General features: G+C 32.6%; 6 protein-coding genes across 6 annotated transcripts; 3 read left to right on the forward strand and 3 right to left on the reverse strand.

Annotated features, from left to right (window-relative positions):
* Positions 1–10,429: 10,429 nt before the first annotated feature.
* Positions 10,430–14,543, forward strand: LOTGIDRAFT_94754 (hypothetical protein; the record flags this gene model as incomplete). Its single annotated transcript, XM_009049650.1, has 6 exons — positions 10,430–10,484; positions 10,891–11,038; positions 11,697–11,752; positions 12,539–12,600; positions 13,581–13,718; positions 14,463–14,543. Coding segments are annotated over 6 exons (540 nt in total), but the record flags the coding sequence as incomplete, so codon positions are not given.
* Positions 14,544–22,218: 7,675 nt separating this feature from the next.
* On the forward strand, positions 22,219–22,893 carry LOTGIDRAFT_111900 (hypothetical protein; the record flags this gene model as incomplete). The annotated part of the gene is made up of 1 exon (XM_009049651.1): positions 22,219–22,893. One exon carries the CDS (start codon positions 22,219–22,221, stop codon positions 22,891–22,893), a length of 675 nt encoding a protein of 224 aa, XP_009047899.1.
* Positions 22,894–24,183: 1,290 nt separating this feature from the next.
* Positions 24,184–30,723, reverse strand: LOTGIDRAFT_230633 (hypothetical protein). Its single transcript, XM_009049652.1, has 7 exons — positions 30,342–30,723; positions 27,419–27,487; positions 27,129–27,189; positions 26,640–26,763; positions 25,063–25,202; positions 24,734–24,857; positions 24,184–24,373 (listed from the first exon to the last, which is right to left on the reverse strand). The coding sequence occupies exons 1-7, from the start codon at positions 30,369–30,371 to the stop codon at positions 24,364–24,366; spliced, it is 558 nt and encodes a 185-aa protein (XP_009047900.1). The 5' UTR covers positions 30,372–30,723; the 3' UTR covers positions 24,184–24,363.
* Positions 30,724–31,099: 376 nt separating this feature from the next.
* On the reverse strand, positions 31,100–36,717 carry LOTGIDRAFT_157441 (hypothetical protein; the record flags this gene model as incomplete). Its single annotated transcript, XM_009049653.1, has 7 exons — positions 31,100–33,218; positions 33,524–33,555; positions 33,883–33,959; positions 34,360–34,543; positions 35,002–35,112; positions 35,697–35,917; positions 36,600–36,717. 7 exons carry the CDS (start codon positions 36,715–36,717, stop codon positions 31,100–31,102), a joined length of 2,862 nt encoding a protein of 953 aa, XP_009047901.1.
* A 14,888-nt stretch (positions 36,718–51,605) lies between these two features.
* LOTGIDRAFT_157443 (hypothetical protein) lies at positions 51,606–54,210 on the forward strand (the record flags this gene model as incomplete). Its single annotated transcript, XM_009049654.1, has 4 exons — positions 51,606–51,725; positions 51,979–52,081; positions 52,388–52,532; positions 53,823–54,210. 4 exons carry the CDS (start codon positions 51,606–51,608, stop codon positions 54,208–54,210), a joined length of 756 nt encoding a protein of 251 aa, XP_009047902.1.
* Positions 54,211–55,226: 1,016 nt separating this feature from the next.
* On the reverse strand, positions 55,227–59,883 carry LOTGIDRAFT_111926 (hypothetical protein; the record flags this gene model as incomplete). Its single annotated transcript, XM_009049655.1, has 8 exons — positions 55,227–55,422; positions 55,979–56,172; positions 56,628–56,881; positions 57,363–57,553; positions 57,926–58,118; positions 58,617–58,824; positions 59,178–59,350; positions 59,754–59,883. Coding segments are annotated over 8 exons (1,539 nt in total), but the record flags the coding sequence as incomplete, so codon positions are not given.
* Between the last annotated feature and the right edge of the window lie 1,065 nt (positions 59,884–60,948).

Below are 60,948 nucleotides of genomic sequence, written 5' to 3' on the forward strand. Positions count from 1 at the left end.
TGTAATAGTGTTCACAGCTCATCTTCCAAAAAGAGCCTTCAAATACCTGTGTTCAGAATTATCTGTGTTTTAGAATAAGAATTATGACACCTTTTTTTGAGAGACTGTGATATATAGACTATATAGAAATAATGAGTAAAATTGCTAGTTTGAAGTATATTTAATATTGATGATATTGATGATATTGTAAATGGTATCATAATTAATGATTAATGCACATTTAATATTGACCCTTGACAAGTTTGATATCGACCTTTGATCACACTCTTTGTTTTTGTGGGTTTTTTTTTTTTTGCAACTGTGGAATAAATTTTTGTGTGTGGTAACTTGATATCTTCAACCCATAAGAAGACTTAATTAAAAACTATAAGTATCATAATATTGTAGTGTCTACCAGTTTAAGTAAATTGGGTTTTTGTGAACAATAAAGTTATTTTTTTCAACTGTAGATTTATCAAATAAATCAGTAGAACATATTACACAATGAAACCTTTCATTAAATATACCCACTCTAACACTCATTTTACTGTCTTCTTATTATCAGCTCTATTTTTGAATGGTTAGCTCATATTATAGATGATTTTAAAGCTATGAAGTCACCTGATTTTTGGCTTTCAAAAAATAAGTTAAAGTTTAGGTTTGTCTACAATTAAATTGTTAAAGGAATTTTTAAAGAGGCTTGCACAAGACATGCAGTATTTTAGCAAAAGTTATCTTAAAGGAACAGGTTCATCATTCCTTTGATCAATCATACCTTAGTCTCAGAAACTGAATTTCATAGCTAAAGTAATCAGTAATAGTGTTCACAGCTCTCCATCGAAATTTGAGCTTTCAAATCCATGTGTGTCCAGGATTATTTTCATTTGAATGTTAAAAAGACGACTCGTCTTTTTTTGAGACTCTACATAGAAAAGACATAGAAATAGACGGTGAAATTCTTAGTTTGAGGTATTTTTGAAGGAATTGTGTGATTTTAGTACATTTCTAGTACAGTAGATGATTTATAAAAATTCTAAAACCCAAATCAACCCCCCAAAATGGCAAAACTGTCTTTTAAATGAGTTTTCACACAGTATTTTGGTCAGTGCATCAAGAGCAAGCAATAATTGAAGGAAAGAATTAAAAGATTTTTTCATGGTCTATATGATTATATACTATATAATTACTACAAAAGTGAAGCTAGTTTAAGATAACCGTCATGGATCAATGCTTGTGTTAAATGACCTTCTATTACATATAACTTAGGAAGTAGATAGGGTAAATAGTTATACAGAGAATACTTCAAACTGTCCTTAACTGTCACCTTGATATAAGTATAGTATATATCTTAACTTATTTTCCTTATTAGATGGGTAATACATGTTTTAAACTCGCTTGATCAAGTTAAAGAGATTTGAAAGGTTGTCTCATAAAGAATTATTTATATCGTTGACACTGATAGCATCGATTTGCAACAGGCCAGTTTTCAATCAGATGTCTGTGATTCTTGCAATTCCACTTAAACTATGTGGTTTATTATGTCACTACCACAAACTGTTACAAAGACTCTTACATCAATGACATCAATAGTGATGTCATAAACGCTAACTTTAAGTGGAATTGCAAGAATCACAGACATCTGATTTAAAATTGGAATGGTGCAAATCGATGCTATCAGTGTCCCTGATACACATAAGAAGTTTAGAAAACCTCTTTACAATAGTTCTGAGCTACAGATATTAATATCTGCCTCGTTTCAAATGTTCAATCTATGAGTTTTAACTCATATTTTATAAAATATCAGTATTTTCACATTAAAATGAAGAGGAAAGAATTTTATTGAAAGATGGCTATATCAAGTGTTTTTGGTTAAGATAATAAATTGGTGATGTTTTCCAAGATGATCAGGGATCAATAAAAAAAAATTATGTCTTTTTTGGTCTTAAATCTGAGTAAGTTCAGATCAAAAAAAAAATAAAAATAAATTGTCTGAGAAAACTTTATACTACTGTATGCATTACACTTAACAATGCAGTATTATATTATAAACTGAGCAAGGATATTAAATAGGATTGGTTTATCTGTTTACTTGACATATATCTTTTAACACTGTGTTCAATATTATACTATAACATTATGTGTAGGCGTCAGAAGAATACATATTTAAATTTTGAATGTCATTGGTCATTTACGATGATTAAAACTATTCATGTCAAGACAAATGTATATATCCTTCAAAATGAAATTCAAACTTTGAGCTATGAAGTTTGGCTATTTTTGACAATTTTACATGTACTGGTATATGAGTCTTACTTATTATATATAAAAAAATGAAAGGGCTGTGCTTGTTGCTCTGTTATTTATGGGGCTATGGTTTGTTGTCAGAGACATCTGACTTTGGTAAATGTTCAATACAAACAAGGATAACAACTTAAGTTCACAAGGATAACAACTTAGGTTCACAAGGATAACAACTTAAGTTCACGAAGTGAACAGCCAGCTGCTTCTTGGTCAAATCTCCACGCATTGATCTTTCTTGAAATTTCTGAAACCATTTACAGCTGGGTCAAAAGGAATAATGAACAAAGATGACTAAATTTAGGTCATCAGACGTTCATACATGGACTAAGATTAGTTGAACAATATGAAGACCAGAAAATTGTGGCATCTTTGCTCATTCAACAAGATATGAAAAGAAACAGGCTTTTACCAAGTACTTCATATGAACACATAATCCAGTTTATCTGATAAAATTTCAATATGACCGAAAAAGTTTCATATAAAAAAAATTAAAAATCATGTTTTAAAGCCATTCAGACAGTTAGCCATATTGAGTGTAGAACATGACCACCTTGTTCTTCTACTAAAATAATAAGTGACTATTTAGTTTAGTAACCAACTGATAAAAAATCTTATCTATTTAGCAGTTCTAGTACTCTGATACCAATACCATACTGTGCTGATAGTCATAATAGTTACTATTTAGTATGTTATTTTAAGTACTATTTAAAGTACTAGCACTGACAGGCTTCCAATTTATTTCAACTGTCTACCTACATACAATATCCTGCTGTGACAGTATTTTAAACTTGTTTAATTGATGCCTGTACAAAATTGGAGCCAAAAAGGCTCAGCAATTTAGCCTTCATTAGCCCAATAATCAGCAGAGTAGTAGGCCGTGTATGTAAAGCTTAATGTAAATTCCATGCTATGTTCTAAAACTTTTAATTTTATCCTAGACTACAGATTGTTGTGTTTTGAAAAGCAATAGAATATCTTCAGGCATGTTTACCATGTACTAAAAGTAAAAGTTCAACCCAAAAGAAATGAAATATAATTCAAAGTTTGTCTAAAAAGCAAAATAAAATCAGCATTTTCATGCTTCTTCTGAGGCAGGGGTGTCAAACATTATTTGAAGAAGGCAGGTACTCTGTCTGAACATGGAAGGCTGCCATTGTTCCAAGCTCAGGTCTCTGTAACTATGAGCATCCATATTTGATTTTAGGGGGGGTTGCTATGGTTATAATATTCATGAAATTAGTTCACACTTTTAAGGTATTTTTAAAAAAAAAAAAAAAAATAAGTAACAAATCTAATTTTGAGAATCATCTAAAATTTCTATTATTTCTGCCTGAAACATAATGGAATATCAGACTCTATTGTTCTACATTGACATGTGTTATGATGTTCCGCCAGTGTTTGGATGTGTAAACTCTAGAATTGTTTCTGTGCCAGTAGATAATATAAAATCTAGTTGTGGGTGTTTGATATATCATATCTTATCATCTCTCTCATCAATCATTGTATTAACTATCTGTTTTACTCCCCCTATAACACCTGCTGCCTCTCTTGGTTTTAGCATTTCAATGCAAATTTTACTAAAGAGTAGTCACATCTAAGGCTATCAATATCATTGGTGATAATTCTTGAACTCAACATCAATGCTGAAATAATCATTCTTGAACCCAATATCTATGCTGAAATGATCATTCATGAACCCAACATCCATACTGAAATAATCATTCATGAACCCTATCTTAATGCTGAAATAATCATTCTTGAACCCAATATCTATACTGAAATAATCATTCATGAACCCTATCTTAATGCTGAAATAATCATTCATGAACCCAATATCTATACTGAAATAATCATTCATGAACCCTATCTTAATGCTGAAATAATCATTCATGAACCCAATATCTATACTGAAAAATCATTCATGAACCCTATCTTAATACTGAAATAATCATTCTTGAACCCAATCTCACTGCTGAAATTATTAATTTATTAACTTATCTCAGAAGTGAATCTTGTTGTAGATTGATAGTTTTTGAAATGCTTGTATTTACTACAGTTAAGTAATAATATAATGAAATATATAGACATTATAATATATTAATTTGAATACAGGTATATTAAAATTATTGACGCTATAATAGTTGATATAGAACAGCCTACCAGCTGGTTACATGTTGAATCAGTAAGAGGAAAAACATGTGTGAAAATTGACTTGTTGTTGATAGAGAGTACAATCTAGACTAGTTCCAGAAAAACCTGGAATCCTGCCAGTCTACTCACTAACTTATTTGGTCATAGATCTCGGAGGTTTTTATTAGTTATATGCATAGCTGTGAAAGTTGAAGGAAGGTGGGAATATGCGTAGTAACTGAGGAGTTAAGACAGATTATCTAGAGATTATAGGATTAACTGTATAATGTGGATTTAGAATGATGGCTATATCTTTACCTGACTCAGGTATGTTTATCATTTTAGTTATGTAGGTCTGTGAGTGTAAATATTGTTCGATTTCACTATTTACGTTTTTTATCTCTTTGTGTGCTTGTGTAGAACTTCTTAGTTCAACTTTAGACCAATTAGATACATGAGGGTTTCATTAAGAAGTTCCTTTTTGATAAATATATGATCATAATATAAGGTTCATAACTTTGAATTGGAATTAGGGCAATTTTTTTTTTTTCCATTTGCCAGTCATGTCTGACTAATAGTTACAAGAGATCACATTTTATGTTAATTGAAGTTGTAAGTTAATGTTAGAAAAATTTGGATGAATGAAATTGGGACTACCTACAATTATATAGCAAATATGTCTAAAATTAATTATGACATCAATTTGTGTGATAAGCATATCATTGCATTCACCAATTTTTTTTTTTTGAATCATTAACTTCTGTACAAATTTTCTTGAAATTTTTGTGACAACTTAATTCATAATATAATGGCTTTTAATTACAAAAATTCTAGGAGATATTACAAATCATAAGGTTCCATTCTGATTAGTAACGTGTAATTGAATATATTACAAGAAACAAGCAACTATTACAATTCTAGGGACGCATACTGTATCTTCTCAAAGCTGTTAGAAAAAGGTGTTGTATTGTAGTAGACCTGAATATGTGAATTTACAGGTACAGTAGAATATTATAGGAAGTGAATACACACAAGGTAAACAGTGAGGATATTATTCTCTACTGTATTGATAATATCACTAAACATCATACCTCATCTCTTTACACCTTAATGCATTTAATTGCATCATCTACCTTCTGCTCAAATAATCATCACCTCTTTGTAATGTACCTAGTTATTAGTCATAGTACTAATAAATAACAATATTCAAAGAATTCAAGGTTATGTAAGTATCAACTGGTACATTTATTACATAAAAACAATGGGATTGGTACATAGATATGTAGGATGGTGCAAATTCTGGCACAGTTCTTCACCTGTAGGCTTTATAAATGATAGACTCTTGTGGTTTAGACAGATTCCTAGTAAATGATTCTGTTCTGTTGAAAATGGTTTTGAAAATATGCTATGAGTTTGAAGGTAAGCTTGTGTCATTTCTTGCTAGTGGTTTGGTTAACAATAGGAATATTCACCTATGGAAGCGTTCAAAACTCGTTTCGTAAAGTGACCAAAATAATTCGGAGTTCATTCGATACAGTAGTTTAGCACTCACTCTGAACAAATTTATGATTTTTACATTTGCAGTTGGATTCAAATTTGTGTAGTTTTAAAAATAATTTTTGATCAAGATATTTATAGTATTATTACAAATTGGAAAGTATGATAATTTTCAAAACATTTGACTAAAGAAACAATCTGAGACATGTTTCAGGACAGTCTAAAAAATTTATAAACTTAAATGTTTTAAAGAATATCTTGTCGTTTGTAAATTTTGGGATTTGGACAAAAATCTGTTTGTCATACTAGATGCTGATTTTGACAACTTTTCAAATCAAATATTTTATTTTGAATTCATCCTTAACATTAGATGAGTATTGACATTTCTGTTGTGGTTTTTTTTGGTCTCATTTCTAAAAAAGATTTCACCATTTTGGTTTAAACCAGACATTGATTATTCATAAAGGTTATTTGTCACACCTGTGACTGTGTCATTGTGAATACTAATGGACAACTCCACCCCTCAATTACACTTTATAATTTTTTTTAAAAAATTGACACTGAACTATTGTTCGTTTGAATCATTATCATTCTTATGCTGATGTGAAAATGACTTTTATGTATAATTTTTGTTTATAACAAGGTCTATGTGGCCTTGGGTTGAAATTTGCTAGGCTATTTGGAAACATCTTGAATGAATTTGGGGATCTTGATTGTAAATAATGTAAATTACAACCAATTTGTTTTTGTTTTCCTTTCTTGTCAATTAAAATCCAATGAGTTCTTGAAGTCCTTGATTAACTTCTTGATTCATCTGTGATCTATGTCGTAGAAGAGACATGGTGTCCAATTTGGTGTATGATGCAGGATTATCGTAGAAAAGAATGAATTGTATCTGCACCCATATATACTGTATTGATTACCCTGCTCTTTAAAGATGGATTCCCTTATTTTCATTTATGAAAATGAAAATGCTAATAACTATATGAATAGAAAGAAGAGGTGTGTCCATAATCAATTCATAATTAGCTAAATTAGAAGAAAATTACCAGCGGAATTCCAATGAGTGACTGATCAAGAAAGGTCAAAAAGTATTTTTTTTTGTTTATCCAGACTGTACATTCATGAACATTTATGATTGGTTAAAACTCTTAATTATATGCAATAAGAACATAATGATATGGTTAAAAACACAATCATGATAATTCATAATTCAAATAGTTTGCTTAATTTGATATGGAAATCCATCTTTAAGTAGAGCACAATCTGATTGGCTGCGTCATGAACTGGTTCATATTTGAAAATAAAAGATCATATGAAAAACCTTCCTTAGTTCTCAATGCTTATTTTATAGTTAGGAATCTATTTAGATTGATTGGCACCATGACAGTATAAAATATATTTGTATGCCAGATTTAATAAACTTGTACTTTACCAGACTCAATGCAATTCTATTTTCATACCAACAGCATATGCTAGCCAACTACACTATGCTTCCTGTATGTTTTCATATAACAAGTATTTTATAACAAATTTTGGATGTGAACCAAAAAAAGCTTGTTGGCTAACCTGATATATTCTTGCCTTAAAAGATATGAAATTGAGCATAGTCCTTATAGAATAAAAAAGGGTGTTGCCAAACTTTGCAAATACTTGTTCAGATTTGATTTGTGTTAATCTTTATAAGAAGATAGAGACATTAATAGTTATTCTAAAAATTAGCTTGTTATGGTGTGAAAATGGAATGAAAAGAAGATGGATGGGTTTGAAATGAAATGAAATGAATGGAGTTTTACGTTTTATTTTTCTGCACCGTGTGGGCTAATGCAGATGGACACGTCATGCAGTGTGCAACGAGGGAAATTTTGCCATGACAGCAGCATCGAGGAGCCTTTAACGTGCACAGCTTGTAGCACACAGGGTCCGTTTTAGTGCCCCTTTCGAACGACTAGATGCTTTTTTCATGTCAGCCTATCTTATCTTCATCACAGACGGGGGAAAACCAGGTTGAAAAAAAGGAAGGTATTATTTCGACCTATGCCAGGATTGAATCCTAGACATTCAGACCAAGCAAGTGTCGAACGCACTGAGCCACCTCTGCTCCTGGATGAATTGAAGACCCACACAGTAATTGTTTCCTGTGCATATTCAAACTTACTGTCAATATATTTTTTTTGTACTTTCAGAAACTGTGCAAGAACAAAACACAGATGCTATTAATGGTGAAAGTAAAACATTATTAGATAAGGCCAATGATAGTGTTGCTAATAATGGAGGACCAGACCAGATTAAAGCAGGGGCCATTGGGGATTCCAATTCTAAAATCTGTGAAAATGACAATAAAATTTCAATTAATTCAAGTGACTCATTAGTGACTTCAGTGTCAACCTCATCGTCATCTCGGCCTACATCATCGTCATTGACAACTACACAAGCAGAAATAGCAGTCACTAGTATTAATACAACGCCAACAGGTAAGAGTCGGCCATATTGGAAAGTTTGGTTGAATTTTCATTCTTTTACTTTTAATGTTTAATCATGACATCAGTGATTGAATTAACTGTGGATCTAACAATATTGTTTTGAACGGTGTGTTTTTTGATGGAAGATAATTCAGCCAATTAAAATTTGCTAAAGAGCAACTTGGGTATATTTTGGATTTTTTTTATTATTTTTATTTCAGTATCATCAGCTCATGTCAGACCAGTCATTGTTCCTCCTGTCGTGCCTCCCCCTCAGTTAACACCTTCTCTACCCCCACCTCCCATTTCATCATCCAATCCCCCTGTACCCTCACCTTTAGTCGAACTATCCTCCCCACCCCCTACAGTAATAGAACAATCTACAGTACAACCAGAATCTTCTACAACTGTCAGATGGGGACGTATTGAACCTTCAGCAGAAACAGTTCATATACCACGTTCTAATGATAGTAAGTAAATTATATTATTGGTTGATTTGCTTAAAAGATATACATGTATAGCCATATGAATATTTACTTTGCCAACTGATAGAGTTGATCGAAGCTATCTGTAGCTCTTTCTGGATTAAATTCTTACATTTAGTTCTTCTGCAATTCCATAAAAATGAACTATTATTGAAGTTTTGAATAATAATAACAAGGATGTTCTTTGCAATATCAACTGCACATTTTACCAATATCATGATGTCATAGATCGTTATTTTTGAATTGAAGGTGGATAATGTCAGGAATGATAGTGAAAACATCTATTGTATGTGGAATTTAACCACAGAATAACTGGATGTCAAATTTTGATAATTAAAAGTGATACAGGTAGCTGAAATCAAGCTCTCTTTCGATGACTATGTAACTAACAGTCGACACACTAACATTGAATATTAGAGGATATGATGACTTAATAGTATGTAAGGTTGTACTAATGACAAAAGTTTCAAAAGCACAGACAAAGGACTTCAATATTTTGAATAAACAAAATGTGTGTTGATAATTTAATGTTCGTAAAAGATGAAGCATCCCAAAAAAATTGGTAATATGCTAGTTAAGAGTGTCTGCATACATGAATTTTGTTGGTATCTAATTTTGTTACTATCTTGTAGGTTATGGAGATGGTACAGGTGATTATGATGATCCTATAGCCTATTTCATGTCAGATCCTAATTCACCTTATGATGCCATACCAGCCAGTGAACCAGATCTACGTAGTTTACCCAAGAAAAGTGCCCTAAAGAAAAAATACCCAGATGGCGTCATGTCAGCTGTGACTTCTAGTTTAAAACGACCTATAGATACTTCTAATCTTAGTACTAGCCATGTATCTTTTACTGGTAGAGCCTCCCCTCAGCCTACTGGAGGAGTTCAGTTTGGACGAGCATCACCCCAGCCTCCTGGAGCTGTTCACTTCAATAATGCACCTCAAAACAATCTTAGTGTGTAAGTATTAATGCTTTAGTTTACTACTGAAACTTGTCTTAACTCTTCAAACACTGAGTGAGAAAGACATGAAAGGTCATATAGCCTGAACTCCAAATATTATGACTTAAAGTATATTTCACTGCTGCTTCTCTCACCCCTTGGGTTTAAAGGAATACCACCTCTTAGAATGGACATAAAATTTAGATTTTCAAACTTGATCAACAAGTGTATATATTCATCAGTTGTACTTACAATGACTAAAGAATCTCTATTATTGAAGGTATATCTATTAAACTAAATAATTATTGAAATAGGCTTCTAAGCATGTTTCAAAATTACATAGTTTAATGAATTATTACTTAGTTTTATGGATTATAGAGGGATTTTGATGTACAATAATGACATCAGGTAAGTCCATTGATGGACAAAGACTCATTTTGTCCAAGTTTTAAAATTTCATTTTTTTGTCATCCTAAGAGGTAGTGTACCTTTAATAATAAATAGAACATGTATTGCATCAGTGTATTATTGTATTATAGAGAAGAAAATAAAGAGAATATACCTGAAAGAACACCATCACCAGCACCACCAGACACTTTTAGTCCAGACTATGATAATCTTAGTCATGATTCGGATGATTCTGAAGATGGAGAAATACATTATAAAGATGACTATGATGAAAGTATGTGGTTTAGTTTTTTTTTTTTTTTTGAATTGAATTTCTCTAAGAAGAAATATTTAGAAAAAAAGGTATTGGTCATGTGATCAGAAACCTCTAAATGCACTGACCGAGGCATTGGATTTCATGGGGATTCACACATAAAGTATTGATTACAGCTCTCAATGAAAATTTTGGACAACCAAGTACTCATTTTCTTCAATGAAAATATTCTTTTAGATGAATATGATCTTGAAAACCAAAAGCAGTGCACAATGAGGGAAATTTTTCCAGGAAATTGACCCATATTCTTTTTTGTTTTCAAACTGATGAGAGTTTCTTAATATGCTATGCCTATAGCATACATAACCTCAGTTTTACAATCCCATATTAATGTCATTATTACATATTGTTATTTCAGATGGTTTAGCTTCTAAAGTAGCTCGGCAAGATAGTTTAGCTCGATTCTTATCTAATAGACCAACTAAAAACGATTTAATTGAAAAAAATATCATTCCAAATAAATCAGACAGGGAAAAACAACAAACTAAGGAAGCCATAGAATCCAAATTAACCAGGTAGGTTTGTAGTTACTCTTGTAACTTTTGAGGTTTTTTGTCCCCTTTGCCGAATGGAAAATTGTTCTGAACATAATAAATTGGCTTTAAGGGTATAGTAAAGAGGTTTTCTAAAAATAGCAATTTCATAGAGGACTTTGATAGCATCGATTGCACCATTCCAATATTCAACCAGATGTCTGTGGTTTTTGCAATTCTTGTGTTTTGACGTCACTATCGCAATATGCTGCTAATCAATAGTGACGTCATAAAACGCTTACTTTTAGTGGAATTGTAAAAACCATTGACTGAAAACTGTAATGGTGCAAATTGATGATATCAGTGTTCCTGATACTCATACAAATTTTAGAAAACCTCTTTACAATCACTCTTAAGACTTTTTTGAACTTAAGTATTATAGATGTTACCAGCATATCAGCATATTCTCAACTTGACTTGTATATAACCCAATTTTGAATAAAACTATGCTTTACCATCTAAAGGTTTAGTTTTTAATAGATGACCCAACATCAGAGATTCAATCTGAAATGTCTTTAATCAACTGGTAGGCAAATGTTGTAAAAAAAAAAAAAAAAAAAAAAAAAAACTTGATGATTTGACAATTAAATTCTGCAATGATAGTAGAAAAATTTGTAAAATATGTATTTGTATTTTGTAGACGGTTAAGTTTACGACCGACACAAGAAGAATTAGAACAAAAAAATATTCTTCATAGTAAGTAGATTAACAATGAAAGCATCCATCTCCTAACTTTGATTGTCAAGTACCTCATAAGTGGCATCTTCATAATATTAAGCTATTATGAACTATGTCTAATACCTTGACTACAATAGCCATCCTATCTTGTATTACAGAATGCAGCAATTTGATTGGATTGTACGCAAATGAATACAGTCAATCATAGCCCTCAACAGACGGACCGTAAACATTTCGGCTTATTTTTAGAGACTTTGTTAAGGACTCTGATTTGCTGAATCGGTAACATATGATCCAACCAAATCGCTGCATTTATAAACTTTCGTGATACAATAAAGGTGGCTATTGCAGTCAAGGTATAAGATAAAATTGGTAATTGTTTGATATTGTAAAGATACATAAATGGTGTATAGGTCATACTTTAACATCACAGATTAAAGATGTTGAAAGGGACTTCATTTTCTATGGCTAACTTTTTATGTGTATCTTGATAGCAATTGATAGCAATTGATAGCACTTGATAGCACTTGGTGACATTCATTTCCACCATTCCAATTTTTCACTAAAACTAAGTTTTTAACAACTTCATTAGTGAAAAAAAAAAACTGCTAATAATTTATTAGCAACTTTTCTCAAAGTGACAACATTTATATGGTTTAGCATTTTTATTATTAAATAAACCATAGACATCTTAAGGAAAATTAAAACAATGCAAAACCATAAAACCATTGGTAGCCAGAATTGAAAATGTATTTTTGTGTGGAGTCAGTTCATTGTTTATATTTAATGTTCATTCCCTTGTAGCCCAGTCAACTGAAGAAAGAATTATGACAAAAGAAGAAAAGAAGAGATATTTAATTAGAAAGGTAAGCATTAGTTCTGCTTCACTTAGAAATCTCAGTAGTCACCTGCTTAATCCTGGTTGTTTAGTTACAACGAACAGCTTTCTAACCTGCTGGGCCCAAGATTCCATCCTGGCATATAGCTTTGGATTTTGTAACCCTGACAGTTGGAAATGGAAAAAAAGGGCCCAAGATTCCATCCTGGCATATAGCTTTGGATTTTGTAACCCTGACAGTTGGAAATGGAAAAAAAGGGCCCAAGATTCAATCCTGGCATATAGCTTTGGATTTTGTAATCTTGACAGTTGGAAATGAAAAAAGCTAGGATTATTTAACCTTGACCTTAATCTTGGAAATGGAAAAAGGGTAGAGACTAATTATGCTGTCCTGGCTAAGTTTCCCTCATTGCAAACTGCATGATGTCACCATTAGCCCTACCTGTTGTAGAAAACTAGGAAGAAAATCTTCATTTTATTATTATGTAATTATGTTGCTGGAAGAGTAGAGTGATATTCACTATATGAACTTTCACATTTCAAACTATTTTCTTACATCAACTATGATATCTGCTTGGCTTGAGCCATCTCGATAAATTGCTAAATTTTTCATTCTGAAAAGCTGTAATCATAGGTTGCGCTTGATTGGAGTGTTCTGAACAGGTTCTGTCTGTTCCAAATTCTGGCGTCATAGAACTCAAGCAGCATTTTTAATTGTCCCATCTAGTTCTTTCTCCGCCATTTAGAACTCTGCCTACACTAACTAATTTTTCAGAGCACATGGAATGCGTTCTGAACCCTGTTCCAACTTGTTTTGTTGAATGCCTGGTTAATTTCATGAATCGCGAACATGCAGAACTCAGCAATCAAGCTGACCTCATTTCACAACTGTTGACTAAATTGATTAAGTAAATTCTGCTAACTGAAATAATAAAATGTGGATTCCACCTGGATAGCTATGTTTATTTGATATTTCTTCATATGATAAATTCTGGTGATATTTTGTAGTTAAGTTTCCGACCGAGTGTAGAAGAACTTAAAGAAAAGAAAATTATAAAGTTTAATGATTATATTGAAATGACAGATGCTCATGAATATGACAGAAGAGCTGATAAACCTTGGACAAGATTAACACCAAAAGATAAGGTAAATTATCACATCATTCTTACTGTTTATTTTATTATGTCTACATCTATATCAGATTTAGGACAGTTTGCAGTGATTAAAAGGACAGGTTGGCCAGTTTTTTTACCATTACCATCATACTTTAGTCTCAGAAACTGCAATTTTTTAGCTGAGTTTATCAGTAATAGTGTTCACAGCTCGCCGTCAAAATTTGAGCATTTAAAAACATGTGTGTCCAGAATTATCTGCATTAAAATATTAAAATGACGACTCATAAATTTGAATTACTCTGTCATCTATAGAAAATACATATATAGAAATAGTGAGTAAAGTCTATTTACATATATTCAGGACTAAAATCAACCCCCAAAAATGCCACATCCGTCCCTTTAAAGTGTCCTTTGGAAATTTGAATTTTATGTCATATTATGCAAATTTATCAGTGAAAAAAAAAAAGGAATCAATTGTTTTGAGCTTCTGATATTATTGATATTATTATTTTGTAAGAGTAGTTTGTATTTATAATAATTAAAATTTCTATACCTCAGTATTCCAGTTCACTCTCAGTAATCTCTAAGCGCTGATCATAATGGGATTCGGGAGAAGCAAGCCTGTGTCTTTTTTCAATATAATTAATATTCAACAATTTCTAGACCAATTGTATCAAGAGTGCCATACTTTGATACTTTGAATAATAATTCCCTTGTGTTTCCAGTTATATGTGCTCTCAAATCTTATATCTAAATATTGATATTATTTCTATAGGCTGTGATAAGAAAAGAATTAAATGAGTTTAAAAGTAAAGAAATGGATGTACATGATGACAGTAGACATCTCACAAGGTATGGTGTTTACAATTATATCAACAAAAACAAATTTAAAAAATGCCAATGGAAAATATGTACATATAACTATGTATAACTATAATGTTATATTTTCAATTGCATAATAGCATAAAACAATGACCAGTAAATCTTCCTATAATAAGAGCTCTCTTTTTTAAGAGAACACATAAGGCTGTTAATGGCAGAAGGTCTTTTAAAGTACATCTTTTTCGGGGATCTGCAAAAGAAAGGAAGAATCAATATGGAGAAGACATATAAATATTTGACAATCAAAAAGTTTACTAACAGGTGTGCATCATGCAAATTTAATCAGGTCATAAACGTTTTTTGTTTTGCAGCCTGACACTTGATTTGAAAATAACATCTAGCATTGATTTGTTTTGTTTTTTGCAGGTTTCATCGGCCATGAATGTAATGAATTATCAAGTAAAGGGAGACAACTTCAAGTCAGATTATAGCTGTGATTAACCAGTGACAAATATCTGATTTATTTATACCCCTATCTTACACCAACAAGACAAAAGTTCCAATGTTCCATGCTGTATGACTGCCTATGATGGAAGGCTACTTTCTAACGCCTATATTTTCATCTCAGGACACAATTATTGGGAAAATTTCATGTTTTAATCTATTTTAAATTCCAATTCCCCATCTCATCCATATTTTTCAAGATAACACATGAGAAAATTATTTTTGCAAAAAATGTCATGAGTAGAACAGAATATTTCTTGTGATGCAATGTCATAGATATATATTTTTCCCTTAAAGCTTAAATGTGTTTCCCAAAATTGGTTTTAAAATGATATATAATACAGAAAGGGCTGGTTCCCTTTGAAAGTGTAACAATGTATAGAATTATTTTATTTAAAAGTTTGGATGAATCATTATTTGCAAGAGATTGTAAGGAGTTTTTCATTCTCCAGAATAGAGGGCATTCCTAATTTACACTCATCAGATGACTTTTGGGTTTAGTCCGTGGCTGCAATTTTAAACATGAATCAAGTCATCTTATTAGTGAAAAAATATTACACACTAGCCAGTCATCAGATATATTTGTACCTAATTGCCCAGAAGATTCCTATCAAATCTCTTGCATCTAAGCTGCCCCACTGCTCAATAGAAAAAACTTTTTACAATCGTTTTCAGCTATCAAAAATTTCATGTAGCTTTTGTTTGGGAAATTAAATCAGAATGGCTTTCTTGAGTATTCAATGGATAAGTAACTGATTAAGCTTTCAATAGATATCTGTTCAAAAGAACTGATTAAGCTTTCAATGGATATCTGCCCAAAAGAACTGATTAAGCTTTCAATGGATTTCTGCTCAAAAGAACTGATTAAGCTTTCAATAGATATCTGTTCAGAATAACTGAATAAGCTTTCAATAGATATCTGTTCAGAATAAGAATAACTGATTAAGCTTTCAATGGCTATCTGTTCAGAATAACTGAGTTACTGATTAAGCTTGCAATGGATATCTGTTCAGAATAACTGATTAAGCTTTCAATGGATATCTGTTCAGAATAACTGATTAAGCTTTCAATGGATATCTGTTCAGAATAACTGATTAAGCTTGCAATGGATATCTGTTCAGAATAACTGATTAAAGTTTCAATGGATATCTATTTAAAATAACTGATTAAGCTTTCAATGAAAATCTGCAGATATCCATTCAGCGTAACTGGTAAATCATTCAAAGGATATTCATTCAGAGAAAAAAAAATAAGCTCTTATTGGATACTTGTTCAGAATTAATGAATGAGCTTTCAAAAGATATCAGTGTTAAATAAACTTAAGGGTGGATTTTGAAATTGTGATAATATCATTGAGAAATATATTGGTAGTTTTGTAAAATATAAAATCAAGTGCAATCTACATAATAATTGAAATTAAGGGTAAGAAAAAGACTGATTTTCTTTAAGCTGGTTTTAAATTTTTAAAACTTGCTTAACTTAAGTATAGATTAGACTTCATCTTATCTTTAAGCTTCTATTTTATTTGTTTCTTAGATCTTAGTGTAATGATATATTGTTTAAAATGGCTGTCCCTAATTTTCGTTTCACCAAGATAGTGTCCAAATACAGTGCTTAAATCTTTTATTATTAAAAGTTCTATTAACATTTACAATTGCTAGCATTTCTTTTGTATTTAAAAAGGTTTGTTTCAAAATTTAGAAAAGAAATAGGCTTAATTAATAAAGTAAGCGAAGGTTGATCTTCTTTTTCGCATAAAATAAATTGCTACCTGTAGAAATTAGGCCAACTTAGCCTTTAGCACAAATTGTAAAGAATTTAGTTTATTTATTGTAATTTTTTGTACATTTTATTTTCGTCATATATGAAGAATCTTAGATCCAATGCTTGAAGCATATTGTGTCAGATTGGCTTCAGATTGATGTTGGTAGTCAATGGAACTTCTATATATAGCTTTCCTATGCAAAATAATTTAGCATATGCATTTAATATCTCAAAGCAGAAATGTTTTAAATATTTTGAGGGCATATGTCAGTTAAAGGGCACGAAAGAAAAACTGATTTTTAATACAACATTTTATCATTAAAGAATGTCTCTCATATTAAAGAAATTGTAAAGAGATTTTCTAAACTTTTTATGTGTATAGGAGACACTGATAGCATCAGTTTCCACCATTCCAATTTTCCTGCAATTCCATAGAAAAAGGTAGGCGTTTATGACGTCACTGATTGCAAAATATGCATTATCACATAAGACCCTTCACGATTAGTGACATCATCCATCACTTAGTCTTATTGGAATTGCAGGCCTATTGAACCAAAAACTCGTATAATAATACAGTATACAAGGTTTTTCATTTTCATCCGCAGAAAACGAACATTGAACCTCGTATAATAATATATTTTACGATGTTTTAAATCTGACTGTTTATATACGTGTTATTTAATTAGTGCTTTTTGAGTTATTTACAATCAAGCTAAGAATACAAGGTTTTGATCACAAGATTCGCACTTTTACGAGCTTTCGAACATACCAAAAAGTCTAAATGACCAAATATGGCATATCAGAGGTTTCAAGCTGTCACCCACGATAAGTGACATCGTCAAACTATATTTTTTATAAAATTACAGGAACCACAGATATCTGATTGAATATTGGAATGGTGCAAATTGATGCTATCAGTGTCCCCGATACACATAAAAATTAAGAAAAACCTCTTTACAATCTCTTTAATGATTGTACAATACCTCATCTGAACAGAATACTATTGTACAGTACTATTGTCTAAATATTTGCTTTACCTACTGATAAACCTCAATTTTAGCCATCTATATGACTCTAGAATCAAAAAATTAATTCTGTTGTAGGGTTATAAAATTCACAGTTCAAGAACTAGATGTCAGATTTTAATTCTTATGGAAACTAGAGCTCTATCAGCTGGTAAATCAAATATTTAGAGTAGTGTATCTTTAGTCTGTACTCATCACTGATTCACTCATATAAAGGTGGTGCTCAATTGGTGAGGTCTGAACAGATTCTGTTTGTTCCAAAACTGCCTCAATATATCACATTCAAAATTTTCCTGAACGTGCAGAACTCACTAATCAAGCGCACCCTAAGAAAAAAAACCCTAGAAAATGTCTAAAGTGGTGTAAGAATCATGGTTAAGGTCTTATATTATATCTTTGTACAGTTTCTATCACTTGATATGAAACCTTATTGAGTATACTTGTATAAATACCCAGGATTTAAAGTCCTCAAAATCTAACCCTTGTCAATTCTCTGCTGACTTCATCATTAATAAATACAAATTTTTACTATCTGAATATGTAGAAAGCTTGATCAGTGTGATCTATCTGAATATTTTAAAATTCTGGATTAATCAGAATATTTTAAAATTCTTGATTAATCTGAATATTTTAAAATTCTTGATCCACCCAAATATTGTAAAATCTTGACCAGTATGAAAATCTAAACTATCTTGATCTATTTGAGTAAGTAAAAATCTTGATCAGTGTGTATATCTAAAAAAAAAAAATTTTGATCCCGACTTCTTGTGACAATGGTCAGCAGAGACTAGAAAAGGGCTCATGATTTTGACAAGACTTTTCACTAACATTTTGCAAATGATGTGATTTTTAATTTTGTATATAGATATTTTTGTAAGTAGTAGATAAAGATAGCCTATTGTTATCAAGAAAAGGTAACTAATGTAACTATCAACTATATTTGTAGAAATTGTATATTGTAAGAAGCTGTAATAATTACTTCATTTCATTATTAATTGTGCTGATTGTCTTTGTTAATTATAATTTGAAAAAAAGTTTAAAAAGTGAAAATGATATTTCTCATTATTTCATTGAAGTATTGGAGAAGGTAGTAGCCAGTACCATGACTCCAGGCGTTGCAGAACTCAATGACAGGAAATGTGAGACATTCGGGGTGACAGTTGCTGCTCAAATAGGCGAGGGTGCAAGGGATGCCCTAAAGGCCCCAAATTATCAATTTTGGAGTAGAATTATGCATTTTTCAGTGTAATGGATAGAATATAGGAATTTTAAGCCCTTAATTTCCGAAAATTGTTCCCCAAGAATGGATTCAAAATAAAATTGGCGATGGTCCCCATCGAAAGTTCTACAGCCGCCCCTGCTGGTGGGAGGGGGAGGAGTTTTCGATGAATTACAAGGAAGAATTGTGAACTTGCTTCACTTGGATGTTTCTCTTCAACATAAGTTATTACCCCATCATCTCTGCCGGATTCTAAATTTTTTCAAAAATATCTAGTGCGCTTGAGACGTCATTAATTTGATTACCAAATGTACCAAAACTACAAGTGTGTTTGGTGACGCCAAGATAATCAACAGAATTAGTTCATTTAGTAAAAGATGAAAGAGTTCGAAGGACAATACGACACCTGTTCTATCGAAAGTAAAACAATGATAACATGTTTATGTGTATCGTCGACCATCTGTCCTTTATCTCTCTTATTAATAATAATAATTATATGATAGACTATCGATTAATCAAAATCTACTACGGGCCATTGTTGCAACCCTGGATATGATCAATAGGGCTGCATTAGTAGTATACTTGCTAGACCTGTTAGCCAGACTTAGTTTTTCGTTGTGGGGATGGGGCCGGAGGTAGTATCCAGAGGAGCAATGTCGGTTTTTCAAGGGCCAATCCATTTTTCGGCCCCAGTAGCTATGGGCCTGAGACTAGCTCGAAATTTGAGACGTGCAGCGTGAGACCCGAGACGAAAAATTGCTTTAATAGTAAAGTTACTTGAAATAGGATAGCATAGTATTTGGATGACACCGCCCCGTAAACTTCATGCCCTTTATGATTCTGCTAGTGCTACAGGCTGTGCACGTTAAAGATCCCTCTTCATTAGCCCACATTGGGCAAAAAAATGTAGTACGTATAACTCCATTCTTTTCATATTTCCACTCCTTTAGAGGCAATGTGTGCTGAGCACGCCATTGTTATTTAAAGCACAATTTAAATCCAGAGATACATTAGTGTTTTGTGAATTATTTGTAAGAAAAATAGACCAGTTTTCACCTATTCAGAAATATAATTATTAATGATGTGCAACCAAATACTATTAAATGTTTTAAATTTATTAAATATTCACAGTAAAATACAGTTACTAAACAATAAAACCCTATAACACGCGAACAACATGTGGTTCATTACAGTTTTACAAGTTGACAGCTGGGGTCAGTTTTGTTATAGAAAGTTGATATCACTCTCCGTGCACTGGACACTAGTCAGTGGGGTATTTACATGAATAATTAACGTAATGAGAGGCACGTGTGTACAGAGTTGTTAGATTGTATCCAACAGTTAGGTTATAAAACAATGAAATGTAACGGTTCATGATAAAAGCTGATTATCAACTATATTATATAATATGTGGTACATCTTTGGACATCACATCTGTCCTAAATGTATACCAAATGTAGATGTTAAGATACGATCTGTGTTGATGTAATAATATGTAAATTTGGTTGTAAACTGATATTTTTGATCATGCCCAATGTCAAGATTATCTTAAAGTCAATGATTATCTTTCTCAGTGATCAGGGAAAACACGCATTGCAGATAGATCTGATGTCTTTAATTATAGCATACAAAGCTCCAATATTCTCAAGCATTAAGTGTATAATATCACAAGCAATGCATGACATCCAGAAACTTGATGTCACTTTGCGATTTGGGTTTTCCCTTATGAAAATTGATCTTGAATCTTTAGAGATTAAAGGCATTGCTGCGATCAGTGACGTGACAAAACACTTACTTTTAGTGGAATTGCAGGAACCACAAACGTCTGATTTAACTTTGGCATGGTGCAAATTGATCCTATCATTTCCCCCTATAGACATACAAAATAATAGTACACGAAATAACATTTAAACAGCATTTTACAAAACTACCAATTAAATATTATTTTTTTAAATTTCAAAACTTAATTGGAAAGTCAATAACATCTGTGAGAACAGGATAAGTTAGCTTCAATAAGGGTTTTTATTTGAAAAAAATATAACGCTTAAAACACGCGTCGTCTTATACTGGTACACAAAGGGGAGAATGTGGTAAATTTGAATATGAGTGGTACAGGGAATATTGTGTTGAGGTAACAGTTGTCAGAGAATATAGGCAGTGATATCAGGTGATAAGATCAGCTATTGTTTTGTAAGATCAGCTGTATTTAGGTTTGGTGTTATTGGGAGTCAACACATGGTGGATACCCAATCCTTATTTTTTCTAATTTATATATATCATTGTCCGGGTCTCATACGATTAACATGTCTATCGCCAGCTTTCATATCAGTGAATGTTCCCAAGTCATTCGTCATCAATATCTGCCATAATTACACATTTGATATCAATTCACGGTTTTATAGCATGTCGTAATGCGAAAAAATTAAATTAAATTATTATTCTCCGCATCCCATATACGTATAGATTGAATTTATATTCTACGAAGCTCTTCACATGCATAGATTTTTTTTTTCAAATTTCCGTAGCAGAAGTCAGAGAAATATAAAACAAAGGGCATTTATAAATGTATACAGTAGAAATAATATTGATTACTTCGTTAAATTTGCACGCTTTGCTTAACGGTTCGGTGAATCGAATACAGCCATAATATTGGACAGCTGATCCCCTATGACCCCTATTATGATAGTGGGACTTACCCAAGAATAATAGAAATCTATAAACGACACGTGCCGGTCGTTTTGATTAGCAAAATCAAGGGGTGATTTAAAATTGCAAGCATTCGATGCATTTATAATGACAGTTTGTTTCTTTGTTCTCGATCTGTATATGGTAGTGAAAACAATGGGCCAGTAGTCCGACTAACGGGATCCTGTCCCTATAAAGGGCTGATAAATCTGGCCGGGTGTTGTAAAGCCCTGTTGGAGGAGGGACCAAATGTCTCTAGCAGACGAACTCCTAACGTCTTTTTGTTTTGTTAATATTTGAATTTTGATAAAGGAAAGGGAGTAGTAAAACGTGGATTTCGAAGAAAAAAAAGGACTGTCATTGCTGTATGCAAGATAATTAGTTGGAATGCTTTTCTTAATATAAAATTTGTAGTGTTTACTAAAGACAAAGGATATTTTGAAATTAGATATTTTTGGGAAGAAAGAAAATTTATCAGCTGTGGTTTTTGTTTAAGGAGTATATTATTTACAATGCCTACACCTTTATCAGATGGCTGTCGAGCAGCTTGGAGTTGGAACAGACGGGAAAAGTCACATGAAGTTAGAATACATGGTAAACAGCTACAGACGGCTTATTTTCATCCCAACTGGAGTAACGGAACAGCCGGCGTACGAGGATCTAAACCAATAAATATTGGCAGACATTACTGGGAAATCAAGATATCTCAAAGACTCTTTGGTACCAGCATGATGTTCGGAATTGGAACTAAAAAGGCTCGGTTACATGTGGATGCGTTTGTGAATTTATTAGGAGAGGATGAACAGAGTTGGGGACTGTCTCATAAAGGTCTCTTGTGGCACAATGGTTTATCGAGAGTTTACACCAAGCCATTTCAAGAGAATTCATCCACCATCATTGGTATGTTATACGACGGTGAATCGGGAACTTTAACTTATTTCAAAGATGGTGATTGCTTAGGTGTGGCTTTTTCTGGATTGGATCAGATCACCTACGACCTTTACCCAATTGTTACGTCCACCGCCGCCAAAACAGAGATGACTCTTGGAACCCGGAAACGTAGTTATTTGAATCTACAAGATAGGTGCCGTGCTTCTATTCTGTCTAAAGTTAAAGGAACGACAACGATAGACTTTTTGCCATTACCCAATAAAATGAGACAATTTCTGAAAGATGGAATACAGTAAGGAACATTTTCTGTCGAATAAAAATCTGTGATATTTTCTATAGTGTAAATAGCTAATTTGTGTCCATGCTTATTTATATGAATTTGTAATATCGAATTCGTTATTATTTATTAATATTATGTGAATGGGAGGAATCCACTGTCTATATGCTTTGAGTATTTTTTTTTATTTATATCATTAATTTATTAATTTATACCAAGAGTATTTTTTCATAAATTATTTTGCATTTTTATTTCTACTTTTTAAGAAATTAATATATAATTGTGGATGAGTATATCTAGTCATTTGTTTATACTTATGTATCCTATTTATCTATTTATTTAACTTATGTATTATTTATTTATGTGTCGTATGTTTTTTTATTATAATATTTAAGGCCAAGCCGTGCAATAATTCACGTATAATAGTGATTTGTAAATAATTTTGTAAATATTTAACATTAATATATTTCTTATGATTTCAAAAAGGTGCTACTTGTGTTAAACTTGATCTATACTGATATTGTAGTAAAGGAATATTTTTTGTTCTCAAAGAGATAACTTTATGGAAACAAATACTTTAATGAGATTCTTTATAGATTTTGACAGTTTAACAGTTTGTGAACTAACACGTGTTTCGATATGAACAGTTTTTAAAATGTGTAATAAATAATAGATAACTGAAATGGTGATTATTATAAATTTCTGCTATGGGAAACACGTGTTTTGAATATTTGACGAATACGTGGAAAAGCCGTTTTTATCCATTTATTATTCAAATTCGTTGTCATTGTTAGAGAGATAATTCTAACAAGGGTGGGCACGCGCCTAGTCTATTTACCAATATAATAGAAGCATTATAACAAGGGGTTTAATAGGGTCAAGCGAGGTTATTGATTTTAGCAAATATCTGAGGACAAAGAGGATTGCTTTCAAATCATTTTAAGTTTTGCGTGATGACAATGGTAACATACAACAGGTGTTTGATAACCCTTCAATATGTTCACTGATTTTCACCCTGAGCCCATTCTCATAATTTTTTATCCTTCTGAATATTTAATGTCATTTAGTGCAAGACTTGCCAAGCGATTGTCAACAAAAGAAAATTCTGTGCACATCTCATTGTCTTTCAATTTATGTGCATATCTAGCAGGCCTATCACACATGTCCGATAGCCAAATGTACAAATACACAAAACAATGGGAATACAGAAAATATTTAAAAGGTAAAATCAAACATCAAATGAAATGAGAGAGTTAGCTCAAGGCCTTCGCCAGCCTTTTGGATTTAACCCAATTCAAAGTCCTCACATATACATGTAGAGATTTATTCACAACAATTTCAGATAATGGAACTGGTCAAAGCCTAAAAGAATTGTCACAGTCATGAAGACTAATCACTAGTGGGCTTACATTCTACATTTGGTTGAGCAGAATGTACATTAATTTAATTCATTTGTCTTGTCTTTGATACGAAAAATTCAGTTTCCTTTTCAACACAATCTGAAAAAAAAGAATTAATCAAGCCTTTAGTTTTGTATGGCCTACACAATAACTAGCCTACAACTCGGAGAATAGGCTACGTCTGGATGAAGACGTCTTCATTAAACCAAGGGAGGTAATTTCTGCTCAAAGGAGCTGTTTCTTAACAGGATTTCAAATAGTTGTACAATATGTTACTATGATACCATAATTTGTACACACAGCTACACGTAGGTATCCTTTAATATACAATTGATTGCACAAACATGCGGAAATTTAGACGTGTTCAGTAGAAGTGTTGTGCCAAGGGAGGTTATTCAAAAGAACCCAAACAAAGGACCCAGACCACACCTTATTCTGCTGCAAAGAAATATTGCTTACCCACATGTCTTCTGACAGTAATCTTTAGCATAGTTGTACAGTACTTCATTTATTCCACTCTGGCAGCCTGATGTTTCATTTTTCCAGAATTCACAAGAAAACGGTGTCGCCATGTCAATACATGCTGTAAAAAACAAGATCACCAATCTATAGGCTACATATAGCCCGTAGTTACATATTACAGTAACGCTTAGGCCTACATGTAGACCATAGAGCTATTTAATTTTTTTTTTCACGAATTTAGCTTTGATCAGCTATTAATTAAGCTGTCATCAGAGCCGATTGTGGTATTTTTTTAGTCCAAGAAGAGTGTGGAGCTCTAGGCCTACCTGAAGGTGACATAGTTGTCAAAGGATTCCTCTCATCACATTCTAATTTTGGACAGCACGATGGAAATGGTTGAATCGTCTCGGACACTGTCTGACAGTTCAAATTATCTGGGTTCTCGGTTGGTCCTAATGGTCGACATCTGGAAATAAAGTGAAAGGTAAAGAAAACCGAAAAAGACTTCTTTGGTGCCACGGTAGGACCTCATCTGATTGAAACTGAAAGGGACATGACATTACATTTCCTCGTTATTAGTAACCTTTATCTAAGTAAGATCTACCTAGAGACTGTGTTTTATTTTAACAAGTCTGTAATGCACAAAACTGAATTTTATAATATAATAATATTTTATTATTTTGTTAGACACCCATATTTCCTGAACATTATGATTGTTTGGTGACACCAAGGGACGTCTTAGAAAATCTTGACGTCATCTAAACCTAAAACATCCCCAGTTAAAACCACTCAATAAAGGAACGAAAGCAGCAGTTTGTGTTTTCTTAGGATCTGAACTTGCAATGTCCAGCAAGCTACGAGTTGACTTTCTCTTACATGGTTATAGAGTAGATGAAAATGAAATATGCCAGAAGGAACTGACTATGGGAGTCATATGTTTAACCAGGAGATCTAAACGAGGAGATTGGAAAGTCAGTTTTGTGGCCAAAGCTCATAACAGACGAATAATACAAGGTGGTGAAAATATTTGGTTCACTTCCGGTTCAGTCAGAGAGGGTTCGTCTGTCCAATGGATGTGGGTGTTGATGGATGAAAGGAAGAAGATTATTCGAACCGAATCTCTTCATTATCGTGAAATATCCAGAATGACAGTGGGCTGTAAGATTCACACCAGTTGGGGAATACGGGACACATTGGTTGAACACATAGGATCATTTGTGAATCTGGAAACGAAATACCACACAAAGTATGGTGAACAACTTGCTGTTGTTGGAGAGGGACACTGCCTCGGTGACTGGAGGGTCCAAAAAGGTCCACTCGCCAACCTTATATCTGAAAAAGATTGGCGGTGGCGAGCTCGAGTGTGGGTGGATTATTTCAGTTCGAAGGAGTGGAAATGGGTAGTAGTTGACGACAGACGAAACCTAGTACGCTGGGAAGAATGCTCAAATCGAAAATTAATATGTACTAGGACAGGATGTGCGACGATGCTTTCTCCCTTTAATTATCCAGAAATAGAAAACTGGTCGTTTGAAATGAGTGATCATTTTAATCAATGTGGGCAAATGGATGTAGACGAAAAACCTCAGTTTGAAAAAAGTGATTTAGATCTACTCTTTCAGGGTGAAGGGGATCATGTTATTAAGAACGCTTCGGCAAAATCAAAACTTTAATAAAGTGCCATTGCTTTGCTTTTAATTTAGATAAATCCTAGACCTTAATGCCTGGATTTTCAAATGCCTGGTGCGCATTCTATGGTAGCGTACTATGTATCTCGGAAGCCCTTTAGACAAGAAAAAGACAGCCTAATGTATATACATTAGTGATTTGTTGTTTTTTGCTTGAGATCTGCCAGGGCATTGTACGGTTTTAGAAACGAGGTCATAAAAATATAAGCTCTCACCTTTCTTGTATTGTGTAAATACCGAATGGGGCGTGATAACAGATATTTTTATCACAAACACCAGCAGATGATGTCCAGCTCCCACCATCAGGTACAATAGTACCACTGCTGTCCACACAGTTACCTGCAGACAGATAATTTCAACCTATTCACCTATTGTGATATGGGAACCTGGTATTCAATTTCAAACTGTTGACGTCTGACGCAGCACGCTCCAGTGCCATACTCGGGGCAATGGTTTCTGGATTGAATTTTGTTTGGGTTTTATTCACTAGTAGGCTCTATTCAACTTAAAATTTTATGAAAACATACATGCCAAGTATTAAAGGACCTATAATTTCGCATCAACGCTAAAAGAATAAATTCAATATTCCGATATACATTATTTTGAGGCTAATATCCAATTTCATTTAAAATTTAGCAAGTAATAATGATATGCCCATCGAAAATATCTCTGGAACAAAAAATGTTCTTGCTTATAAAGCTTACCTGTTAATACTTTTATTTTTGATACAACTCTAGATTCTGTCGTCGGTGTACACTGACATGTCTGTAAAAAATACCAAATCACAGCTAATCCTATAGAATTATTCATTGCGTTAGTTTTTAAAAGTTTTTGTTTTGAACATATCATGAACATGATCCGTATCAACCCGGGCTTAATCCAAAATGGCGAGTGAGTACTGGGTATGACTACATGTAAATAAACCTTACTTAATGTAATAAATACATTGATCGTAAACCAATCAAGTCCCCACTTGTTTTAGGGGTTAACCTACTTTAGCCTTTGTGAAAGTCTTGATTAACCTATAAAGATATGTGGTTATTTTGGCCAGAGTACGGATTATCTACAAGAAAAATACAGAACAAAAAAGTTCTATATAGAACTGTATCTGATTCTATACAAATTATGTGATTCCGTTATGACTGTTACTGATTCTATGTAGAATACGTGATTCTATTAAGCTTCTTAACTGATTCTAAACAGAATATGTGATTCTATAAAGAACTGTCCGGAACTGATTCTATACAGAATATGTGATTCTATAAAAAAAAAACTGTATCTGATTCTATACAGAATATGTGATACTGTAAAGAACTGTATTGGCTTCTATACAGAATAATAATATGTTATTCTATAAAGGACTGAACAATAAATGATTCTATACAGAAAATGTGATGCTATAAAGTACTGTAACTGATTCTGTGCAGGAAATGTGATCCTATGAGGGACTGACCAGAACTAATTCTGTACAGAATATATGATTCTATAAAGAACTGTACTCTGTAACTGCTTCTATACAGAATATGTGATTCTATAAAGGACTGTAACTGATTCTGTTCACAATATCTGATTCTTTGAGAGACTATCCAGAACTAATTCTATATACATAATATGTAATGTTTCAGTACAGAATATGAGATTCTATAAAGGACTATAACTGATTCTGTACAGAATATGCGATTCTATAAACTCCTTTAAACTGTAACTCCTTCTATACATGTGATTCTATAAAGTACTGTAACTGATTATGTAGAGGATATACGATTCTGTGGAGGACTGTCCAGAACTAATTCTATACAGAATATGTATAAAGACTGTAACTGCTTCTATTCAGAATATGTGATTCTATAAAGGACTGTTACTGATGCTATACAAAATATGAGATTCTATAAAGGACTGTAACTGACTCTGTACAGGATCTGTGATATAAGAGCTCTTGACCAAGGTTATACTTATAATGGTATGCAATTCTAGATGCAATGACATAAATAGTCATCTTTTTTCTGCCTCCGACAATATGACTATTATTGCCCTTAGAAAATAATAAAATATACTATTAACTTTTATTCCTTCTGCACATTCAATCACACTAAAACAAGAGATTTGAGTGAAAGAAACATTTGATTTTATCTATAGTACATAAAGTCAATTACTGTATCTTCTATAGTTTATATATACAATAATGATTATGATATAATATACATGATAATGATATGATAAACATATACAAATGTGATAATGGTACAATAAACAGATTAATGAAAACAGACACTTTAAAAGACATTTTAAGTCCTGAATACTGTAGAAATATAGTATCCTTTCTCTCATGATAAGGTGATGTGTCATCACTAAAATATGATCTTTACAAAGGAATCTACTCTAATTATTCATATAAAAAGAGCTCCATCTTGGCTAAATTTGGACTAAAATAATGATGTCATCACCTCAATAATAAGCCCTTTTATGCCTGTTGTAAAATATTAACACTTGAATTATAGACAAGTCTTCAGTCTGATAACAACACGGGCGGCTGAAAACGAGCTAAACTGGTAAAAATAAATTATTTTCAGAAGACTATGCCGCTTTAATGATCTTAAAATGTTCTTGTTATAGAAATTACTTACACCAAAATGTTTTAAAGGGACAGATGCACCATTTTTTGACCAATCGAACTTCAGTCTAAAAGACTAATATTTTCAGCTGAGCTGATCAGTAATAGTGTTCACAGCTCAACTTGAAAATTTAAGCCTTCAAATCCATATGTGTCCAGAATTATCTGCATTTGAAAGTTAAAATGACAACTCGTGATCTTTAAAAAAGACATATATAGAAAGAGTGAGTAAAATTCCTAGTTTGAAGTATTTTTGAAGGAATTATGCGATTTTCTTACATTTCTAGTACTTCTGAAGACTCTTTACTTATATTGAAGACTCACATCAACACCCCAAAATGGCACATCTATCCCTTTAAAAGACTCCTACGATTTTTTTAAAAATTAATCATAAGTGTCATTTGATTTGAATAAGTTGAATCTCCATAAAGAGTTATTTTTAAAAATAAAACAAACTGATTGAAAAGAAAATTGCAAAAACCAAAACTGCTCTATGAATGTGAAACTCGCAAGAACAAATAACTAAGAGATTTTGCTGTGCATCTCTTTAACCCAAACTAATTTCAAATTAAGAGAATATTTTTTTACCCCACATCATAAAAATAGCAAAATTAGTGCTATAATACTTAATTTAAAAACTAAATCTAAAACAACATAGAACTTATAAAATATATAATTAGAAGTAAAATAAATTAATAAACTAATTACAAACAAATATTGGCCACAAAATTTCTTGTACTGAATCAGTTTATTTGTGTGTATAATACACAGTTGTTTACCCTAAACAAAGGGCTTATCAAACTGGGGATGCACATAATAAACAATGACTAAAAACAGTTTTGAATGTGATTTCATATGATAATTTTGAACATGGCATTGGAAAGAGAATGAAGGTTTTATCAGAACTTTTATACCTTCTATTCGCAACATTCTATTCAGGTTTTCAAGAAACACTTGACCAGATTATGACTTCACTACTACAAATACCTTTTGGCTCTTAAGGTATATGAGTTTAATTCATAAGGTTTTTTGAATAATAACTGAAATAGTAATGGCATTAAAAGAAAAAGAAATGAAATGAATGGAGTTTTACGTCCTACTTTTCTGCACCATGTGGGCTAATGAAGACGGGCAATGCCATGCAGGGTGCCATGAGGGAAATTTTGCCAGGACAGCGGCATTAGCCTGCTCTTTTTCGATTTCCAACTGTCGAGGGATCTTTAACGTGCACAGCCTGTAGCACACGGGGCCTCAGTTTATTGTCCCATCCGAACGACGACGCTTTTTCCATGTCAGCCCCTCTTACCTGCCTCACTGACAGGGGGATACCGGGCATTAAAAGAAGTTATAATTATTTTCAAATATTTTCAATGTTACAGTACAAAATTCTAAATTTGAGATAAGATATTTGTGTATACGGAGACAAATACAAGAACAGCCTATTTTAATTCACATTCCTTTAGGAATTTCTGTAGTAATTTAAAAAAATTGTGCCATTGATGTTAGTTCCTTAAGATTATAAAGTTGGTATATATTTCGGACAACAATTTCGCACAAAAAAATATACAATTTGATCTGATTTTTTAACATTGGATCAATAAGGGGTCATTTTGAATCTCAAACTGCTTAAATTAAACCCTGGCTCCACTCTACCTGTATATTACCTGATAAGTGTGATATGTTTTGTTGACTGTGTTTAAGTACTTCTCTAATCATGTTAATATTATTACTTAAAACATATATCAATATATAGGTTAAGCTTTATAGAGCAATAGTTATCAAAAAATTAATTAAGTGTTTCAAATTGTATCTTCTGTTGTCCCCGCTGCAAATAAAGCTGTGCCTATATATCATATTTACATTTACTAAATTTCATTTAAAGACTTTATAAAATATTTCATTAAATTTTCAACCATATGAAAGAGTAAAAAAAATTGTCTAAATTGACATTACTGTAAATAGATAGTGGAAATTCATAATATAATGGATGATAATTTTGAGGCCACATTTAGATACAACTACAGTAAGAGAAATAATAGATTTAATAGAGAGAAAGTTGTAAGACTAAGTAGTAATTAAACATGTAACACAAAGTTTAGAAGGACCAATACAGTCATCATGACAGAATGCTCCACACTTCTCACACATAACCATTGCTTTTAAACTACATGCACAACTAGACTGACTTAACAAATTACTGTTGTCTGTCAAACCATTCCCATGAGAAACAATAGGAAGAGTAGTCCCCCCTTGAATGATCACAGGCATTATATTTTGACCAGACGTGAGAACTTGAACATTTTGAATTCCAGTAGCATTAGATAGTACAGGTTTACGAATTAGATTAGCTACTTGGGTCTCCATTAAAATTTTATTATTTCCATTCGCTAAGACACTGTTATCCACAGTTGTGGGTTTACCCTTGATGTTACGGGTAGCGGGTACAACTGACTGTGGTTGGGTAGTTTCTACCACAGTTACTGCTGGTCGTGTGATGATTTTGGTTGGAGACCCTTTACGACCTGCTTGAATAACAGTGCCAGCTTTGGATAAAAAATTCACCTGTTCTGAGTTGAGATTGAGTCCAATTTCTTCATTGGAAGAGTTTGATTGGCTATTGTTTGCACTTGCATTGTTCACGATATCCACACTTGCTGGTCGAACTAACGTAATAACATCTGTTTGACGATTGACATTGTTTGGAGGAGCACTGGATGCCCGAGGAGGTGTTCTCGCTAAGATGGCTCTAACAGCTTGTTCAATTCCCTGAGAAGTAGTTGCAGAAGATGACACAGTTTCATTGTTCTTACTGACAGGTATAGTTATTATTCTAGTAGCACTAGGCGTTACATTTTCTCCAACTTGAGTCACTGGTATCACTTGGCTGGTGCTTGAATTTGATAAGGTAGATGCTGGAGCACTCACTAAATACATTGTATTAGGTTGAGATAAGTTATTAGATGTAACTAACAAGATTTGCTGTTGTTGTTGCTGGGGTGGTTGTTGTTTGGGAAGGTCTTTAGTTGGAGTGGTAGGCACAACTTTGGTTGGAGTTGGAGTCTTTGTAAAATTACTTGATGTAGATTCACTAGGTAAGGTCATGTTATTTGGGGAGTGTAATTTGACACTTGACGTTGGTGATTCTTGTTTATTTCTACTTTTCTCAAATTCTGCTTTACAAATCTCATGTGATCGCTGTAAATTGAGTTTTTGTTGATCTGCGCTTGAATTTCGAGATAAGGGCCGCACTCTGCTGGGTGAAGCAGACACAGATTGATTTTTTGTTGGTGTTGCAGCACGCGGCATTGCTTCTACTGATTTGTCCGACACAGTAACTGTGACGGGCAGGACAGGTTTCTGTACAGTTTTTATCTGAGCTTGTTTAGTACGAGCTTTAATTTGAGCAAGAGTTCGAGTTTGTCCACCTGACTGAGCTCCAGGGGAAGCTGGATCAGTTAATAAGCTTCTCATAGTAACTTGTGTTTGAGTAGTACCAGTGGCTTGAGGTATAGATATGACATTTACTACATTTGATTTAGCAGCTTGAGTTTGCGCTTTAATTTGTGCAAGAGTTCGTGTCTGTCCAGCTAATCTAAAGCTGGCAGTTACAGCACCAGTATTTAAAACTTTGGTAGATCCACTGGGTACTTGTTGAGGACCAGCAGCTAACTGAGACTGTATCACTGAAGGCACACTGTTTCCACTCTTCTGCAACCTGGCCGCCTCTGTCTGAGCTCGAATTTGAGCTAATGTCTTAGCCTGAGCTTGGGTTGGTTGAGGTGGAGTAGGGGGAATAATTTTAATTTTCTTTATTGGACTAGGACCACTTGTGGAGTCAGTAGTTGTTTCAAGTTTTATTTTTGCTACAAGAGGTTTATCAGAAGGTGTAACTGATGTAGCTGATGATGAGGTCAATAAACTAGAGGTCACTGGCATACTTAGACTGAGACTACTAGTTGGACTATTGTTATTATTAATATTACTATTATTTACACAGGCACGAGAGCTTGTTGTTGCTTGAATTTTAGCCGCCACATTTCTAGAAACATCTCTCTTTTTTAACATTTGAGAAACTAACATACTACGCAGAGGTTTTTGTTTTACTTGAGACGGCTGGACTGTAGAACTGACTTTAGGAGTTGATTGAGGTGGTCCTAGAGCCTTGGGCACATCACCCTTTTTCCTGAAAGCATAATCAAATTTGAAAGTGAGTTGAAAATATAAATTAATAAAAGCAATAGCTTAATTTTTTTGAAAAAGCACTTCTTAATCATTTAATTACCAATCGTAACAGCTATTGCCAGCATTAGAATAATTATGGGTGAATTTTAGTCAAGGGCATTAACTCATAAACACTTGCTCATGACCCTCAAGGGAATGGTTGAGTCACAATCATAGTTAAGTCACTATGAAAAATTCACATACAAAAACACATATTATGTAGTTGACTATTGAAATTGATGAAATAAATTAAGCAACAATACTGACCTTTGACCCCAAACAGCTTCAAAATGTTTAGCCTGAAAGAGATAGCATGTGATGTGTATTATTTTGTTGTAAATAATAAGAATGTCTTTCTATGTGATTTACTTTTTTCTATTGACAATATTTCATTTTTTAATTGAAAGTATTTCACTTTCAATATTTCATTAATTGACAGTATTTCATTGTAAGTCACATGTTTCATTGATATTTCATGACAATATTTCATTCATATTTCATGGCAATATTTCATTCACCTAATGACAATATTTCACTTGTATTTCATGACAATATTTCACTTGTATTTCATGACAATATTTCACTTGTATTTCATGACAATATTTCATTTTTCATACAAAACTCACCTTCCAAGGATCTAACTTCAGAAGTTCTTTCTCTTGTTCTTGTTTAATCCGTTGTTGATTTTCGGGCGTAAATTCAGCTGTAGGATTAAAAAGAAAAAGGTTGAAGAATTGTCTATCTCAAGCATGAATTATATTCACATGTTTGGAAAGATCTGCAGAATTGTGCAGTGAGCAAAAAACCTAAGTCATGTCATGTCATGGCAAAGACATAAGACATGGCCCAAAAATCACAATTGTTTAAAACATAAAAAACCTTTAGACAACCTCTTAAAAATCTATTTGAAAAAGTCTGTCATCTACTTGCTTACACATATCTAAATACAAAAAAGACATGATATTTTCCATACTTGCACCAACTTTTATTTGGCATAGTGCGTGATACAAATCTGAAATAAGCTTTTATGATAAATATACATTTGTCCCAAAGTCTGATACTTCTTTTCTACACAAATATTATTAAAAAAAATCTTGTTTTACCCTCCGACAGTCTTTCCCTCCATTCTTGACAAGCTTTGGCAAAAAACTCATTATTTAGTGCGGTGCTGCTCATTCTTAAGGAGCTTTCAGCACCATTTAATTTATCACATTCTGGTAAGAGGGAGATCAAATTTTGCTGATATTCTGTTGGCAGACGACAAAATGTGTTTGAATCAATAATGGACTGAAAAATATAACAAAATTATTACTGAATAAGCAGGAAATTAAGACAAGCATACATCATACAAACATGTTCAAATTTGTTGACATTGAGCAATTCTACAGGATGGATAGCAGATCTTAATACTTTATCTGAGTTACCTCCCTTTGTAGTTGAATACTGTCCATGCCATTTTGAGACCATCTCCTTGCTTAAAGATTTAAGCATGTCTAATTTTAATATCAGAAATTGTCTGTCTTTCAGCTCATTGCACCCCATCTTCATTAGCCCACATGGTGCAGAAAAGTAGGACGTAAAACTCCCTTCATTTCAGACTTAGGAAAAAAAGAGATTTTCAATGGAATTGAATTTTGAAGACTATAACAAAACGATAAAAAAAACACCCCTCGAATATTAGCATTTTAACATAGTTCAAGCAATTTTTTGGAGGATTTAATATCAAAAAGAAAATCCATACATACCTTTAGATTAATATTAACAAGAAAAGAATCTGGTGTTAGATCAATGGCACCTTCTTTAGTATCTGCTAGCTGAGCATTGAAACTCTTCCTTTTATTACCTCTCCGTCGTGGCTGAAATATAAATTATGGTTTTACTCAGGTGGAATCTTGATGTCTCACTCATGGTGATCGTGGGTTTGGAGCTTCTCTGTTTAGCCATTGGTGGACAAATTATAAAACTGACTTTACCATATCTGACTTGCATTGTCAACTAGTGCTAGGTATTGCTGACCATGCCATGATGAATGGGCTGAGATATTTAACGCATTATGATATGGGTTACTAGACAAATTATAGACAGGATACATGTATCGTGGTATGGTGTATCGAAATGCATCCAATGTATCGTTGTCATTATCATTCCAATTATAATTGATTACTAATCTAATCTGTTTTTGATTTTTTAGCTTCAATTTTGATAGTTTTTGAAACCATCAGATCAATCAAAATTCAACAGAACATAATTCAAAGCAGAAATGTAGCCAACTTGTGATTGTTAACCAGGAAAAGGTTTTTTTAATGTGATATTTTTAGCTTTTTTAACTTTTGCTTTATGAATAATGGTTACTAGTACATCAAATCTGTTTTCTATTAATGATGATGGTTTCTTTGAAAATCAAGAATTTAATAGAAAAAAACCCCTCAAATTGTCATACCTTCATGCTGAAACCAGGAGTGGCTGCTAGTTTTTCTTGCAGTGTTTTTGGAGGTGTTGTCTGTATTCTGACAGGGGGAATAACTGGAGTATTGCTATCATTATTAGTTGTTTTGTTATTGGTACTGGTACTAGAGGTTGAAGCTTTCTCTGTATGACCATTTGTTTTGTTTTGTAAACTGGATGATAACACAGATAGTGTTCCATCTTTTATTATCTTGGCTAAAAATACAGAAAAGAAAATTGTTTCAGTGTGAATTTTAATTCAAAATAGACATCAACTTCAAATGGTTTTCTGCACCATGTGGGCTATTGGAGACGGGCAATGCCATGCAGAGTACGTTGAGGGAAATTTTGCCAGGACAGCAGCATTAGCTTGCTCTTTTTCAATATCCAACGGTCGAGGGATCTTAAACGTGCACAGCCTGTAGCACATGGGGCCTCGGTTTATTGTCCCATCTTTTAACTGCATCACTGAAAATAGTAGGAGCAGGAGAACCACATAACATAATATCAAGTCATTCTATACAATTTGTACAGTGTATGCACAGTGTTTAAATAGACCAAATACCATACATGCTTTCCACTGAGCTGGTAACATCAAATCCAGATAGCCAATCTTGGAAGATAATTGGTGAATTTCTCACAGTTATTTAAATATTTTTTTTTTAAGAAATAAAAGGCTTATCATTTTCAAACCGCCATGTTAAACTTTGAACTTCCAACATGGCCTTTCATATTGGATAATATGCATAAAAAGGGTCTCATGGACATGAGTGTAAATACTGTAGAGAGATTTAGGTGTAATAGAGTGTTTATCAGCACCATTAATACCAACTGAATTAAGAAAAAAAAATTCATAACTCATTTGCTAAGACTTATGATAGATGACAAGGATACCTACGTTTTTTTACCCTTGGTGAATGTCTTATGTGACGTGGGGGAGGTTGAATAGGTACTGGTATAGCTGACTCAGATGTACTCTGACACGATGAGGTGTTTTCTGTAGAATTCTCCTGCATTTTACTGTCATTGTGTACATGCAGCACAGTTTCTTACAAATAGTATCACATCACATCATCTCTGCTAATAATAATAACAAAAAAAATGGAATTATTATCTTCCTGAACTAAATTTCTCGCTTGCTAAAGGTTAAAAAAATGTGGGTTACAGTCTGTAAATATAACATCACAATTTGGATCCACAAATCCTTTACTTTTTATCAACTCATTGAGTAATAAGTTATGTTATTTTTTATCAACAGTTATCAAACAGTAAGCTTAAGTTATCAATTCAATCAAATAATATTTCAATTGATTTGGATTTGCACAGAGCATACAATGGTTCAAAATGATCAATTTCTGGAAGTAAGTTTATGTTTATTGCAAGTATAAACTTCCAAATGAATAATTGTGGCTGGACAAAGGAAACTCGCTTTTAGAATCATACAAATTATACTTTCAAACCATTTGATTTCATTTTGTTAGTATTTCTAACACTATGGGTTACATTTAAATTAACACAGAGTCTTCCCTTCTAAGAGTATCACATGCTAATCAGCCATCTATAATTCAGACAGAAATTATTCTGAGAACTGTAACAGTAAGATTTGGCTTTAACAAAAATTATGATCCAAAGTCTGTTAGGCCCTATAGAATATTAAGCCAATATAAGACTAAGCTTATCAAGATGGCCATATGGGCCAACATGAAGCAATTGGTAGAAGAAGCCACCGGGACATCCACAATTCAAGACTCATAGAAAATGGGAATGGCAGGCAGGTATCGCAATGAAGACTTCTCACTGATGCTTTATAATAAACCTTATAAATTTCCATTCTTTTTAATAAGAAGATGTGTTGATGTTGATTGATGTACAGTTCTTAGAATATTCAGCAGACGTAATCTTACAGAACTCATACCATACATCAAATCTGTAAGTGACACCATTTTTATAACAATTTTAGATGATTCATGCTTTTGCTATGGCAAAATGTTTTTTGTGCAACATTAATATCATATTGTCACTTCCTTTGGATATTAAGTAGGAGCAAGACATAAGCTTTTATCATCTTTTCGAATGAACACTGCTGGTTATAGGTTATAGGTAAATATAATATTGAGGGTAAAAACTCTGGACAAACAACATTAGGACTAATAAGAAAAAAAAAGGAAGAATAAACACAAGCAAACCACCAGCTGAGTTGTAAAAGAGAGGGAATGCAAAGCAATAGGAAGAAGGGGCAACACAGTTCTTTGATGAGGATTAAACCAACTAGTACAAAACAATATTGTGATTGATATAGGTTGACAGGAAACAATTATATCTTCACTTAATTTTCAGATAGAAACACGCAGATAATCAGAAGAAAAACAAAACATTACTCGGTCTCACAACAACTGTCTCAAAATAAAGCTCACTCAAGTCACAGCAGAGTGGAGGGAGCAGATGGTTCTATATCTATATCATCGCCTATCTCATTTATTGGAATTTGGAAGCAAAGTTGGATTGAAATAACTCACTTGATTCATAGTTGGATACAATTTAAAGTTGATTTTAAAGAAAATATTCAGAAAATGTTCAATAAATTTCTTTGATTACAAAAACACGGTTACGTACAAAATGTATCAGTCAGAATCAATAACATTTTTTGCGCATGCGTGAAAATATTTTGCAAATATTCCTTTATAATGATGAAATTATGAGAATGTCTTATATAAATTTAATTGTGCTGATAGAAATACATATTTCTAATGAAAAAAGTCCAAATTTTTTAACTAAGTTGAGAATAAGTCTACAAATTCATGTGCAATAATTGCGGCATGCGCAGTCAGCATTATATCTCAAACGATGGAAATAACCTACTCTCAAAACCAAGCTATCGGCCATTTTTGTTGATGATTTGTGGGAAATTTTGTCATTTTCCGGAAAAAGCCGAACTCTTCAATATTTTTCCGACCGTAGAAACGAGAAAGCGTCAAAATGGCTGCCTGCAGTGAGTTTGTTATGTTTACATTTTATTTATATTAAATGTTGTGTAATTAATATTTCAAAAAGTGTAGATTAATTTTTTTTACTTTGTCACTTTAGTTTTGATTGAGTTGTACTTGATTTTGTTTTTACCTACACTGGATTGCCACGACTACTAGCCTATATAACGTAAAAAAAAATAAATAAAATAACAGTTTGTGCAACGTATTGCCCGTATCTTCATTAGTAATAGTATTTTGCACTAGGTCTTTGGCTTGATTGATTATTCAGATTCTTTAAGTTTAATGCTATCATCATATTGATAATGACACAAAAACAAAATGTTAAATTAAGAAACCAACAAAATACTATGATTTATAGACTAACTGAAGTAGACTTTTTGACTGACATCTAAATACCAGCTTACTTGATACAGCAAGATGACTTGGAAATTGGAATTGTCTGTTAGTCGAACTCTTTATGTCAAAATTCAAAGAATAAAGTTGTCTTGGTATGGTTTACCAGATTTAAGAACACCTTTTCACTTTCAGCCTTATATTTACCGTATACTTATCATTTAATAACAAAAAGTTTACATAAAATTTGAATTGAAAACTCAACATCATCTACTAGACAATTTAATTAGCATTTGAGAATGAACTTGTCACCATCATCAGATAAAAATGTTCTTAACCAAAATATTTTTTCTTTCAGCTTTAACTCCTTTATAACTTAATCATGAAATGATGTAGAGATGTAAAAGGAAAAGAATTATATAAATTATTGTCCAAGAATTGAGATGGATTTTGTAAATAAAGTAGTCAAGATTGAGGAAGTGTCCAGATTAGGCCAATCTCCTGAACAAGATGACTTACTAAGTTCACCATCAAAACTCTCATCTGTTAAATCTGCCATTAATGGTGAGTTGTTGATTATTTTTAAAGGACAAACATCAATTACAAAAATTGTATTAATAAGGGATTTTTAGAAAAATATACAGCCTGATAGAAATGGTCTTAGATATCTATTAGTCCAAAACATCTGTCTCTATTTATTCCAGCCTTTGATGGATAATTTGACAGTTGTCAGCTGAAGTAGAGTCAGAAGAAAAAGACCCTGTTAAATGGGGATTTTCCACACCTCCAAAGAGTCTGGAATAGAGAAGGATGTTTCGGTCAAGGATATCTATATACATTTTATCAATAAACAAGCTTAACAATAATCTGAGATATGTTTGAATTTTGATTTCTTTGTTATATTTGTAGATGCTGTATATCCCATGCCAGAAAATTGGCCAAAAATACCCCAATTAGATGGACGTAGAAGTTGTGAATTGACAAAATCAACCTTACCTTGTGTAAACAAAGCAGTTTCTCATTTAGAGTTACTTCAGAACTCAATACATCAATGGTTTCAGCATGCAGAAGAAGAAATCAAGAGTCATAAATCCAGCAGACCTCAGTCTGAAATTTCAATTCAAGTCCCAGGTAAGATTCTCGTTTGATTGAGCAGAGAAGATCATGATTATTTTGGGTGATAAGCTTTAAGATGGGTTCCCTTATTTTCATTTATGAAAATGAAAATGCTAAATGAATAGAAACCCTATCTTCTACTTTAACTCATTATTTTTTTTCTTAAACTTGGAAAGTACTGTTTGTGTGTGATGCAAAATGAAGATCATATAACTATAAGCATAGATTGCAACACTGGTGGTGCAATTTAGCAAACCGCATAATAAGTAAAACTGTATAATAAGCGATAGGTATTTGGAGGTGGTTCACTATCTTGATATATTTCCACTGGTAAAATCAAATCTGTGTTCATACACTCTAAATATTTTTGGGGTGTCTAGTATCATGTAGCTAATAAATTTCCCATTTTCTAATTCCAGTACCACCAAAGAAACAGTTGAGATTTTTTGATGAAAGGGAAGCAACTCCTAGTAAAAAGTCTGAATCAGCTAGCACTGTTTCTAGACTTACTACTTTAACACCAGAATCACATCAGTTATCTATACAAGGTGTTGGTGGTAGACTAGATGAAAGTAAGTAGACTTGATATATAGCTGTCTAAATATTTGCTTCAATAGCTGATAGAGCTCTAACAATCCACCCAAAACAAGGTTTGCTTTATTAATAGTTTTTCAAAAGCATATATAGCTAACGAAAATTGTTGAAGTTTGGGTCATCTCATTTCATAAAAAAAATAAATTGAATTTTGTTTTGTCCAATTTAGGTCCATATGCAGAAGACATTATAGATGAATTAAGTTTGCCGTTTCTTGGTGGTGAGGATGTTATAGAAGAAGTAATAGTATTATTAGCTAGATTAGAGAAAGATAGACAAGAAACAGAAGCAGAATGGAAGAGAGAGCAGGAAAGAGTTGCCACATTAACTGATAAGATTGATAAGTTATGTTTGAAAAGACTGAAAGAACTTCCTGCTATTGTTCAAAGAGGTAAGGTTTCTCTGGTATTTCATTGTATTAGATATTTTAAAGGGATTCTAAAGAGGTTTTCTACAATTTTTATGTGTATCGCGGACACTGATAGCATCAATTTGCACCATTCCAATTTTCAGTCAGACGCCTGTGGTCCCTCCAATTCCACTAAAACTAAGTGTTTGATGGCATCACTAATCATAAAATATGCTTTATCACAAAATCCACTTCACATGCTGGCTCAGAAAAATCCAATATGGATGCTCATAGGTATAGAGAACTGTATACTTGTATTATGACTGTTTTCTGTGAATAGAATGTCCATTATGATCAAAGATTATATTTGTATTTTTTCTCGATCCACAGAACACGAAGCCTGTACATTAGATTTGAATGAACTACAATGGCACGTAGCCTACTGTAGCCGAAGTGAAACTAGAATTAAAGATAGGAAAGAGATTGCAGAAGTATTAAATGCCAGATTAAAGGAAGACATAGACTTTGTTAAAAGACACATGTAAGTTTTGTGTTTTTTTATTTTAGAGAGTTCATACATAAACATGTAATATAAACTTAACAGGGGTGTATTGAGGCGGTAATTTTTGGGCCAAGGCCCACTCTCGGGCCATAAAGATGGTAAATTTATTATATTCTTCATTAAAATTTTCAAGGGAGGAGCCCCTCTGACACACCACCATGGCTGACTCGTAAAATCAGCAAAGGGACGCCGTAAGCACCAACGTTTATGGACTCTTGTTATGTCTATTTAAGAGATGCAAAGTATGAAATTTGACAAAATAAAAACCTGATTTTCTTTGTCTGTTTTAGTCCATTAGTACAAGAGAAACTGTTGTTAGAACTGGAAGCCATGGATAAAATTAAACAGGCTCAACAAGAGGTAGGCCTTATTATATCTTGGCTTATATCAGCCTTAAACAGTAAATAAAAAGACTTTGTTACAATTATTTTCTTTGGCACAATTTTTTCATTTTTTTTTTTTAGTCTAGACTGAAAGTTTATTCTATGATATTCTTGTATATCAAGAAACATGAATATTTGAGTTTGACCTGGAAAAAAAAAAAAGAAACATGATTGGTCGATTGAAAACATTTTGTTTACTATGAGCTGCCTTTTTGTAATTTCCACCTCAAGGATGATTTTTGAGTTCATTTCAAATCAAATTTCTCCCAACCACTGTCCACAGACAATGTTTTTTGATCTGTTCATGTATATGTACCATCTTCACAGTGTCAAGCTATTACGAAGTGTATCTGATACCTTGACATAATTGTGCTCTTTTCCTGTATCACGACAGTTTGTAAATGCAACAATTTGATTATATTATACACTACTGATTACAGCTGGTTATTGTTTTTAGTGTATTTGTCAAGGGTTCTGATTGGTTGTATACGCTACAATTCAATCCAATCGCCGCATTTACAAACTTCTGTGATACAAGAAAGCTGTCAAGGTTTTTAAACACAGTTAACATTATAAAGATGCTATATGAACATGAATTAACAGCTACATGATCCATGTATATGATTCAATTGTGCTAAAATTTGATGTTTCAGACTAATAATGAATTAGATATGACCAAACAAAGACAAACTAAAACTGAAATTAAGAATTTGGAAGCTAATAATAAAGCTGAAACCGAACGAGGTCATATTAAACAAGAATTAGATACAGTTAAAGATCATCTGAGTCAAATCAAGTAAGTATCAAGTTTAGTCTGTGCAGAAATCAGTGACCTTTTTCTTGAAAACTTAGCTATGAAGTGTTCCAGTCATCTGATTGGTCAATCACTAATATAGATTTGATGTTTTGTCATCCAATCAGATTCCTGTATTTCTTAAAATCTGGATTTTACTTCAGTTAAAATTTGGAGAATAAGGCACTAGCTCTATACGATGTCAGAAACATATTTTTAACTGTGTTTCACTGTTGCGGGTACACTTTGTATTGGCGACCGAGATTGTATCACATGACATGACATCAGCCAATCAACAGGCTTTATATTTGAATTGTAAATATGAACATGCACGAAGCTAGTAAGGGCCTAAGGGTCTAATATAGCCTAATATAAACAGCTGATAGTTACGTCATAAATGGCTTAGTTTTAACACAATTGCTAAACTACAGACACCTGAATGAAAACTGGAATGGTGCAAATCGATAATTATAAAAAGTATATTCAAAAATATATACATTTATAAGCAAATTTGGAATCTATCCATATATTTGTACAGTGATGAATTAGAAGCAGCTAAAATGACCTACAGTGCTTACACACAGCAAATAGATGATATTAAACAAAAATTAAAAGACAATACTCAAGAACTGCTGATTTTGGAAGTCAAAAGGGAGAATGCTTGTGATTCTGCTGAACATCATACCAATAAGGTAAGGCCGTCTGAAATATTTGAATAGGTTGATAATCATAGACAGTGTTTTCAAATATCAATATGAACAATATTTATCACACAACAAAACTGTTTCAAGGTTCATAAACTGGGTTTAGATAGAGAAATGATATGAACTTGCAGCAGAGGTGAATAACAAGCAAACTTATTTAGGTGAAATAACATTTACATGTATACAACATTGCATCATTTATAATTGGTGGCTCGTTAAAATTGACAATAAGCTATTGTTTTAGAGGATTTAGTTAGTTTCATTTCAGTTACGTCAAAGAATCTCTCATTTGTGCTTATTTCATATAAAATTTAATGAATTCGCTGCCGGATTTGATATTTCCAGAGCCAATTCATATGCCATAAGCACTCGTTCAAAATCCCCAATATATCAACTTCATATGGTTAACAAATATTTATAGAAATTTCCAAAATTTTTCCAACATAAGCTTAAAAATATTTAATGCATCATATAAGGAATATAGAATCAGAATTTTATAGATTTTATAGACGTTGATTATATTTATTAGGTAAAAGAATATCATGAAGACATTGATAAAAGTGGAGTAGAATTTACCAGATTACAGAATGAAAATATCTTCTTAGAAAAGGAGTTGAAAACAACTGTAAGTATCTGGTATTAATTGAAAATCCCTTAATATCGGTTTAAAATCACGATTTAAAAAATAGATTTAATATTTTTGTTATTCTTTTTTTAGAAAAACCGTATAGCTCATGATACAAGTAAACTTCATGCTACAATCAAACAGTTAGAGGGTAAAATTAGAGCTCTTCATTTACGGAACCAGGAGGCAAAAATGGAGATACAAGATGCAGAAGATAAAATTGAGAAATGGTTAGAAAGCTTTTTGAGCCTTAAGATTTGAATTTGTATTTTCCACGTATATCTGTCTCTTATCTAAAAAAAAAAAAATAAATACGGCAGGTTTTTGGTTCCATCTCTTGGTATTGACCTTTCTCAGATTATGTATATTTAGAGCCGGGTTGATTGAAATGATGAATCAATAAAAGAAGATGGAATAGAGTTCAAAACACGGAGCACATGTGCCAAAAAAAAAGACTTAGTGCAGATAGAATTCAAAATGGCGGAGAAGGAAAATTTTGAATGTAACACATCTGCTGTCGTACCGTTGTTCGATTGAGGGCAGAATTGTAACAGACGGAACATATTCTGAGAATCGATTTCCTCCCAATTCATCCAGTTGTTAGTACAAGGGGAAAATATCAATATGTGACAAAAAATTTACAAAAAAAAAAAACGCTGGTAACACCAGTCTTGTGCTTTTAAATGTATATCTGTTTTGAATCTAATACACACATTTTGCAGTAAAAAACAGAAAGTTGCTGATGAAAAGAATATGGTACGAATCACTAAAGAAATTTCCAGAACAGAAGGCATAATGTTAACAACATTAGAAGAATACAATCAAGTACTATCTACTAATATGATAGTCAAAGACCTACTGGCTGGTGAAGAAGAGAAGATCTTTAAATCTGAAGATACTTTGAAGGTTGGTTATATGAAAAAGGAGTAAGAAGACACCTTTTAAGAGTGACTGAATTTTTTTATATGTTATATGTCTTTCATCTTTTTAGGGGAAGTGGGTGGCCCAGTATTATAGCCTAATATTGTAGGGATCTATCCTAACATAGATTCAATAGTCCCTGAGGATTTTGTGACTATGTTCTCTCTTTCTGTAATGATATGTTAATCTTTTGTATGGACAATAAGGAAGACCCCATGTGCTACTGTGGGCATAAAAATTCCCTTAACAGTTGAATAATACTTAAATGGAATATGCTTGGTAAAGATACCGAAGGGCCCAATGGGATAAACATTTGTTGACACCTTTCCAGGCTGTCATAATACATTGAGAAATACATTGGCTCAACTGCACAGTATCCTAACTGATTCATGCCATTTCAGCTACCAGTATGTAATCCCTGCTCATCTTTTGGTTTTGTAGAATGCAATAGAAACTCTAACCAGACAAGTTAAAGATGAAATACACAATAGAACAGTGTTACAAGCTAGAATTAACTCTGACAGTACAGAAATAGAGAAAACTAGAGTAGAATCAGCTAAAAAACAAGATAAGGTTAGTAGCTTTCGGCTATCCGGCCAGTTTCTGTGGATACCTTAACCCAGTCAGTTTGAGCACCTAGACTTCATTTGATTGATTACATCAGGCAAATGGTGGTTGTGGGTTCTAATATCAGTCAGTGCGTGAAATTTGACCGAAGTCTGTTTGTTTTATTAAGGAAATCCTTGCTAAATGTTTATTTTGTTATATGTTTTAGGCTAGTAAGGTAGCTGATGATGTTGATACAGCAGTCAATACTGTTCTAAATAAAGTTGAGAAACTAAGATCATCGAAAGACGAAAATTTAAAGGTGTTGTACTACTGATACTATTTTGTATCAATATTAAGTTTTAGAAGTCACTATGTATCATGATTTGTAATTGAGTTTAAACTAAAGTCACTATGTATCATGATTTGTATTTGAGTTTAAACTAAGTCACTATGTATCATGATTTGTATTTTAGTTTAAACTAAAGTCACTATGTATCATGATTTGTATTTTAGTTTAAACTAAAGTCACTATGTATCATGATTTTGTATTTGAGTTTAAACTAAAGTCACTGTATCATGATTTGTATTTTAGTTCAAACTAAAGTCACTATGTATCGTGATTCGTATTGCAGTTAAACTAAAGTCACTATGTATCATGATTTGTATTTCAGTTTAAACTAATGTCACTGTGTATCATGATTTGTATTCTAGTTTAAACTAAAGTCACTATGTATCATGACTTGTATTTCAATTTAAACTAATGTCACTGTGTATCATGATTTGTTTTCAGTTAGACTAAAGTCACTGCATCATGATTTGTATTTCAGTTTAAACTAATGTCACTGTGTATCATGATTTGTATTTCAGTTTAAACTAACGTCACTGTGTATCATGATTTGTATTTCAGTTTAAACTAAAGTCACTATGTATCATGATTTGTATTTGAGTTTAAACTAAAGTCACTATGTATCATGATTTGTATTTGAGTTTGAACTAATGTCACTATATATCATGATTTGTATTTCAGTTGAAAGTAACTCTAACAGATAATATATCAGAAACTCAGAAACAACATACTGAAAGTCGTGATCGATTCTTAGAGAAATTAAGTCAGATAGAACCAAAACATGCAGAATTAAAGGTTTGTAATTCTTATTTGCATTTGAATTTTTAGCTGGTTTTAATTTCTGTCTAATGACTCTCATTCATGTTGATTTCTGGACATATTCAGGTATTTCTGTAAAAAAACACGTTTCTAGCGATCAATTGTTATTTGTTTTGTCACTGCACATAATCATAAGATAACATTATAAAAATGATGTAATCGCCAGATTATTTGCTGTGCCTGCATAGAATGGAAATAGATTTGGATTTCCCAGGATTTCCATCTTTTTGATGCAGTTAATTTTAGGAAGTAGGATACTGTTGAAATTACAGTGTGTTTACTTTGGAGTCTACAATTCAAACCATAATCTTAAGTTTTTGGTCTTGACATGTGTACTAAGGCCCATCTGTTGATCTACAGCATTGGACTGGACCGCACTGTAAATTTTGTTCGGAAGTTCATGTTTTGTTGTATCATATTTAGACAAAAGTAGCAGAAGTTAATAAAAAGATAGATCATATTAATTGGAGAAAGGAAATGATGACTAAAAATATTGAAGATATGGATGCCTCAGAAGGGATCATGAAGAGAGTTGTTAACTCAACAGAGAAAGCTATCAAACATCAGAGGTATGTAGATTCAGATATCCATAGAGTTGGAGGACTGTAGCATAGTTGGTTAGGATGTTGGAATCTTTATAGGACACCATTTGCTTGATTATCATGCTCAATTGGTGGTTGTTCTAATCTTGGTTGGTGTGTCGTTTGTTTGACGACAATTAACAAGTCATATTTCCTCTTGCTTTTTTTCAGTGAAGACTTGATAGAATTTAACATTCAGCTAAATACTAGTAAGAAAATAGAGGCTGATTTAAGCAAGGCTTTCACTGAAATTCAAGGTTAGTGAACCATACTCCTTATTCACTCCTGTTTTTTGAGACACTGAAAGATAGGTTCATAACACAAATTACATCATCCATTGAAAAGACGGTGATGTCATATGAAAGAATGGCCTCATCTTCACAATGTCAGAATATGAACTTCTTCATATAAACTTTGTTTAGAAATAACTACCTTTCTTATTTCACAATGCAACAATTTGATTGGATTGTATTCCAACAAGTACAGCCTATCAGAGCCAACGACAGAAAGACTGTTAATTTTATGGTTTATTGTTTACAGACTTTCTGTCACCGGCTGGTTGGCTGTATTCGCTAGCGTACAATCCAATCAAATCCCTGAATTTCAAACTTCTGTGACTAACAAAGGGTGGCTATTGCAGTCAAGGTATAAGACAAAGCTCGTAATAGCTTGACATTGTGAAGATGCAAGGGAGAAACTTAGTACTATTGCCGCAGACCCCTAGACCTTAGTAATATAAATAATGTTTTCCCTCTACAGATCAGGGAGAAACTTAGTACTATCGCTGCAGACCCCTAGACCCTAGTAATATAAATAATGTTTTCCCTCTACAGATCGTTATTACTTAGTTGAAACCAGACATAATAAACTAATGTTGGAAAGGCAGAAGACATTACATAAAACTCTGGTAAGTTTGCAACAGTTTTATTTATTTGAATTTCTTGGGAATGCTACTCATTTTTTTTATTACAAGGAAGTTTATAGCTGAAATAGTTAAAATTATATATATAGTCAAGGAAAAATAATTCTCTCAGTAAGTCAAGCCTGTCCTCGACTGTTTCGTGGTACTGTGTGGGGCTCAGGGACATTGTAGAATATCTGGTAATGTCTTGATGGACTCATTTATGGTTCAGTTTTGTATAATACCGGTTATGCCAAAATGTGCCAATATCATCATTCTGTATATCACGTCAAGGAAAAGGTAGAACCAGATTTCTAAGGCTAGCTTAAAATCCGATGGAATTATCTGCAGGTTTAAAAAAATGATCACTGATGATCATGATTTCTATTTTTAGAATGAGAAGGACAGAGAATTGTCTAATAATAGATCTTTAGCAGCTAGATACAGACAGTTACAGAATGAATATGTTATAACTAAAGAAACTCTGTTAAATAATTATGAAAGAAGAGTGAAATTAGAGAATTCTTTAACAGATTTGAAGAGGGTAAGTGGAGAGAAGTTATGATATATTTTCAATTTGTTCAGGTATACCATTTTTCTGGCAATCAAGCCAATGTCAATAGAACAGATTCTAAAATTCATGAATTTTTTTGCGAGATAATTTTAAGGGATAGGTGTGCCATTTTGGGGTTGATTTGAGTCATGAATATATGCAATAGTCATCAGTAGTACTAGAAATGGACGAAAATCACATAATACCTTTAAAGATACCTCAAACTAGGAATTTTACTCACTATTTCTACATGATGTCTTTTCTATATATCACAGAGTATCTTAAATTGACGAGTCGTCATTTCAACTTTCAAACGTAGATAATTCTGGACACACATGGATTTGAAGGCTCAAATTTTAACGGTGAGCTGTGAACACCATTACTGATTGGCTGAGCTAAATATTTTGACAACCACAGTACATCTGTTCAATTGTCTTTTCAGTTACAATCACTTCAGAAGAAGATGCATGGAGCTTTAACAGAAATGTATAAACTAAGTGGAAAATATAATGATTCTGAATTAGCTCGAATGGAAATAGAAGCTAGCAGGAATGGTGCCAGAGTACAAGAATTACAGGACGAAATGGATCAAGCTTTGAGAAGTATCACCACATTCCTTCAGACTCAAATGGACGGTAGTGTAGCTAAACAAATGGCATGGGAAGTATTGAATAAGAAAGATGTCGTTAGATCACCTTCTACTACTCCTGGATCTCTGATTAGCAGTCATGCTTCTAAATCAACTTCTGTCTTAGCCAATTAGTTTACAAATGTTTTTATTGTTATTTTCATTTGGAGAATATATTATAGAAATGGATTTGTTGTCTCTTCAAAGTCAAAATATTGTTCTGTACTCTTTCTCATTCAGTCGCTGAAGTGGTTATTTAATGTGCTATATAACTTGTTTCTGGTTTTGTACATTTTCTGAAATTGACATCCTACAAAATATTTGGCAGTATGTATATATATAGGAATACAAAATTGTCTCATTTGTACCCTAACAAAGAATATTTTTTATGTATAAACCAAATCAGGCATGGTGAAGCCTGGAAGGCTTAGAGTGATTTTTTTTGTCAAATAAGCATGAGACTCCCCACTATTTTGGTGGTTCTGCCATGAATGATACAGATTGTAAATGCCTATATGTTGAATTCAGTAAAATTTCTTTGAAGAAATCTGAAAGATTATAATCAAATCTAACACTTGGAAGATTCAGTCAGATATGACTGGCAAACATTTACTTAACAGTCCTGATGGTAAATATTAATGATCAGCATTATACTATTAATATCTGTGATAATATATTTATTTAGCTTTTAATAAACTTTTGGAATATGTGATTTTGAATTTATTGATCTTGATAAACTGTTCCCTAGTGTACAACACAAAACCTAGTATATTGTGCTTTAGATAAGTTCATAGTGCTCTAGACAAGACCTTATATCTAGTACATTGTGCTCTAGATAACTTCATTGTGCTCTAGACAAGACCATATATCTAGTATTCTCTAGATAAGTTCATAGTGCTCTAGACAAAACCTTATTTCTAGCATATTGTGCTCTATATAAGTTCATAGTGCTCTAGACAAAACCATATTTCTAGCATATTGTGCTCTATATAAGTTCATAGTGCTGTAGACAAAACCTTTTTTTTAGTACATTGTGCTCTAGATAAGTTCATAGTGCTCAAGACAAGACCTTATATCTAGTATATTGCGCTCTAGATATGTTCATAGTGCTCTAGACATAATCTTATTTCTTTTATATTGTGCTCTGGATAAGTTCATAGTGCTCTAGGCAAGACCTTATATCTAATATTCTCTAGATAAGTTCATAGTGCTCTAGACAAGACCTTATTTATAGCATATTGTGCTCTATATAAGTTCATAGTGCTCTAGACAAAACCTTATTTCTTTTATATTGTGCTCTGGATATGTTCTTAGTGCTCTGGACAAGACCATATATCTAGTATTCTCTAGATAAGTTCATAGTGCTCTAGACAAAACCTTATTTCTAGCATATTGTGCTCTCTATAAGTTCATAGTGCTGTAGACAAAACCATATTTCTAGCATATTGTGCTCTATATAAGTTCATAGTGCTGTAGACAAAACCTTATTTCTTTTATATTGTGCTCTAGATAAGTTCATAGTGCTTTCCTTTACTTCAACAGTCGATCACAGCTCGACACCAGAGTAGGAACCAGCGCTCTATACCTTATTACTATACATAATACCTTGTTGCTCTACCCAATACCTTATTACTCTACACAATACCTTATTACTCTACACAATACCTTATTGCTCTACACTATACATTATTGCTCTACACTATACATTATTGCTCTACGCAATGCACTATTGATATCCATTATACCTTATTGCTCTACACTATACCTTATTACTCCACACAGAACCTTATTGCTCTACAATATGCATTATTGCTCTACACTATACCTTATTACTCAACACTATACATTATTGCTGTACGCAATGCATTATTGATATCCGTTATACCTTATTGCTCTACACTATACCTTATTACTCTACACAGAACCTTATTGCTCTACAATATGCATTATTGCTCTACACTATACCTTATTACTCAACACTATATATTATTGCTGTACGCAATGCATTGATCTACACTATACCTTATCGGGAATAGCAATGAAAAGGGTTTTGTCACTTTGGATTTGGTTCAGAAGACAAAATTCTTTTTGGGAGCTAAAGGCCTTTGTTCATGACCAAACGTCATAATGACAGAACGTCATACGAGTTCTTCCAACAAAATGGCCAGTATGGTTCTGGGCACAAAAGTAGCAAAAGAATACCCTTTTCGCATTGATGTCCAGAGAACACCATGTCAGGTGTACAGAATGTCTAAAGTACGCACTAGAAATATGCAGAGGGTAAGTTTTAAAAATAATATTTTGATGTGTGGCGGACTAACTACGAAATGTAAACTACAAAATAGTCATTATCGATTATATAAGTGTTCACTCCTCGAAAATGGTTCACGGATAAAGTAGCAGAATGGCCTCTGATGATTCGGGACGATGAGCAAAGCAACTGCACTACCACGACCGCCAGTGGAGCATCTCTGTACGCCTAAAGCTCAAATGGTTTTTGGTTCTAATTGATCGTATGGTATACATTTTCTAGGACAAAGGTGTACATTCAATATTTTGCCGTTTGTGTCACCTTGAAAAGAAAGCCGAAATCCCACAGAAACAGAAAAATAAACTAACCCCTTTTGAATTAAATGGTAAGTTGTAAGTAATTCCTTCTACGTAAATGACCTACGTTGATAAATGCGATATCGCTGTCAGACACATAAGTTATCGTTTGTCAAAATTTCCATTATTAAACACTGCATGGTGTTATATGTCATTATTTTACCAAAAGTGTAGAGGATATATATAGTATGGGCATACTAATTGCATATACACCTCATGTCCGAAATCGCTAAAGGCCAAATATCTGTAACTATGATTCATTATGTTTCCTCAATTTTTGTAACTTTCTTAACCAGATGAATACATAACTTCATTTGAATCCATTTCTCTTACAGTTCCAGGAACGTGCAAAACTTCAAACTCCGATCCCCTTCGATGCAGATGTGATAAGAATTCGCTAGACGTTTTGAGACAAGTCCATAACGAATCACCAGCGAAAAATACTGGCAGAACTTTACCATCCCGTTTTACACAAGACAGGTAAGATGGGGCCATTACAATATTGGAATATACAAGCTGATAGAGATTTACTTTCTATCGTTTTATATAAGATGAATTAGGTAGGGCTTTACCTTCTGTCTTTTTATACATGATAAATAAGAGATAACTTTACCTTCTATCGTTTTGTAAATGATAAATCATAGAAAACTTTATCTTTGAACGTTTATACAAGATAAATTAGGTACAACTTTTCCTTCTGTTGTTTTATACAAGATAAATTAGGTACAACTTTACCTTCTGTTGTTTTATACAAGATAAATTAGGTACAACTTTTCCTTCTATCGTTTTATACAAGATAAATTAGGTACAACTTTTCATTCTGTTGTTTTATACAAGATAAATTAGGTACAACTTTACCTTCTGTTGTTTTATACAAGATAAATTAGATAAAGCTTTACCTTCTATTGTTTTATACAAGATAAATTAGATAAAGCTTTACCTTCTATTGTTTTATACAAGATAAATTAGATAAAGCTTTACCTTCTGTTGTTTTATACAAGATAAATTATATAAAGCTTTACCTTATATTGTTTTATACAAGATGAATTAGATAAAGCTTTACCTTCTGTTGTTTTATACAAGATAAATTAGATAAAGCTTTACCTTCTGTTGTTTTATACAAGATGAATTATATAAAGCTTTACCTTCTATTGTTTTATACAAGATAAATTAGATAAAGCTTTACCTTCTGTTGTTTTATACAAGATAAATTAGATAAAGCTTTACCTTCTATTGTTTTATACAAGATAAATTAGATAAAACATTACCTTCTATTGTTTTATACAAGATGAATTAGATAAAGCTTTACCTTCTATTGTTTTATACAAGATAAATTAGATAGAACTTTACCTTCTATTGTTTTATACAAGATAAATTAGATAAAGCTTTACCTTCTATTGTTTTATACAAGATAAATTAGATAGAACTTTACCTTCTATTGTTTTATACAAGATAAATTAGATAAAGCTTTACCTTCTGTTGTTTTATACAAGATAAATTATATAAAGCTTTACCTTCTATTGTTTTATACAAGATAAATTAGATAGAACTTTACCTTCTATTGTTTTATAAAAGATAAATTAGATAAAGCTTTACCTTCTATCGTTTTATACAAGATAAATTAGATAAAGCTTTACCTTATATTGTTTTATAAATGATAAATTAGATAGAACTTTACATGGTAACATCTGTCTATACATAGGGCGTACAAGGTAAATTAGGTGGATATTCTTCGGGTTGAAGCTATATCTTTACTGTATATATTTTAAGGTTTATGAATGAAGTCTTATCCAACTTCCTGATTAACGAGACAGCTCAGATGCCATTGAGTACCTTAATAATAAGATGGAAACTAGGCAGAACTATACCCAGCTATGATAAAGAGGATCTATTAGGGTTACTATCATGTTATGGTGATGTCTATACTGTGTATAAACAATCACCAAATAGTGCCATCATCATATTCAGAGACATCACATCAGCTTGCCGGGTGATGCAGGCTAAACATCTTGGAGAACCCAGGAACAAAATCCATTGTGTTTGGTACCACAAATTTATGAACAACAAGGCATTTTATTCTACGAGTCAGGGTCTAAAAGTTCGATCTGATCCGTTCATTCAGATGCATAATAATAGTATATTAAAACGATATGCGTGAAAATTTGATCTCCTTTTACCTTAAGAACGCTTGCCAGTTTAGGTTTAAGTGTTTGGGATTTCCAGCTGTAGCCGGATTCATTAGACTGTCTTCATGCATCAGATAATACAATTATTTATTTGTTAAATTTTATTCAATAGATATCTAATCTCCTTTAATTCTGAATAACAGTTGATGTAAATATAGACCTACTATGGAATATGGTTTTTTATATACATTCATCTTACAAAATATACAAAACAAAGAGTGTCTCTATCTTATATATTCCAAAGTCATAATCAAGCAAGATATAAGTGAAACTACATAGCAATTTAGACTGTGCACCTCCTTTATTTTAATTGAATATAAACTTAATGCTCAATTTTCATTTTGAAAAGTGTTACAGAGTTTAATAAATAGATGCTAGTGTATTATGAAGTGAGACAGAATAATAAAGTGTATAATACAATAGGAGATATGTACAAGGAATATAGCTTCCTGAGCAATAACCAGACAAAATATAATAAACAGAAAAAATAGTCATACAAAATCAATCATTTCCAAACATAGCCAAAATCAGTTTGACCAAAAATAATTATGTTGTTGCAAACATACAGTTATATATTTTTGTAAGCACAAAATTTGTAGATTTGCCAAGAAAAATTAACTATATCACAGTAGCCAATGTTATAAAATTATAGCACATTTATTTTTTGTGTTTCTAATATACATGATATACTTATAACAAACTATAATACTATTAAGCAAAATATGACTAAATAATGAACAGAAAAAAAATGATATTCAACTCAAATAAAAGCTGTAATTCTGGATCCAGTTAAGTACAAAACATGTCTTTTCAATCTAAGAAATCGCAAAAAATTTCAAACATAAAGCCATAACTAAGAAATATTTTGAACACATAAAATGAACAGTTTTCATATAAGTTATTTTAAAAAAATATATACTTTGACTTTGAGTAATTGGGTGGACCAAAAAAAAAACCAAAAAACAGACAGTACAAAATACATCACATATTAAAGCACTTTGATATTAGCATAGGTTGGAGAAGTAAGCACACCACAAATGTTATCTTTTTGGCTCATCAAGACGTAACCATCATTACCCCAATATGTAGACCAGGAATTTTTGACCAACCAATAAGCTTCACCTGTTTTAGGATAAACACCATATCCTACAGCTAAAACAGCATGATCTAAATCTTCTGGTTTGCTTCCTGTAAAACAAAACAGAGTAGTCAACCTTTGATAAAAAATGTGTTCCACCTGGACAGACAGTTTAAATAAACGAAAAAATCTGAATAAACAGGGAAATTAAATATGTAATATGACAGAATCAAACAATAACCAAACAATAACAAATTTAATTACGGATGGCCATGCTTTGAAATGGTTGAGAATGAAAACTTATTCTATTCTAAAAGATCGCTTGAGCCACAAATGTGACACAAGGCAATTGGTTACACAATTATACTGCAAAATTATCCATCTTTCGTGGATTTTTACAGATGTTATGAATTGGTTGTACATAAACCCTTCACATTTGCGAAACGCGAAAATACCCTAAATTCATACATAACTTCTGTGAATGCTGATAATCATATCAGTGCCCTGTAAAGTTCATGTATATGTGATTCAGGTTTGGTTGACTGCCATGTTGCTACATCAGTCCGAAACTTGGGTTGCTTAAGATACACTTTTTCCCTTTTGGACACTTCCTATTTCCCATTCAAGCAAGAAGAAACAAACACAGCATTAGCATTTTATACTTACCACATTTAGGATCATAGAAAACACCACTGGAGTAAAAGGACAATGATTTTAAAGCTGCATCAATAGCAATAGAGACTGGACCGTTGTTAAATAGAGCAATCTTCATGGCTGTAGCATTCAATGTTGTTACATTAACATAACCAGTAACAGTAACAACAGGCTTTACTTTATCATCATGACAATAACCATCCTGGAAAATACAATATCCAGTAACATTATAGAAGATTAAAGAAATAGGAGATCAATAACATAAAAGGAGGTCAGTAACATAAAAGGGGGTCATGGGTAACATAACTGGTGACTATTAACAAAAAAGGAGAACATTAACATAGAAGGAAACTACTAACAAAAAAGGAGACCATAAACATAGAAGGAGACTAATAACAAAAAAGGAGACCATTAACATAGGAGACTGTTAAAAAAACAATGAGACCATTAACATAGGTGACTCCTAACAAAACAGGAGGAGATTACTAACAAAACAATGATACCATCAACACAGAAGGAGATTACTAACAAAAAAGGAGACCATTAACAAAGAATGAGATAACTAACATAAAAGGAGACCATTAATATTGAAGGAGACTACTAACAAAACAATGAGACCAGGTATTATTTAACAGACTAAATACATGATGTACTTACAGCAGCTAAATACTGGCCATACTGTTCTTCTGTAGTAAGTCCACCATGTTTCATGATGTAATCATAGGATCTGAAATCTTCCCCTCCATCACATCCATTGTTACCCTCTCCCCAGGAACAATCAACCAGTTGTTGTTGAGACAGTCGGGTGGCTTTACCAGATTTTATAGCTAGTGAACTCTCTATAGTACCAGTGGTACCAAAACTCCAACATGATCCACAAACACCTTGATCTTTAACAGGAGTGACGGCACCTACAAGCATCCAGGGGAATGACATGGAACGAATCAGTGCTCCTGATTAAGTTAATAATGACATGCCATGCAGTGTGCAACTATCCTACTCACTTTGAAAAACTTGCCACACAGTCCACAGAGGTCTGAATTCACTACTGATGTTCAAAATTGCCCAAGCGGCCTATCAGGTACACTGAATTACGTTTGCTGGTAACCCATGGTGGTACTAGTACCAAGGGAACTATACCTTTATAGCATTGTCCATCATCTTCAACCAAATCAAGAGCAAAGAAGGACATAAAGCTCCACTACATTTCACTGTTAATCATACAGCAGCTTTCACATAAATCGAATTGCAATTCTACTAAAATTTTGAAAAAGTGCTTCGAGTTCTATTAAGCTTTTCTATAATTAAAGGACATCTGACAGAAAAAAGGAATGATGCCAACAGATGCTATAAAATGGTCCTGTGCAAATAAAAAAGCTAGAAATCACTCACCCATCAATCTCCAATCTAAGTTTTCAGGGATGTCAGTCTCCATGTTAGTTGTATCAAATGCTAAACCACCATGGCTACCTTTACTATATCTATATCCATTCATAGCTTTTAATTCATAATTACTTCTATCAGCTAAATGATTGACAGCTAGATTAAATGACAGACCAGCTCGATTTTTAGAATTGATATATCTGAAAATTCACGAAAAAATTGGTTTTCCAGTATCACAATAATTATACATGTATCTTATTTTTTTGATATATCTGTTTTTGTACCATTGTGGGTATAAAAATTGATTGTAAATTTATACCTGGGCACATATCAATTTGAAATTCATGCTTACAGAGTTTACACGATCTTGCCCGCACCTCTGTTAACATAAAAATTGACTTGCTAGGAGATGCACCAACAGAATTCTATCATGCTAGGGAAGCACACTGGATGAATACATAAAGTTTTGGTAGCAAACCCCTTCATTGATATTAGGGATGGGACCCTGCACTAAAAGGTCTGAACATGCCTAAACTTTAGATCCAAAAAATAAGAAGTTTATTTGAAATTACCTGAGATTATGTCTGAAAATGTGTTGTCTTTCTTGATGTTCTTTATCATCTTTATAAAGTTTCTGATGTGTTTTCTTAAAAGACTGGAACATTTCTTCTACATGACTGTCATCATGATGAACAAATTCTCTCATTGGATTCATTCTAACTCTTCTTTCAACACCTGGTCCAGGGAAACCACCACATGTTAGATCTGTAAGACAATATTATTATTTGAGGTAGGGATTGATAACTGTGTAAATGCAGAAATCACACATCATAGATGGCGCTCGATTGGAGAGTTCTGAACAGGTTCCGTTTGCTCTCTGTCTGCCCATAATCGAACGATTTTCCAGCTTGTTTTATAACATTCAGCCAATATAGAATGTTTTGGATCAGACATTGTAATAAGTTTCATTAATGGTGAAAAAAGCGATCAAATTTAACGTATTTTTTTTTTAAAGATTTAGATCAATTTTATCCTTAGTCCTTTAGACAATCAAAATGGATGCCAAAATAACCTCCAATACAAATCATATTGATTTAATTGCAAAAAATGTAATCAAATTTTCATTCTAATAAGTGTCATAGATATCTTAAAGAAAGATATCATTTGATACTAATTCAGGTGTTTCCTCGAACCTATTTCATTAATAAATGTTATAAGAAAACAACTCACTAGCTGGAGGATCAAAGGCAGAAGCAGGTAAACTAGTATTAGGTTTAAATACCATATAATCTAAATAGTAACGATCAAAATGAGATCCTAGTAGAGAATCATAGCCATACATCTCATATCTCACTGGGTATTCATTCTGAGAATTAATCCACATTGAGTAAATATTCTCTTTATTTCCTATTGTTTGTCTCATCTGCCATAAATCACACATTTGTCCATTCATCATCTCAGAATCCATTTTCTATAAAATATCAGTTACAAATAGACAAATTACAGAAACTGAAACATGTTGCTACACAGTTTCATACTGTGTGATATTCAGACAACTGATCTTTTTCAGCATGTGCCAGATGAGGTTTAAAAGCGATAATGTATTACATGGAAAAAAAGGGCTGAGTTTAATAATAATAATCTCTTTTTTTTTACATGGGTCAGAGTTGGGCCCAATACACTAGAACATGGTCCTGTCTAACATTCATCCCATGGGGGGACAATATGAAAAAAAAATATATGGATGTGGATATGATATTATCATTAGTCATTGCAACATGAGTATTTATTGCAAATTTCACTCCCAGATCCTACACAACCTACCTGGAAACCACTGAGGTCTGGAAGAACTGATTGGGGCATAACAGCAGCACCTTTGGTACCATTAGTTCTGAAACACATTCTCTGATTTTTAACTTTGTAATTAGACATTGGTGCCAACTCTAGTGTGGTACCATAATCACCCATATCACCTCTTAATAAATTTACCACCATGCCTACAGTAAGAAAGCATATCTGTTAGATATGTTAGAGAAACAATGTCTCGTATGATCTTATATAATACAGAGAAAGCAATACACAATACCATCTTTTATCATCTAGATCAGTTTTAGCTATCTGTATCTCTTGTCAGAATGAAATATAACTTATAGTTCACCTACAATTGAGGTGGACCATTTTCAGATATGCCCACCTGAAGATCAATTGACTTTCTGTAAGAAAATATATGCTAGAAAATTAAAAAAATGGCCGAAAATATTCTACAGGAAGATTTCTAGTTTGAAGTATTTCTAAAGGAATGATGGGATTTCCGTACATTTCAAGATCAAAATCCCCCCAATAAGGGAACACCTATCCCTTTAATGGTAGCCAATAATATTCCAAAGATGTAATACCAACCATTATAGTAATCTATCCTGCCTCTTTTGTTAGGACCATCATATAAAGCTGTGAATGGTTCTTTAATCTCAGCGTAGGGTAATTGTAGAACACCAGAGACTGCATAGCTTTGTGGAAATGAGGGAGGAGAGTCTTTAATTGTTGTTCCATAACAAATACCTACAAGACAAAAAAGTATCTATAGTCTGCTCAACCAACTAAGAGAATTCACTTTTACTAAATTTTTAAGGGCTGCAAAATTACATATGTTTTATATGACATAATACGGCAAAAGGTTTCCAAGCTGAAAGTCATCTAACTATTTCCTTGGCTTTGTTGACTTCTGACATTTCATAAAATCATTTGCGCCTGTAATAATAATTTCAGCAAAATTTTAAATGACTGTTACATCAAATCATAAAAGTTGTCAATTTAAAATAATAAGTGTATTTACCTGCAAAAAGCAAGCAGAACAAAACTTCGGTGCGTCGTGAAGTCGCCATCTTGAGGAAATGATATCACATGATCAGTCACGAGGCACTTTAAGAGGCGTAAAAATAGTCTCGGTTGTCTTGACGCTTTATAATTGCTTAACACATTTCAAGAATAAAGCGCTCAGTCATGATTAATTTTTATATCACATGAGTATCAGTTTCAAACCTCGTGAAAGCTATTAGAATAAATCAGCTAACTGGGTTATATTAAATATTTTGTTGCGTGAGAGGTGTAATCAATTTAATATAAGTATTAATGGGTTAGCACTTTGATCCCAGCTATGCTGATACATTTTCAGGACTGTAAACATTATGATTAATATATGCTTCATTTTCTTTTTTATTTCTTTTAATCGCACATATTTATTGCATTAAAATTCAGTTACCATGGTGATTGCTCAATGTATGATGTGTTAAGGGTTTGAGGTCAATTTGACGACATAAGATTCTTGAAGATTTTTTAAATAGCTGGCCTTTTATACAAACCTTTCTGTTTTTCAGGCTTTTTCTGATCGGTTGATAATTATTTATCGACCAATTGGATTAACGCAACACATAGCCTGATCTTTGACCTTTGACATTTACGTTTCCTCTAGCCTACGTTTTTGCTCAACGTCATTGAAGCACAATGCTACTATGACGTTATCTTTTATTCCTTCGATTGTTACGTTCTGATAATAGGCCTACCATGGTAAGCTGGCAGAACGTAGACCTCTCTACAG

Source organism: Lottia gigantea (assembly GCF_000327385.1).
Source record: "Lottia gigantea unplaced genomic scaffold LOTGIsca_14, whole genome shotgun sequence".
NCBI classification, from domain to species: Eukaryota; Metazoa; Mollusca; class Gastropoda; family Lottiidae; genus Lottia; species Lottia gigantea.

Coding starts and splice junctions, on each gene's coding strand:
- LOTGIDRAFT_230633 (XM_009049652.1), bottom strand. CDS start 30,371: ATGCCCGGTATCCCCCTGTCAGTGAGGCAG. Junction 27,190..27,418: donor AGACTTTCACAAAGGCTAAA/GTAGGTTAACCC, acceptor TATTTTTTACAG/ACATGTCAGTGTACACCGAC. Junction 25,203..26,639: donor ATTTACACAATACAAGAAAG/GTGAGAGCTTAT, acceptor CTTTATTTCCAG/ATGTCGACCATTAGGACCAA.